Here is a 72,089-nt window from a genome sequence, read left to right on the forward strand (position 1 = left end):
AAATAGGAAGGAATGTTAAGGGCTTTATATAAGGTTTGGAAAACCTGAGAAGTGAACTCAGGGCCATTATCTGACTGAAGGGAGGCAGGAATTCCAAAACACGGGATAATCTCAAGGAGAAGGAGATAAGAAACTGTCTGAGCTCTTTTGTTAGTAGTGGGGAAAGCCTTAACCCATCTCAAGAATGTGTCCACCAAGACCAGGAGGAACATAACACATTTGACTACTGGCATGTGGGTAAAATCAAGTTGCCATTCAGTCCCGGGGAGAGATCCTCTAGCCTGGTAGGTAGGGAAATGGAGGCTACAATATCCTGAGTTAGGGTCTGAGGTCTGGCCGATCTTACAAGAAGCAATAATGTTCTTTAGGAACTTCAAGCCCTCAGAGGTAGGGTGTATGTGAGCTCTGACGAAGTTAGACAAAGCTTGACTGTTAGGATGAAAGAGCTGGTGATATAGGACAGGATCTGAGGAGTGTCAGGAGAGGCAGGGAAGATGTGCATTGTCCTGTAAGGATATTTTGTGGTGGGAAGGAGAAATCTAGGCCTTTTAGGGTCTCAGCCTTAGCTGCCTCATCAGCCCGGCTATTCCCTTTGGAAACTATTGAATCATCCATCCAGTGGGACTGGCAGTGGACTATTGCAATGGCTGTGGAAAGGTGGGAGGCTTCTAGCATGGCCATAATTTGGCCTGCATTGATTACTGATCCTTCCTTTGCTATAAGCAACCCATTCTCTCTCCAGATGGCAGGATGGGAAAGAAGAATATGAAAAGTATTTTTAGAGTTTGTATAGCTATTAAGAGATTGTACCTGGCTAATTGGAAAGCTCCGGTAAGAGCTATTAGTTTGGCCTGTGGATTAGTGGTGTGGGAAGGGGGAGCTTGAGCTTCAACCACTTTAGTATCTGACACTATGACATAACCTGCTTTTTGAGCTCCCTCATGTACAAAGGAGCTGCCATCTGTGTACCAGGTATAAGCAGCCTGAGGCAATGTGCTCTACTGTGTGTGAGGGGTGGGGCAATAGTTTCTCTAAAGTTTCAGTGCAAGAGTGAGATGGGGAATAGTCAGAGTTAGGTCGAGGAGGAAGGCTTGAAATATTAAGAGGTGGGCATGGTTGGAAAGTGAGGGTAAAGGAGGTAAAGTTTGTAAGTCTTTGTATGTTAAAAGGTGAGACAAACTGTGAGAAGAGAAGACAGTAATAGGTGACTCGAAGGTCAGGTTTTTTGACTCTCAAATAAGGAGCTCTGCAGCCACTATGGCACAAATACAGGGTGCCCATCCCTGGATTGTCAGCTCTAATTTTTTGATAGATATGCTACAGGTGCAAAGGAGGGTCTCAATTGGTAGCCCAGGGCTCCAAGTGCATATCCCTCTTTTTGTATTACATAGAGGGAGAAGGGATGGGTAAGGTTTGGAATATGTAAGGCTGGGGCCTCAAGAAAAGCCTGTTGAAGCCTCCGAAAGGGCTTAGTAACAGGCTTTAGAAGGGGTTCTTGCAAAGAGCCTAAGGCTGCCTCATATGAGGGGTGGGCAAGAAGGGAAAAGGAGAGGACCCAGGACCATAAGAAACTAGCCATTCCCAGAAATGATAAGATTTCTTCTTTATTAGAGGGAACTGCCAGAGACCGTATTAGGCCTCTTCTGTCTAGGGTGATGCCCTTGTGAGTTGGGGTTATTGTTAGTCCCAGGTAAGTGACCTCAGAAGTGGATAACTGGACCTTGGAGGGTGAGACCCAATAACCCTTGGTGGATAAGAAATTTAGAAGAGCAGAAGTGTTAGTTTGGCTAACTTGTAGGGGTGGGCTGCAGAGGAGAAGGTCATCCACATACTGTATAAGTTTAGATTTAGGGAGAGATAAAGAGAGTAGATCAGAGGCTAGGGCCTGGCCCAAAAGATGTGGGCTGTCCCAGAATCCCTGGGGTAAAACAGTCCAGGTAAGCTGAGTAGAGACCAGGGTGTCATGGTCAGTCCAGGTGAAGGCAAAGATATTTTGAAAGTGGGTGTCTAAAGGAATAGAGGAAAATACATCCTTGAGATCCAGACCTGAGAAATAGAAGTGCCTGAGGGGATAGTGGAGAGGAGGGTATACAGGTTAGCTACAACAGGGTGGAAAGGAACAACTGCAGAATTTAGTAGCCGGAGATCTTGAACCAGGCGATAGGTTCCAGTGGACTTTTTAACCACGAGGATGGGGGTGTAAAATGGAGAGGAAGTGGGGCAGAGGAGTTTTTTTAGAAGGTCAGCGATAATAGGCTTAAGTCCACTAAGACTCTTAAGAGGAAGAGGGTTTTGAGCCTGAACAATATACCAGGTGGGGTCCCGTAGTTGAATGACTACAGGGGAATGTTGCCTAACCACAGAAGGGTTTTGGAAATCCCAGACTTGTGGGTCCACTTGAGAGCCTGGTAAGGTAAGCGATGTTTTAGAACTGGTAGGGAGGGTGTCTAGGAGGAGGAGGAGGAGAGATGACAATGGTGAGCTTGGGGTCAAGTGGATGGGTAAAGGAAATAGAGGTTCCTACTTTGGCTAAAAAGTCCCTTCCCATTAGGGGAACTAGACAAGATGGCATTACTAAAAACGAATGAGTCAAGGGAACTCCCCTAAAAATACTTTTAAGTGGCAGAGTCCCTCAAGGCTGGCAAGGCTGTGCCCCTACCCTGACCATAGAGGAACTGCAAGGAGAGGTTGGTCCCTAGTACTCATTAGGACTGGGTAAGTGGATCAAGTGTCAACAAGGAAGGAGATGTCCCACCCTGATACCATGATAATTACCCATGGCTCCCTTTTAGTGATGGCAGTGGTCGGGTCAAGGGAATCCGGGCACCTTCAGTTGTGTATAGCCACACCTAGAATATCGGTTGGAGGATGATCTGGAGTGATGCCTTTATATCATAGGAGAAACAGTGGCAATCAACACCCCAATGTCCCTCTTGGTGGCATGGCCTGGTGGCTTTCGGGGGTTAGGGCAAGCCCTGGCCCAGTGATCCCTATGACCACATTTGGGGCAGGGACATGGTGGTTTCTACATGGGTCAACTCTGGACCCAATGACTTGTTTGACCACATTTAAAACAGGGACCCAATGGTTCTCTTGCCTTAGAAGGCAAGGCAACCTTGGTACTGGCTGAGGCTGGTCAGATGGCATGGGCCAGCATTTGGTATTTTTGTCTGTGGTCTTTCTCATCTCACCTGTGGAACACCTTAAAGGCCAGCACTAACACTTCTGCCTGTGAAGTCAGAGGTCCCTTCTCCAAGTATTTAAGCTTAGCCCTGATGTTGGGGTAACTTTGGGAGAAGAAATAGGTCATCAGAAGTTGTCAACTCTCTGTACTTTCGGGGTCTAAATTAGTGTGTTATAAGAGAGCCTTTGTAAGGAGCTCTAGGAATTGAGACAGGTTTTCATTTTTGTCCTGAATGACCTCCTGGACCTTTTCATAATTAACTGGCTTAAGGGCAGCCTTGCGGAGACCAGCCAGAAGGCAGGTTGTGAATTGATCTCTGGCTACAATTCCTCCCAGAGTATTGTAATTCCACTGTGGATCCTGGTCAGGTACTATCTCAGCCCCAACAGGGTGTGAAGTATTTGTCTGATGAACCTCATCTGCATGCATTCTACCCTGTTCCCAAACTTGCCTGTGTTCCTCAGGTAATAGGTTATTGGTAAGGATCATATGAATATCATGGAAGGTGAGAATATAAGATTGAGTGAGATACTGAAATTCTTTAATGAAGGTAGAAGAATTAGAGGTATAGGATTCTAATCTCTTTTCTACTTGAGAAAGGTCAGTTAATGAGAAGGGAACTTGCACCCTAATTAAGCCATCTATAGCTGCTACATCCTGCAAGGGAAGGATTGAGGTGGGCTTATGCTGAGTAGAGAGATTGGACTTTGCTATATAATGCGAAAGGGTTGTGGGTGAGATGATTGTTGGTGGGGTGAAACTGGGTGCCAGAGTGAGGCAACTGTGATAATCTACTGCTGGAGAAAGGAGCAAGGGTTTTGGAGAAACTGAAGAAGAAGAGGAAAGAGTAAAAGGGGAGGGGCAGGGCTCCAGAAGTTGTGAGGATTCTGGATGAGCAGGAGGGGGAGAAGCTGGGTTAGGAAAACAAGGAGAAGTCACTGGAGGTTGTGAGGATTCTGGAGAACCTGGAAGTTGAAGGAGGCAGGGTGGAGCTTCATCTACTGGGTCAAAGGTAGAGAACTCCTCAAGTTGAGACTTTATGGTTAGGAGAAGTTGAGTAGGAGAACAGAAAGAGCAGAGGAGAAGTGTAGAGTGGAGAAGAGAGAAAGCTTGAATGTAGGGTACCTTCTTCCCTTTACCAGATTGCTGACAGTAATTAAGAAGATCTCAAAAAATATTGGGATTTAATAGGCTGTTAGTAGGCCAATTTGGACCCTCACCTAAAGAGTATGTAGGCTAAATCTTATTACAGAGGAGTATGAGTTTAGACTCTTTTAACTGAGTTTCCAAAGGTAAAGTCATAAAATTCTCCAGAAGACATCCCAGTGGGGACACTGGAGGGACAGATATCTGGGTATTTCCCATACGGAAGCAAGGGAGCTGGTGACCTTCCAGAGGCATCCTAAAGGAAGGTGCAACTCTAATGAGAGGTGGTACCTGATCCAATAGCTTGTCAGCTTTTGGCTAGGGACCGTGGCACAGATGCTAGAAGGGATAGTCGAGAGCACACAGCTGCCTAGCTAGTTCTTCCCCTGAGCAAGCAAGTGAGCAAGCTAGTAAGCGAGTGAATGAGTGAGCAAGCAAGTGAGCAAGAGGGGGGGAGAAGAGACCATGTGCAACTGGGAAAACTGTTTCCCAGGGGAAGCTGAGGCTCCTAATAGAGATGAGGTCTAGCAATAAGAATCAACTGTAGCCAATAAAGGCCATGGTTGGGGGTTCTCCTGCTTCACATAGCAGTGAGAAGTTGCCAGACTCTCAACATTCACTCTTCCCTTGCCTACAGAAACATTTATGCTGACCAACAGAGAAACTCACCAATCCAGCCTGTGTTGGATGCCTTTGTAGCGATCTGACAGCCAGAAAGTGGAGATCTCGGGTGGATTTGGAGCAAAATATGTCTTCAGCAGCCCCAGTGCAGTGCTGGCACTCCCCACTCAGTATGCCCACTAGAGGGAACTATCCAGGCCAAGATGCACCAATGTTAGGAAACATGTGGCTGTAAAGGTTACTACAGGTTCACAAATCACACCACAAGACTGGTTCCATGTGGGAGTTTTATTATGGAAGGGAAGGGGGTCACAGAGAGATGAGGCAGAAGAGAAAAAGAGAAAGAGGAGGGGCTCCAGGAGTTCTGCTATAAGGTGCCCCAGGGCATGTGCAGATGGTTCAAGGTGATCAGTGGGTGGTCTTGGTGGCTTCACAAATGCCTGATAACCAGTTTATCAGGTCCCTTAGGGCTGGCCATAGAGATGCCTGCTTGTTTATCCCAACATCCACATCTCTTCAACATAGTTCTGTAAGTTCTTGCTAGAGCAATAAGACAACTGAAGGGTTTTAAGAGGATAGAAAATGGAAAGGAAGAATCAAAGTATCTCTATTTGCAGATGATATAAAAGTATACGTGCATGACCCCAAATTTTCTACCAGAAAACTCCTACAGCTGATAAACACTTTATACCAAGTGGCTGGATACAAAATTAACTCAAAAATAATCTGCAGCCCTTCTGTATATAAAAGATAAAAAGGCTGAAAAAGCAATTAGGGAAATAACCAAGCCATACCTTCTAAACATTCCCAGACATTTCTTCACTGCAGACTAAAGATGTAAATAGATGAGCTTCAAGGGAATTTGCAATTCAAATCACCAGGAAGTGGAAGAAGATGGAGATATTTCTCGTCTAAAAGAACATAGTTTTCCTCATAGTTTGTCATTCAATACAATGATTAAAGTCCCTTCAACTTCTGAAGACTAAAAACAGGACTGACAATTTCCTTTGGGGAAAATGTGGAATATTTCTATAACACAGTATTATTCAGCTAAGAAAATGACATCATTTTATTTTTAGCCAAATGGATGGAACCAGGAAAAATCATCCTGGGTTAAGTACCTAAAATGCAGAAAGACAAATATGGTATGTGTTCCCTTATTTGGAGGTCTCCTATTAGTAGAGGATAAAGTTTCAATAGGACATCAATTGTAACCAAATAAGTCTTCCACTTATTTGGGGAATTGGATGCCAGTGATTTGAGTTGTTGGGTCAGGGCATCCTACAGCAATTTTCAAGACACACAGGCTGTTATTATTAAAATATGTTGCTCTCTGCCCTCACCTTATAGATCAGGGCCATACTTTTTTTTAATCCACAGAGTTGGTTCTTTCTGAATCAAATGGAATTGCATACAGAGTCCCACAATCCAATATTATGCACAGAGAGACTTTAAAACATCCAGCTCTAAATGGGATGTCCCTATGAAATTCTCCCTCCCTCAGAGATCTGGGAAGGCTGCAGGAGAGGAGGAAAGAAGAGTGTCATAAGTAGAGGGAATTGAAGACACAAGGAGAACAATGCCCTGAGAATCAGGCTGCAAAAAGATGATGCAACCAGCCTTGTGAGACATGATAAGCTAGGCTTGAATAGTAGGGAGAGGAGGAACACCTAATCAGGGGAATTTCAGAAAGAGAAGGGGGATGGGAGGGACTGGAAGGACGAGATGGAGGGGGCAGCAGAGGGGATACAAAGTGAACAAATAGTAATAAATAAACACATAAGACAAACCTTGATCAAGGTGAAGAAGTGTAGAGCTCTTCAGGTCTGATGGCTTCTTCTTCAGGGTGTTGCCATGTTGCAGCAGGATGAACTCAATGTTTTTTAAGGGACTTGGTATGGAGACTCTGATAATATTCCAATAAGTATATTAAAAACACCTTCTTCAAATTATGTATTTTAAAGAAAAACAAATTTTAGACACATGGTAAGAATTTGAATCTGGAAGCATATTATATGAAATTACCACATTGTCAATAAAAATAATATGTTTACAACTTTTACAATATCTGTTAACATGGAGAAAAGGTTTTACTAATGGAGGGCAGAGCATGACTAAGTAAGGCAAGCTTTCCAGGACTCCATTATGTAGCAGAGAATTCTAACCATGAGCTAGTGTTTACCCATTTAACAAAGACCCCAAGAGCTCAGGTAGCACCTCTGAACAAGCAGTCCTGGAACTAACACTACGTTCAGAGGGTTGGTATGGAGAATCACAGCAGGAAACACAGCTGCTCCTGTGTCCTAGGTATATAACATGGACCCATTTCTCTGTTCTAAAGGACCATTTTTATCTGTAAATCCCAAGACAGGGAGGAGTGCTCACTGGCTACTGAGTAGGAAAAAGCTAAAGATGCAGCCAGCTCAGCCAAGGCAACCCTGCTCATAGAGGGTTGACAACAGTAGTGTGGAACAGCACTATCTGTCAAATAGTTTATTACCCCATGGTTCTCCTTTCATATACAGTGATCTTTCACTGTTTTGGGCAACCAGAGATTTTCTGTTTTCCTTCTGTTTCCCCTGTTCTTAAAGACTCAAAACTCAGGGAATCCTAGACCCTGCCAGCCTATTATATCAATAAGAATGTGAAGGTCCTTTAATAAGTACACAAGTAACTGCTTAGTTCAAACTCACAACTTGGAAATTTCAGATCCAAGACCATAGTATGAGAACCTTATCATTCGGTATATTCCTGTTAAATCCATATCACTTTGAAGCATCCCTAATTAGTATGCTGTCCAATTAAATAATATTAATTTTCATTTCCTAACTGGCATTGTTACAGTGGTAAACAGGAGTAAATTGTGGGATCTGGTTAAAGGGATGAGATAAATGCTTGTTGGGTTATACACAAAAAGTCACATATGACCAGGATCAGATATACTGGACACTGAGAAGAGTTTTTTACTCATCTCCATAGAAAACTCAAGATTCTCTCAAGTGCTGATTGGTTGAGAGGGAAAATGATGTCATGAAATGGGTGAAAGCCAGGAAGAGTTTCAGTAGCCAGTTAGTAAAAGGGCCAAGTGGAGAGCATGATTGAGAAAAAGTCTGAGCAGGCTTTCGTGCCTCAATCTGGGAAGCTGAAAGCACACAACCCAGAGATGTCAATTCCTGTGTCTTAGTCAATTCCTGACTCTTAGTTCAGGAAAAGTGTCCATAATAAATAAACATATAAGACAAACTGTAATCATGTTGATGAAGTCTACAGATCTTCAGGACTGATGGATTCTTCTTGTGGGTGGTGCCAGTGTATTGCAAGGATGAACTCAGTTTTCTGTAAGAAATTTGGTCTTCTCTTTGGGTCCATTGATCCACTATTCCATGGATCTGTGTTTCTATGCCAGTTCCATGCAGTTTTTATTACTGTTGCTCTATAGTACAGCTTGAGATGAGGGATGGAGATACCTCCAGAAGATCTTTTATTGTACAGATTGTTTTAGCAATTCTGGGTTTTTTATTTTTCCATACGAAGTTGAGAATTTTTCATTCAAGGTATATAAAGAATTCTGTTAGCATTTTGATGGTAATTGCATTGAATCTGTAGATTGCTTTTGGTAAGATGGCCATTTTTAATATGTTAATTCAGCAAAGCCATGAGTATGGATGTTCTTTTTATCTTCGGATACCTTCTTCTAATTCTTTCTTCAGAGACTTGAAATTTTTTTCATACAAGTCTTTGACTTGCTTGGTTAGGGTCACATTAAGGAACTTTATATCTTTGACCGAATACAAAACACATCATCCACTGTTATCATCCAAGCGTTACAGGGGTGGTTCCAGATATGGAAATCCATCAATGTGATCTACCATATTAACAAATTGAAAGAGAAAAAAAAAAGCACATGATAATCTTAGATGCTGAAAAAGCATTTGACAAAATTCAACATTGTATTGGAGAGATCCAAAGTATTGGAGAGATCAAGGATAAAAGGCACATATCTAAATATAGTAAAGGCCATAAACAGCAAGCCTATAACCAACATCTACCTAAAGTGAGAACAACTTAAAACAATCCTACTGAAACCAGTGACAAAGCAAGACTGCGCACTCTCTCCATATCTCTTCAATACAGTTCTGGAATTCCTTGCTAGAGCAATAAAACAATTGAAGAAGATCAAGCCATTAGAAATACAAAATGAACAAATCAAAATATCACTGTTTGCAGATGATATGATAATATACCTCAGTAACCCAATAAATTCTACATGAGAACTCCTATAGCTGATAAACACCGTTGGCATAGTGACTGGATAAAAAATGAACTCAAAAAATCAGTAGACCTCTTGTATACAAAAGACAAAAGGCTGAAAATGAAATTAGGGAAACAAAAATAATTATATCATCTAACAAGGCCATACACCTAACCCTTACCAGACATTTGCTCAATGGGAACTAAACATGGAAATAGATGAGCTTCAAGCAGATTTGCAATTCAAATCTACAGGAAGTGGAAGAAGATGGAGGTACTTCTTGGCTAAAAGAACATTGTTATACTGAAATTTTGGCATTTAATACAATGATTAAAATCCCCACAACTTCCAAGGACTAAAGAACAGGACTGACAGTCTCCTTTGGAAAAAAAATGTGGACTATTTCCATAATGGAATACTGTTCAGCTAAGAAAATGACATCATAACATTTTCAGGAAAATGGTTGGAACTGGGAATAATCATCCTGGGTGAAGTACCTAAAATGATGAAAGACAACTATGGTATGTATTCATTTATTAGGAGATCACCTAAGAGTGTGGGGAAAGTTCCAAAGGCCATCTATTGTGAACAAATAAGACTTTCACTATTGGGATTAAGTGGCAGTTATTTGAGTTGTTGGGCCAGGGTATCCTACAGAAATTTTTAAGCAACCTAGGCTGTTGTTATTAAAATATGTTGCTCTCTGCCCACATATGATATATAAGTGCCATGACCTTATATCCACAGAGGTGTTTCCTTCTGCATTACATGGAATTGCAAACAGAAACCCAAGTCCTGTAATATGCAGAGAGAGACTTTAAAACACACAGCTCTAAATGGGATATTCCTGTGGAATTCTCCCTCCCTCAGAGCTCTGGGAAGCCTGCAAGAAAGGGTACAGGAAGAGTGTCCTAAGTAGAGGGAATTGAGGACACAAGGAGAACAATCCCCTGAGAATCAAGTCCAAGAGGAAGATGATGCAGCCATCTAGAGTCAGATGGAAGGGGGAAGAGGACCTCATGTATCAGGGAAGTAGAGGAAGGGCATAGCCATAGATAAAGGAGGGTAGGTGAAACTGGAAAGAGAAGAGGGAGGGGGCAGCAGATGAGATACAAAGTGAACAAATTGTAATATATACATTAAAAGTGTGATCAAGGTGATGAAGTATAGATCTCTTCAGGACTGATGTCTTCTTCTTGGGGGTGGTGCCAGGGTGTGGTAAGGATGAACTCTTTTTATCTTTGATAGATTTGGCAATGAGATAGATAGATTGGCATGTGCCAATGATTAGATGAATAACACAAACTAAAATTGATGTATTTTAAAGAAAAAATAAAAAAATAAAATGCCACATGGGTAGAAATTTAAAACTGGGATCAATGTAAAAATGTGTAATGTATATTATATCCGATTTCTTCATAAGCAATAAAAATAATATTTTGACAAATTTTTAAATGACTTTTAATATGGAAAAAAAATGATTCTTCTAAAGGAGGGCAGAGTTTGACTTTGGAAGGCACTCTTTCCAGAAATTCATTATGTAGCAGAAAATCCTAGCCATGAACTAGTGGTTACCCAGCTACCACAGCCCTATGAGCTCAAGTGGAACATATAAGCAATGAGTCCTGCCACTAACAATACATTTAGAGGGTTTGCCTGGAGGATCACAGTAGGAAACACATCTGGGACCCATTTTACAGTCCTGAAAGCCCAACATGACATTGATCTATTATTTGAGGGCAGACAGCAACATATTTTAATAAGAATAGCCTCAATTGCTTGCAAATTTCCATAGGATACCTTGGCCCAAAAACTCAAATCACTGGCATCAAATCCCCCTAGTGGAATACTGATTTGGTCAAAATAGATGTCCTATTAGAACTTTATCCTCTAGGAGACCTCCAAATAAGGGAACACATACCATATTTGTCTTTCTGTATTATAGTTACTTCACCAAAGATGATTTTTCCTGGTTCCATCCATTTAACTGAAAATATCATGATATTATTTTCTTAGCTGAAGAATAATCCTTCATGGAAAAATTTCACATTTTCCCTGAAGGAGATTGTCAGTCCTGTTCTTTAGACCTTGGAGGTTGCTATGACTTTAATCATTGTACTGAATTACAAACTATCAGGATGACTAAGTTCTTTTAGCCTAGAAACCCCTCCATCTTCTTCTACTTCCTGGTGATTTGAATTGAAATGTCCCCTTGAAGCTCATATATTTAGAAAATGTCTCAGAAGTATTAGGGGATATGGACTTGTGAGATAATATAATTTCTATTGTAGTTATATTATAAGAGGGGATGCTTTGAGGATGATATGCCAATGAAAGTAACCATACAGAATAGAGTTGCTGTCTCTCAGTCTTTATCAATTTATATCTTTGTTTCTGTCAGTCTTCGTCTCTCTATTTACGAATCAATTTCTGTAGCTCTTTCCCTCTCTGTCACCCTCTCTCTGCCTGCTCTTTCTGGTTAAGTATGAAAGCTCTCAGTCTGCCAAAGGACTACAACAAGATAACTGTTTGCTGATATGAAATCATGGATAGTCTCCATAAAAATATAAGCAATGTCCCAATTAAACGATTTTTGTTCAAAGATTTGCCTTGGTCAGGGAGCATTTTCACAGTAAGTACTTCACTGACCGAGGACATGTCTGTGCATTTAACAAATAATAATGGAATGTATGATAATTTGAGACTCACATGTCAAGGGCACATGACTTTATTAACGACCACTTGAAATAAATATGTGACACTTTTCCTGAACTGAGACTCTTGTAAACAGTAATTGTCATCTCTGGGTTGTGTGCTTTCTGCTGCCAAGATTGAAACATGTAGGGCTCCATAGGCTTTCTCTCCAGCAGGCTGTCCACTTGGCCCTTTTAATTCCTGGCTCCTGAAACACTGGCTGTTATCTATTTCATAACATCATTTACTCTTTCAGCCAATCAGCACCTGAGAGAATCTTGAAGTTTCCAAGATGAGTAAACAAACTTTTTTCAGTGTCCAGTATCTCTGGTCCTGTGCACAAGTGAATTTTTTTCTTGTGAAACCCAACAATCATTTATTGCATCCCTTTATCTAGATCCCACACCTTTATTGCTGATCTTTCTCTGTTTCAGACAAACCGGTCTAAGGAATTATCTAGTTTCCTCCTCTTTTCCCTGTTCTTAAAGACTTAATACCCAGGGAACCCTAGAAACTGCCAGCCTATTATATCAATAAAAATGAGAAGATACATTTACTGAGAATGCAAGTGTAAAGTCAGAACCTAGGGAATTTCAGTTCTAAGACCACAGTAGGAAACCAACTTGTCATTTAGTGCATTCCCATTAATCCCTATCACATTAACACTTCCCTACCTGGGAAGCTGTCCAATTAAATGAATATTAGGTTTCATATCCTACCTGACATTATCACAGACGTAAACAGGAATAAAGGAGTAATGGCCTTGTTAGATTTAGATGATAATATTCCTTTTGGAGTTATATTATAGGAGGGAGTGCTTTGAGGTTGTTATGCCAATGAAAGTGACCAGACAAATGGAGTCTCTGTCACTTGGTCTCTATCAATTTATATCTTTGATTCAGTTGTTCTCCATCTGAATCTGGTTACCTCGCTCTTTCTATGTCTGTTTCTCTGTCTCCCTCTCTCTCACTGCAGCTTGTGAAACACTCTCAGAAATTATGGAGTACTACAAAAAGATGACTGCTTGCTGATGGGAATTCCTGAATGGTCTTTGTAAAAATATAAGCAAGCTGCCAATGAAACCCCTTTGGTTCAAAGCATATCCTTTCTCAGGGAGCATCTTCACAGTAAGTAATTCACTGACTGAAGACATATTTGTGAATTTAACAAATAATAATGAAATCTGTGATAACATGAAAGTCACATGTCAAGGACAGGTGACTTCAGTAATGACTACTTGAAAAAAATATGTGACAATTTTCCTGAAATAACGGTCTTGGACACAGTAACTGTAATCTCTGGGTTTTTGTTTTCAGCTTCCCAGATTGAGGCATGTAGGGCTGCTCAGCCTTTCTCTCAAGCAGGCTGTCCAGTTGGACCCTTTAATAACTGGCTCCTAAAACTCTTAGTGGCTTTCAATGGTTTCATGACATCATTCTCAATCTCAGCCAATCAACACCTGTGAGATTCTTGAGGATTCCATGGGGATGAGTAAAGAAACTTTTCTCAGTTTCCAGTATCTCTGATCCTGTGCATATTTGACTTTTTCTTGTGAAACCCAACAAGCCTTTATCTCATGTCTTCATCCAGATCCCACACCTTTATTTCTGTTTACCTCTGTGACAATGTCAGGTAAGAAATTAAACTTTACTATTTATTTAATGAGACAGCTTCTTAACTAGGGAAGCTTCAAAATGATGTGGGATTAAAGGGGTTGTACTGAATGGCAATGTGGTCTCCTACTGTGGTCTTGGATCTGAAATTTTCTAGATTATGACTTTGAAATGAACAGTTGCTCACATACTCACTAAATGTACACTCACATTCTTACTGATATAATAGGCAGGCTGCACCTAGCATTCCCTGGGGTATTGACTCTTTAAGAGCAGGGAAAATAGAAGGAAGACAAAATTCTTTGCAATGGTTTGGCTGAAACAGAGAAAGATCTGTGAATGTAAATGGAGAATTGAGGGGCAATAAAATATTTATAACTATTAATATTCCACACTAGTGTTGCCAATGCTCTATGAGCAGGTTTGCATTGGCTAACCTGGCTGGATTAGAAACTGTGTCCTACTCAGTGGTCAGAGAATAATCCTCAAGGTCCTAGATTTTAGAGTTAAAACTGTACCTTCAAGACAGAGAAATGTGTCTGTGTTATATCCCTATGATACAGGAGCAGCTGTGTTTCCTTCTATGGTCCTACAGACAAACTATCTGAACATACTGTTAGTACCAGGACTGCTTATTCAGTAGTGCTACCTGAGCTCTTGGGGTCTGAGGTACCTCGGTAACCACTAGTTCATGGCTAGGATTCTAGGCTACATCCAACAAAGTCAATCTCTGCCCTCCTTTACCAGAGTCTTATTGTAAAAATTGTCAAAATATTATTTTATTGATTATGTGGGAATTTCATATAATACACATTATACTCCTTTTCCATTGCTCCCAGGTTCAAATTCCTACATGTTTCATGATAAAAATCATTTTTCTTTAAAATACATCAGTTGAAGTATGTTTTGTGCATCTACTCTTTGGAACATGATCAGAGTCTCACTGCCAATTCCCTTAAATAAAACTGAGTTCATCTTTACCGCACCCTGGCTCCATCCCCAGGAAGAAGCAACTAGCCCTGAAGAGCTCTATACTTGATCTCCTTGAACACAGTTTTTCTTAGGTATTTATTTATTATGATATGTTCACTTTGTATGTACTCTACTGACCCCTCACTCTTCTCCTTCCAGTCCCTCCCAGCCTCTTTCTTCTACCCCTATGCCCTTTCTCTATTTCCCTAATAGGGGATGTCATCATTCTTCTATCTGAACAAAGCTTATCAGCTCTCATCAAGCCTGGATGTAACATCTTCCTCTGTAGCCTAATTCTCAGGGCATTGTTCTCCTTGTGTCCTTAATTCCTTCTATTTATGACACTTTTCCTGCATCCTCTCCTGCAGGCTTCCCAGAGCTCTGAGGGGAGGAAGAATTTCACAGGCAAACCCCACTTAGATATTTTAAGGTCTCTCTCTGCATAATATCTGACTTTGAGTCTGTGTACAATTCCATTTGATGCAGAAGGAAACAACTCTGTAGATCCAAGAACATAACACTCATCTATCAGTTGAGGGCAGAGAGCAACCAAAAGCCTGGGTTGCTTTAAAGTTTCCCTAGAATTACATGACCCAACGACTCAAATTGCAAACCAATTTCCCTACTGTAAGACTTGTTTGGTCACAATACATGGCCTACTGGAACTTTATCCCCCACTATTAGGAAACATCTAAGAAGTAAATACACACCATATTTGTCTGTTTTCATTTTAGTTACTTCACCCAGGATGATTTCTCCTGGTTCCTTCCATTTGCCTGAAAATATCATGATGTCATTTTCTTAGCTGAATAATGCTCTGCTATGGAAATACTCCACCTTTTCCCCAAAGGAGATTGCCAGTCCTGTTCTTTTTTTTTTTTTTTTTTGCATGTGTATTAGATTTTGTGTTAATTGTGCTTTTATATACATGTGGTTATATGTGTGTACATTTGTATGTTTGCATGTATATATTCATTTTTTTTATTTTTTATTTTTTTTATCAGTTACATTTTATTAACTCTGTATCCCAGCCATGTCCCGATCCCTCATTCCCTCCCAGTCGCTCCCTCCCTCCCTCATCTCCACCGTGCCCCTTTCCAAGTCCACTGATAGGGGGGACCTCCTCCGCATTCATCTGATCCTGTTTTATCAGGTATCTTCAGGACTGGCTGCAAAGCCCTCCTCTGTGGCCTAACAGGACTGCTCCTCCATTCGGGGGTGGGGAGACCAAAGAGCCAGTCATTGAGTTCCTGTTAGAAATAGTCCTTGTTCCCCTCACTTTGGGAAACCAATTGGTTATTGAGCTAACACAGGCTACATCTGAGTGGAGGTTCTAGGTTATATCCATACATGGTCCTTGGTTGAATGTCAGTCTCAGAAAAGACCCTGTGCCTAGATATATTTGGTCCTTGTGGAGCTCCTATCCTTTCCCCATCAGACTAACTCCCCTTCTTTCTTATGATTCCCTGTACTCTGCCAAAGGTTTGGTCATGAGTCTTTGCTTTGAAAACACTGCTAGTTAGAGTCTTTCAGATGCACTCAGTAGACTCCTGTCATACGTTCAATGCACATCCCATCTGTCTTTCTAAACGAGGATTGATCATCTTACCTCATGTCCGCTCAGTTGATTATCTTTTTTAGGTGTATAGATTTCATTATGTTTATCATATCTTATAGGTCTATATAAGTGAGTATATCCCATGTTTGTCTTTCTCCTTCTGGGATATTTCACTCAGAATGATCTTTTCTAGATACCACCATTTGCCTGCAAATTTCATGATTTCCTCCTTTTTGATTGCTGAGTAGTATTCCATTGTCTAAAAATACCACAATTTCTGTACCCATTCCACCGTTGATGGACATCTGGGTTGTTTCCAGGTTCTGGCTATTACAAATAGAGCTGCTATAAACATGGTTGAGCAAGTGTCCTTTTTGTGTACTTGAACAGACTTTGGGTATATACCTAGCAGTGATATAGCTGGGTCTGGAGGAAGCACTATTCCTATTTGTCTTAGAAAGCACCAGATAGCTTTCCAGAGTGGTTGTACCAGTTTACATTCCCACCAGCAGTGGAGGAGGGTTCTCCTTTCTCCACAACCTCTCCAGCATGTGTTATCGCTTGAGTTTTTCATCTTGGCCATTCTGATGGGTGTAAGGTGATATCTCAGGGTCGTTTTGATTTGCATTTCCCTGATGGCTAATGAGGATGAACATTTCTTTAAGTGTTTTTCTGCCATTCGATATTCCTCTGTCGAGAATTCTCTGTTTAGCTCTGTTCCCCATTTTTTAATTGGATTACTTGGATTGCTGCTTTTCAGCTTCTTTAGTTCTTTGTATATACTGGATATTAGTCCTCTGTCAGATAAAGGGTTAGTGAAGATTTTTTCCCAATCTGTAGGCAGTCGTTTTGTTTTGATGACAGTATCCTTTGCTTTACAGAAACTTTTCAGTTTCATGAGGTCCCATTTATTGATTGTTGCTCTTAGAGCCTGTGCTGTTGGTGTTCTGTTCAGGAAGTTGTCTCCTGTGCCAATGAGATCTAGGCTGTTCCCCACTTTTTTTTCCAATTGATTTAGGGTATCTGGTTTTATGTTGAGGTCCTTGATCCACTTTGACTTTAGTTTTGTGCAGGGTGATAAATATGGATCTATTTTCATTTTTCTGCATGTAGACATCCAGTTGGTCCAGCACCATTTGTTGAAGATGCTGTCTTTTTTCCATTGAATGTAATTGGCTTCTTTGTCAAATATCGAGTATTCATAGGTGTGTGGATTTATTTCTGGGTCTTCTCTGCGGTTCCATTCATCCTCCTTTCTGTTTCTATGCCAATACCATGCAGTTTTTATTACTGTTGCCCTGTAGTACAGCTTGAGATCAGGAATGGAGATACCTCCAGATGATCTGTTGTCGTACAGGATCGTTTTGAAGATTCTGGGTTTTTTGTTTCTCCATATGAAGCTGAGAATCTTTTTTTCAAGGTCTGTAAAGAATTGAGTTGGTATTTTGATGGGAATTGCATTGAATCTGTAGATTGCTTTTGGCAGTATGGCAATTTTCACAATGTTAATCCTACCAATCCATGAGCATGGGAGATCTTTCCATCTTCTGATATCTTCTTCGATTTCTTTCTTAAGAGACTTGAAGTTTTTCTCAAACAGGTCTTTCACTTGCTTGGTTAGAGTCACACCAAGGAACTTCATGTTATTAGTGGCTACTGTGAAGGGTGTTGTTTCCCTAATTGCTTTCTCAGCCTTTTTGTCTTTGGTATATAGGAGGGCTTCTGATTTTTTTTGAGTTGATTTTGTATCCTGCCACTTTGCTGAAGGTGTTTATCAGCTGAAGAAGTTCTCTGGTTGAATTTTTGGGGTCGCTCATGTATACTATCATATCATCTGCAAATAGTGACACTTTGACCTCTTCCTTTCCGATTTGTATCCCCTTGATCTCCTTTAGTTGTCTTATTGCTCTGGCTAGGACTTCAAGTACTATGTTGAAGAGATATGGGGACAATGGACAGCCTTGTCTTGTCCCTGATTTCAGTGGGATTGTTTTAAGTTTCTCTCCATTGAGTTTGATGTTAGCTATAGGCTTGCTATATATTGCCTTTACTATGTTTAGGTATGTGCCTTGTATCCCTGATCTCTCCAAGACTTTAAACATAAATGGGTGTTGGACTTTGTCAAATGCTTTTTCGGCGTCTAAGGAGATGATCATGTGGTTTTTCTCCTTCAGTTTGTTTATGTAGTGGATTACATTGATGTATTTCCATATGTTGAACCACCCTTGCATGCCTGGGATGAAGCCTACTTGGTCATGGTGGATGATATCTTTGATGTGTTCTTGGATTCGGTTTGCAAGTATTTTATTGAGTATTTTTGCGTCAATGTTCATAAGAGAGATAGGCCTGAAGTTCTCTTTTTTTGTTGGGTCTTTGTGTGGTTTAGGTATTAAGGTGACTGTGGCTTCATAGAATGAGTTTGGTAGTGTTCCTTCTGTTTTTATTTTGGGGAATACCTTGAGGAGAATTGGAGTTAGCACTTCTTTGAAGGTCTTGTAAAATTCTGCGCTGAAGCCATTTGGTCCAGGGCTTTTTTTTGAGGGGAGACTCTTAATGACTGCTTTGATTTCCTTGGGAGATATAGGGCTAACTGATCTTGACTTAGTTTTGGTAGATGGAATCTTTCAAGAAAATTATCCATTTCATTTAGATTCTCAAATTTTGTGGCATATAGGCTTTTGTAGTATGACCTAATAATTGTTTGGATTTCCTCAATGTCTGTGGTTATGTCCCCATTTTCATTTCTGATTTTGCTGATCTGGATAGTTTCTCTGCTTTTTAGTTAGTTTGGCTAAGGGTTTGTCTATCTTGTTGATTTTCTCAAAGAACCAGCTTTTTGTTTCATTGATTCTTTGGATAATTTTATTTGTTTCTAGTTGATTGATTTCAGCTCTTAGTTTGATTATTTCCAGCCGTCTGCTCCTCTTGGGTGTATCTGCTTCTTTTTTTTCTAGGGTTTTCAGTTGGGCCATTAAGTTGTTTGTATGTGATGTTACGAATTTCGTCTTGCAGGCACTTAGTGCTATAAATTTTCCTCTGAGCACTGCTTTCAATGTGTCCCATAAATTTGGGTATGTTGTTCCTTCCTTTTCATTGAATTCTAGGAAGTCTTTAATTTCTTTCTTTATTTCTTCCTTAACCCAGCTGTCATTGAGTAGTAAGTTGTTCAGTTTCCATGTGCATGTCGGCTTTTTGTTGTTTCTGTTGTTGTTGAGGTCGAGCTTTAGTCCATGGTGGTCAGATAGTATACAAGGGATTATTTCAATCCTTTTGTATCTGTTGAGGCTTGCTTTGTGGCCCACTATATGGTCTATTTTGGAAAAGGTTCCATGTGGTGCTGAAAAGAAGGTGTACTCTTTTGAGTTTGGGTGAAATGATCTGTAGACGTCTATTAGGTCCATTTGATTTAGGGATTCTGTAAGTGCTTTTATTTCCCTAGTTGGTGTCTGTCTAGTTGATCTGTCCCTTGGTGAGAGTGGAGTGTTGATGTCTCCCACTATTAAGGTATTAGGATCAATGTATGATTTAAGCTTTAATAATGTTTCATTTACGAATGTCGGTGCTCTGGTTTTTGGGGCAAAGATATTCAAGATTGTGATGTCCTCTTGGTGGATTTTTCCTTTGATGAGAATATAGTGGCCCTCCTTATCTTTTTTGATTAACTTGGGTTTAAAGTCTATTTTATTAGATATTAGGATGGCTACTCCAGCTTGTTTTCTGGAACCACTTGCTTGAAAAACAGTTTTCCAGCCCTTTACTCTGAGGTAGTGTTTGTCTTTGTTGCATAGGTGTGTTTCTTGATGCAACAGAATGTTGGATCCTGTTTCCTTAACCATTCTGTTAGCCTGTGTCTTTTTATTGGTGAGTTGAGTCCATTGATATTGATAGATAATAGTGACCAATGCATGTTAGTTCCTTTTGTAATGGAGTTGATGATCTAATCCTGTTTCATTGCTTGTTTTCATTTTTGTTGGGACATTATCTGTATGCCCTGTTTTCTTGGGTGAATTTGTTTTCATTGGATTGGAGTTTTCCGTCTAGTATCTTCTGTCGGGATGGTTTGCGGTGTAGATATTGTGTAAATTTAGTTTTGTCATGGAATATTTTGTTTTCTCCATCTATGTTGATTGAAAGCTTTGCAGGGTATAGTAGTCTGGGTTGACATTTGTGATCTCTTAGAGTCTCCATGATACTTGCCCAGGCCCTTCTGGCTTTCATAGTTTCTGTTGAGAAGTCCAGTGTGATTCTGATAGGTCTACCTTCATATGTTACTTGGCCTTTTTCCCTTGCTGCTTTTAATATCTTTTCTTTGTTCTGTAGATTTAGTGTTTTGACTATGATGTGATGTGATGTGTTTCTTTTCTGGTCTAGTCTATTTGGAGTTCTGTAGGCCTCTTGTATATTTATGGACATCTCTTTCTTTAAGTTGGGAAAATTTTCTTCTATGATTTTCTTGAAAATATTTTCTGGACCTTGGAGTCTGGAGTCTTCTTTTTCGTGAATTCCTATTATTCTTAGATTTTGTCTTTTCATAGCATCCTTGATTTCTTGGATATTTTGTGATTGGAACTTTTCTGATTTTACTTTTTCTTTGAGAGAAGTATCCATTTCTGCAAGTGCGTCTTCAGCTCCAGATATTCTCTCTTCCATCTCTTGTATTCTGTTGGTGATGCTTACTTTTGTGGTTCCTGATCTTTTCTCCAAGTTCTCCAGCTCAAGGATTTTCTCATTTTGTGTTTTCTTTATTGATTCTAATTCTGTTTTCATGCCTTGCACCATTTCTTTCATGTGTTTGAATTTGGATTCCTGTCTCTGTACGATGGCCTCTATTTCTTTTTTCATTTCCTTCTTATATGCCCTAATTTTTCCTCTACTTGTGTATCTATTTGTTTGGCTATGTTTGCCTGTGTTTCTTTAAGGATATTGTCTATTTCTTCTTTCTTTGCCTCAAATTGACTGGCCATCTCTTTGAAAGACTTGTTCATTTCCCCCTTATGAGCCTCAAATAATTGGGCAAGCATGGCTTTAAAATCATTTTCCTGTGCTTCTGCTGAATTGGTGTATCCATCGATTTTTGGGGTTTGCTGGTGAAGTCATGATGTCCTGATTTATGTTGGAAGTGTTCTTTCGCCTACCTCTGGCCATTGGCTTATCTGAAACCTTCCCTGTTTGTTTTTGGATTCTGCAGATCAGACTGGTGCTGTCTCTCTCTGGTGTCTGGAGAGTTCTTCAGGAAGCTGAGCACTCTCAGCGTGTGCTGAGGACTAGCTGTACCTGTGGGAGGAAAGTATGCAGGCGCAAATGGGGCAAATGCAAGTGTGTGTGTGTGCGCGCGCGCGAGTCTGTGTGTGTCTGTGTGTGTAAGTGTGCGTGGATGAGTTTCTCGAGGGACAGAGTGATGGCTAATGTTGAACCCTTGAATGCGTGGGAGGGGTTCTGCACTGTATATGTCGCAGGCGCTAATGATGATCGCAGCACAATTTCTGGCATTAACTGTCTTAGCTCTTCAATCAGGCCCACAGGGCAGAAACTTCAATGTCCCTAGTGCCCCTCTGTTTCCCAAAGTGGGTATGTGGGTGGGAGGGGGGTTCGATGCCTGGCTTCTGATTTAGAAAGACCCAGGATCTGGGGAACTGCAGATTCTCAAGGGTGCACTCACTTACAGGCAGGTCTCTTGGCCGAGATCGTGGTATCCGGGGCTCTCTGCTCTCTGGTTTGGCCCTGCTTCTTTGATGTGTTCCGCCAGTTCTGTGCTGCTGTCACTGCCAGGTTCTGAGGTCTTGCTGCAGCTGGAGATTTCAGGGTGGTCACTTCAGCAGGGATGGGGTAACCAGGCTCTCTGTTCTCTGGTTTGGCCCTGGTTAGTCTTAAACTGGAGGGCTGTGGTGCCCCGCCAGTTCAGTGCTGCTCCGCTGCCATGTCCCACTGTAACTGGAGACTGGGTTGCTAGTCCCAATGCTTTCTGGGAAGTCCTGGGATCTCTTAGTTGTGCTCTCCAAGCTTGGGAGGTCTAGCGCCTGGTGTGTCCAGGTTGTATGACGTTTCTGCCTGGTTTTGGTGAGTATATAGCGTATTCTCTGTCATTGTGGGATTGGGTGGGCTGTACAGTCAGTGATGGCGATCCTGCGGAGCTAGTATGGTGTCTAGCAGATTCGCGCCCTGGGAGGATGGTGCAGCCGCTGCGCGAATCTGGGACTCCGGGGCATGTACTGCTGGCTTTTGTCTGCTGCTAAAGTGCTCCGTCTCAGCGGCTGTATACCCCAGGCAGTTAGGTCTGCGCTGAGAAAGATGAGTCTGCTGTGCCGCTGTGCTGCTGTGCCAAGGAGGAAGGAGGTCTGGGAGAAGGGAGTGCCCCAAGAACAAAGGATCGTTTCTCTCCTTCCCCAAGCAAGTCTCCGGGTGACTGGAGGCCAAAGTTTTCACCTCCTGCGATGTTCCCTGCTGTTCAGAAAGCCTCGCTGTGGTTTTCCTGGGTTGGGGGTCCTTCCATTCTCTAACTCAGAAGATCAGCTATCCCACCGCTCAGAAACTGTGTGTGCTAGTCGCCATCTTGGCTCCGCCCCCCGCCTGCCAGTCCTGTTCTTAAGAGTGTGAAATTTTCTTGGTTTTTAAACATTGTGTTGAATTACAAAGTATCAGAATAACTATATTCTTTTAGCCTAGAAGTCCCTCCATTTTCTTCCACTTCCTGGAGATTTGAATTACAATGTCCCCTTGAAGCTCATCTATTTACATATACAGTCAACAGTGAGGAAATGTCTTGATAGGGTTATGAGTTATGGGTCCTGATTTCAGTGGGATTGCTTTATGTTTCTCTCCATTTAGTTAAATGTTGACTATAGGCCTGATGACTATTGCCTTTACAATGTTTAGATATGTGCCTTTTTCAGAAAACATTTGACAAAATCCAACATCCATTCATGTTTAAAGTATTGGAGAGAGCAGGAATACAAGGCACATATCTAAAGATAGTAAAGTCAATATACAGCAAGCCTATAGCCAATATCAAAATTAAGAGAGAGAAATTAAAAAGCAATCCCAGTGAAATCAGGGACAAGGCAAGGCTGCCCACTCTCTCCATATCTCTTTAACATTGTTCTGGAAGTGCTTTCTAGAGCAATAAGACAATTGAAGGAGATCAAGAGGATAGATTCTGAAAGGAAGAAGTCAAAATATCACTATTTGCAGATGATATGATAGTATACCTGAGTGACCCCAAAAATTCTACCAGGGAACACCTACAGTTGATAAACACCTTCAGAAAAGTGGCTGGATATAAAATTAACTCAAAAAAAAAGATAAAAAGGCTGAGAAAGAAATTAGGGAAACAAAAGGAATTATATTAGCAAACAAGGCCATACATTCTAAAAGTAACCAGGCATTTCCTCACTGGGAAAGCCACATGTAAATAGATGGGCTTAGAGAGACATTGTAATTCAAATCACCAGAAAGTAGAAGAAAATGGAGGGAATTCTAGGCTAAAAGAACATTATTATCCTGAAAGATTGTCATTTAATAAAATGATTAAAGTCCCAGCAACATCCAAAGACTAAAGAACAGGACTGACAATCTACTTTGCGGAAAATGTGGAATATTTCCATAACAGAATATTATTCAAGCCAAGGGTCCACAACAAGACAGTTTAAATTGTTTTCTAACATTATAGGTTGATATGTGACCTTGTTTTGAAAATGCACTACAAATTCTAAGCAATTAAATTTCAAAGAAAGATCTCCATATCTTCTCAGATTGAAGATTACTTAAATTATTTTATCTGGATTTATTCTGTGAAAAGTGAAAATGTACCTGTCATTACCTTCATGAAGGAAAATATTTAGCATTACTGTATCTGTAAAAATGGCATAAAGTCACATGAGGAAACATTCGTAGTTTCTGTCTAATGCATCTTTCCAAGCACATTGTGTAGACTACTGGTATATTCTATTTAGAAATCTGGACCACTTGCTTCAAAGCATTGGTCTTCTTCTTTTTCCAATGAATTGTACCTTGCCTGGAGGATAGAATCTGACTTCATCGTGGGGACAACTAACATAGCTATGCTGACATCTTTTGGTTCTGTGTATAATTGTGATGACTAAGGGAAAATAGCAAAATAAATTGGTTCCTATAAGAACAATATAAAGTGCATAATAAAAAGATCACTTGCTACATACCATTTCACTCAAATTCCAAGCAAGACTGATATAGAAATGACTCATTTGCATTCCCTTGTATCATCATATTTTATTTTACCTACTTACTCAGATCATGTAGTAGTGTTGATTGGAGCTGTGTGACTAGAGTGATACTTGCATGTTCCTATAGGCAAATGGTTCTCCTTCTGTGAGTTTTTTACTCATTTTGTTTTGCATGGTGACATGTACGCCTTTAACAGAGTTCACCTATCACAAGTCGTGCAAATCAGATATTTACACTATGATTTATAACACTAGAAAAACGGCAATGAAAAAGAAGTGTAGAGTATGTTATATGAAATTCCCACATAATCAATAATAATAATAGACAACTTTTACAATGAGTTTTAACATGAAGAAAAGATTCCTTTAAAGGAGGTCAGAGTTTTTCTTGGTAAGGCAGGGTTTCCAGGAATTCATTATGTAGAAGAAAATCTTAGTCATGAACAAGTGGTTACCCAGCTATTTCAGATCCCATGAGCTCAGGTGGCACCTCTGAACAAGCCATCCTCACAATAACACTACAGTTATAGAGTTTGCTAGCAGACACAATACTCTTGTGTCCTAGGCATATAACAAGGACCCATTATACTCTCCTGAAGGCCCAGTGTTAAATGTAATCACCAGGACCAAGAGGGTTCCTCACTGACCACTGTGGAGGACACAGCTGTAGATCCAACCAGGTCAGCCAAGGCAACCCTACTCATAGAGGTTTGACAATACTATACTAGTGTGAAACAGCCCCAGCTGTCAAACAATTTATTGCCCCCCATTTCTCCTTTTGCACTCAATGTTCTTTCTATGTTTCACCCAAACCAGGCCCCAGAATTACCCCATTCTCTTGCTCTTAAAGACTCAATATTCCAGAGAATCCTAGACACTGACAGCCTATTATATTAATAAGAATGTGAAGGTACATTTAGTGAGTGCATGAGTATCTGCTAGTTCAAAGTTAGATATCCCTCTGTTACATAGAGACTTGGTGAAGATTTTTTTTTTGTAATCTGTAGGCATTTTCATTTTCTTTTGATGACAGTGTCTTTGCTTTACAGAAGCTTATCAGATTCATGAGGTCCCATTTATTGATTGTTACTCTCAGCCTATGCTGTTGATGTTCCATTCAGAAAGTAGTCTCCTGTACAAGTGAGTTCTAGGGTTTTCCCCATTTTTTCTTTTAACCAATTTAATGTGTCTGGTTTTATGCTGAGGTCTTTGATCCACTTGGACTTCAGTTTTGTGCAGGGTGATAAGTATGGATTTATTTTCATTTTTCTACATGTAGACATAGTTAGACCAGCACCACTTGTTGAAGATGCTCTCTTTTTCTCCATTGTATGGTTTTGGCATCTTTGTCAAAGATCAGGCATCCATAAGTATGTGATGTGGGTTTATTTCTGGGTCTTCTTTTCCATTCCATTAATCCACCATTATGTTTTTATGCCAGTACCATATTTCCTAACAATTTCCATAACGGAATATTATTCAGCTAAGAAAATCACATCATGATATTTTCAGGCAAATGGAGGGAACCAGGAAAAATAATCATGGGTAAATTAACTAAAATGCAGAAAAACAAATATGGTATGTATTCACTAATTAGGAGGTCTGCAAATAGTGGGGGATAAAGTTCCAATAGGCCATAGTTTGTGACCAAACCAGTGTTCCACTTGAGGTGGCAGTTAATTGAGTTGTGCCAGGGCATCCTAAGCAAATTTTAAGAAACCCAGGGTCTTGTTATTAAAATATTTTTCTCTGCCCTCAACATATAGATCAGACACATATCCTTGGATACACAGAAATGCTTCCTTCTTCATCAAATGGGATTTAAAACAGATAACCACAGTCCAATATTACACAAAAAGACAGAGACCTTAAAACACCCAGATCTAAATGGGGTTTACCTATGAAATTCTCCCTGCCCTCAGAGCTCTGGGACCTGCAGGAGAGGAGGTATCAAGAGTGTCATAAGTAGAGGAAATTGAGGGCACAAGGAGAACAATGCCCTGAGAAACAGGCCACAGAAGATGATGCAGCCAGCCTTGGTGAGACCTCATAAGCTAGGGTCAGATAGAAGGAGGAGGAAGACCTCCCTATCAGGGAACTAGAGAAAGGGCATAGGGGTACATGAAGGAGGGTGGGTGGGACTGGAAGGAGAAAAGGGAGTGGGCAGCAGAATTGGTACAAAGTAAACAAATCATAATAAGTAAATACAAAAGAAAATCTGCATTCAAGGTGATGAAATATAGAGCTCTTAAAGGACTGATGGCTTCTTGTGGGTTGTGCCAGGTTACAGTAAATATGAACTAAGTTTTCTTAAAGGGACTTGGCACTGAGTCTCTGATCATAATCAAATGAGCAGATGAACAACACATACTTCAATTGATTTATTTTAAAGAAAAAAAATTTAGTGTGACACATGGGTAGGAATTTTGAGGTGTGAGAAATAGAAAAGTAGTGTAATGTATATTATATGAAATTCCATCATAATCAGTAAAAACCATGTTCTGCCCAGTTCACGAACCCCAAAAGACCAGGAATACCTAGAGTCCGCTGCAAATACATGAGGTTCTTTTTATTGTAAATTACAAGCTGCAGCTTTGGCCCACACACCGCCACCACCAAAGTGGTGGGAGCTGAGCATGCAGTGCCCAGTTTAGTTGGGTGACATAGATTCTGGTCCCTCCCAGCATGCACAAGGCAGGGGCAATTCCTGCCTGGCAAGCATCTATTGGTCAAAATGCTACATTTTGAATTGATTAGCTATAGGAAGGTCCCCAGACCATAATGACCTGGTGTCCCTCCATAGGGGGTGGACCAGTTTCCTAGCAACTGTTATCTCTAGTGGGTGGGGAAAGAATGCAGTAAGGCAGTCCTTCCCCTCAGGGCATTACTAGACTTCTCCACCCACATAGTTCGGGCCTTAATTAATAATAGTTTCTAATTTTTAATCTTGTTGGTCTCTCAATCATATGTAGACAAATTTTACAATGACTTTTAACATGGAGAAAAGATTCCTCTAAAGGAAGGCAGAGTATGACTTTGTAAGGCATGCTTTCAAGAAACTCGTTATGTAGTAGAGAATCTCAGATATGAAATAGTGTATAATCAGCTACCTCATACCCAAGAGCTCATGTGACACCATGAAACTAGCAGTCCTCCCACTTACACTATTTTTAGAGTGTTTGTCTAAGGACCACAGCAGAAACCACAGCTGCTCTTGTGTCCTAGTCATTTAAGACTGACTCATTTATCTTCATTGAAGGAACATTTTTAAATGAAAACTCCAGGACCAGGAGGGTTGCTCATTGAACAATGAGTAGCACATAGATGCTGATCCAGCCAGGTCAGACAAGAAAACCCTACTCATAGAGGGCTGCCAACATTAGTGTGGAACAGCACCAACATTGAAATAGTTTATTGCTTCTCACTTCTTATTTTACATACAAAATCTCTCTCTTTTTCAGCCAAACGAGTCCCAGGAATTGTCTGGTTTCTTTTTCTTTTCTCTGATTTTAAAGGCTCACTACCCCAGGAAACCCTAGATCCTGAAGGCCAATTATATCAATAAGAATATGAAGGTACATTTTGTGACTATGCGAGTAACTGCTTAGTTCAAAGATATTTCAGAACCAAGAACACAGCAGGAAACTACCTTGTCATTTGGTACATTCCTCTTAATCCCACTCCACTTTGAAGCTTCCCTACTTAGGAGGCTGTCCAATTCAATTAATATTAAAGATTCATTTCTCATCAAACATTTTCACAAAGGTAAACAGTAGTAAAGGTGTGGGATCTGGATAAAGGGTTAAGATAAAGGCTTGTTGGGTTTCATAATAAAATCTGACATGTACAGGATCAGAGATTCTGTACATTGAGGAAAGTTTGTTTACTCATCTCCATGTAAACCTCAAGATTCTCTCAGATGCTGATTGGCTGAGAGAAAGATTTATGTCATGAAGGGTTTCAGAAGCCAGTTATTACAAGGGCCAAGTGGACAACAAGCTTGACAGAAAGGCTGTGCATCCCTACATGCCTCAATCAGGGCAGCTGAGAGAACACAACCCAGAGATGACAGTTCCTCTGTCTATGACTCTTAGTTCAGGAAAAGTGTCACATATTTCTTTCAAGTGTTCTTTAATAAAGTCACTTGTCCTGGGCATGTGACTTTCATATTATCACAGATTTCATTATTATTGGTTAAATTCACAGATATGTCCTCAGTCAGTGAATCACTTACTGTGAAAATGCTCCTTAACCAAGGCAAGTCTTTGAACAAAAAGCATTTAATTGGGACCTTGTTTATATATTACAGAGACCTTTCAGGATGTCACATCAGCAAGCAGTCATCTTGTTGCAGTCCTTCAGCAGAACTCAGAGCTTTTCATACTGAACCACCAGTGGCAGGCAGAGGGAGGGTGACCGAGAGAGCTAGAGAGAGAAAGAGGTAGAGAAACAGATTCAGAAATATTAAGACCGAGACCAACTGAAACAAATTGACAGAGATGAGGAACAGAGATTTTATTCTGTCTGGTCAAAATTATTGGCATATCAACCTCTAAGCAAACCCTCCTATAATATTACACCAAAAGGAATTACATTTTTAGTATTTTTTATTTTAATTTTTATTATCTACATCAAAATGCTATCAGGACATCATATTTTTGTTATCATATTACAATTGTATAATACAATTGTGAAATCACAAGGCTATTATGACATCATGGTGGTATGACATCACAACGGAATTTTCACTTCACAGTGAAATTATGACTTCAAAATACTATTATATCATCACAATGTTTTTATGACATTACAATGATATCATATCACAATGGTATTATGACATCATAATAGCATGACATCACAATCCTATCACAGCGGTATTATCTCATCTCCATAAAATGATGACAGAACAATGTTATCATGATATCCCAATGGTATACGACATCCCAATGTATTATAACATCACAATGCTATTATATCTTGACAATGATATGACATCACAATAGTATAATGGCTTCACAATTGTATGTTGTATGTGATGATCAATATTTACTATTGGTTTATCTTTCATTAATGCTTGCTGTTAATCCTACACAGCTGTATGAGCAATGCACCACACAAAGACCGTATTTACTTAGTTAACTTAGAACACAATACTAGTCAATATTTACTCCCTCTTTAATCTTCAAAAACTCATAGTTTCCTAACATTTAGATTTTTCCCATTATGCTTGCTTTTTGTGAAGTCTTAGGTCTAGTTCATTCTCTCCACTCTGTTCCAAGTTCTCTTCTCCCTCTTTACTCTCCAAGCTCTGCTCCCTTGTCGTCTCTCCTCCCACTTATTTCCTGATCTCTTGCTCCTTCCATTGCTCAATATTGTAGCTAATTGCTTTACTCTGGTCTGTTTACACAAAGTTGAGACAGGATGCTTAGAATAAGTACCACAATTCGATATCCGGATTGAAACTAGTGAGTTGGGGGAGGGGAGAGAAATCAGCATTTGAATGAACATGGATAAGGTGTATGCATTTCAAAAGAACATTATACCAACAATGTTATGACAAATCACAATGCTATGATGAAATCACTATGCCATTATGACATCAAAATGCTATTATAACATCACAATGGTATTTTTAATTCACAAAGCTATTATGACTTTACAATGCTATTATGACATCTCAACTTTAATATGACATCTCAGTGGTATTATGTCATCACAATGGTGTCATGACATCTCAGTGTTATTATGACATCAGAATAGTATTATAGCATGACAATGGTGTCATGATATCCCAATGGTATTAAGATATCACCATTCTATTATAACTTCACATTGTCTTTATGACATTACAGTGAAATTTTAACATCACAAATTCATAATGACCTCAAAATGCTATATCACAATGCCATTTTGACATCACAATGATAATATGACATCATAATTGCATTATGACATCACAGTGCTATTATGACATGATTGTCGTATGACATACCTATGTAATCTTGACATCACAATGGCATTATAAACTGAAAAATAGTATTATGATATCACATTGCTCATATAACATGACAATGCTATTATGCTTGTATGATATAACAATGCTATTATGACATCACAATGATATAAAAACATCACAATGGTATGACAACATAAAGGTGTTAGTATTTTACAATGGTATTATGACATCACAATGCTCATATTATATTTCAATGCTTTTATGATATCATAAAGATATAATGACATGACAATGGTATGGTATTCCAAAGTATTATTTCACACTGCTATTATGACATCACAATAGTATTTTGACTTTACAATGCTGTTTTGGTATCACAATGTTATTATGACATCACAATAGAATGACCTCAAAACACTATTATGACATCATTTTGGTATGACATCACAATGGGGGTTTTGATCTCAGAAAGCTCTTATGACCTCACAACGCTAATATGGTATACCAATGCTATTATGACATCACAATGGTATTATATATCAACAGTATCATGACACCACAATGATAGCACAATATATTTATGACAATCAATTATATTATGCTATTACAATTGTACTATGATACCACATTTTTTTAGGATATTATATTGGTGTTATATCATCTCAATGGTTTCATGCCATCTCAATGCTATTATGACTTCACAATGCTATTAGGACATCACACTGCTATTATGACATCATATAATTATGATCATATAGTATGATGTCATAATGGAATTAAAACATCACAATAATAATAATATAACCTATCTCACCTCAAAGCTATTATGACATCACAATGGTTTTATGACTTCAAAATGATATGATATAACAATGCTATTGTGACATCACAAAAGTCTATAATATCACAATGCTATAATTACATTACAAAGATATGACATTACAAAACTATTATGACATCACAAAGATATATCAAAATTTTATTATGTTATCTCAATGGTATGACATCTAAATGGTCTTATGACTTCACAATGTTATTATGACATCACAATACTATTAGGACATCACAGTGGTAATATGTCATCACAATGCTATGATGAGTTCACAATGGCATTGTGACATCACAATGGTATATTGATATCACACTGATATTATGATGTCACAGTGCAACTGTGACTTCATAATGGTATTAGTTCACAATGGTATTAGGACATCACAATGACATGACATCACAATGCTATTATGACATCACATTGGTATTATAGATTCACTATGATATTATGATATAACAATACTATAATTACTTCAAAATTGTATGACATCTCTGTGCAACTATAAAAACACAATATGATGTCAAAATGTTATTATGACATCACAATTCTACTATGATGTCACAAAAGTTTGGCTTCACAATATTATAGGACAGAAAAGTGATATGATAAAATTAAAATGCTAATATGACATCACAATGTTATCATACCTCACAATGACCTCACAATGCTATGACATCCTAATTCTATGATAACATAACAGTGGTATTATGACATTAAAATCCTATTTTGACATAACAATAGTATGCCTTAACAATGATATCAACTCACAATGCTATGATGACATTACAACAGTGTTATCACATTCTAATTTTATTATGATTTCACAATGGTGTCATGACATCTCAGTGCTATTATGACTTCACAATGCTATTAGGACATGACATCACAATGGTATTATGGCATCACAATGGTATTATGACTTCACAATGGTATTATATCATTACAATGCTATTATGTCTTAACAATGCTATTATGATATCACAATTGAATAACATCTCTGTTGTGTCGATTAATATTTACATTTGATATATCTCTGGTCAATCTGCTCTTAATCCTACAGAGCTGTATAACCAAATCACCAAACAGATTCTGGTTATATTTAATTAACTTAGAACACAATGATAGCCAATAGTTACTCCCTCCTAAACCTCCAAACTCTCATAGTTTCCTTACATTTAGATTTCACCCATTTTACTTGCTTTTTAATGAAATCTTAGGTCTGGTTCATTCTCCACTTAGTCCCTCGTTTCCCTCCCAGTTCAACTCTTCTAGATCTGCCCTCAACCTTTTTTCCTTCCATTCACTTCCTGCACTCTGTCTCCTTTCCTGTCCTTGCTCAATATTGTGGCTAGTTGCTTTATTTTGGCCTATTTACACAAAGTTGAGACAGGATGCATAAAATAAGTATCATAATGCAATATCCAGATTGAAACCTGAGAATTGGGAAGGGGGCAATCAGCATTTGAATGAACGAGGGTAAGGTGTATACATTTCAAAAGAATATTTTATCAACATTTCCTCTTTAAGTCCAATATAAGGCTTCATTTATTTTAATACAATGATAATTATGAAATTATGAAAACTATTAGGTAAAATCTATATGTTCAATGTCCAGTCCATGTTTATTTAGCAACTTAGGAGAAAGTATCCAATTATGTTATCTATCTTGACAAGTTTAGAGTTCTATATCTAAATTAACTTTTATCCTCATTGGTATTACCTATATGAAAGCATTTCTTAACTTCTAAACAACTTAAGCTCTTCTGTGGCACTGTATCTGATCTTCAACTCCATCAGAGAATTGAGAAGGAATAAAATTAGTTACTAGAGTAAATATGAATTGCATGTTAGGAACTTCCAAAAAATGATTTCACAATGCTATTAAGACATTACAATGCTATGATGACTTCACAATGCTGTGAAGACATTACAATACTATTATTTCATCACAATGCTTTGATAACACCACAATGCTCTCATGACATCACAATGTTATTGATGTGACAATGGTCTTACAACAGCACAATAGTATGACATTACAATGTTCTCATGATATCACAATGCTATGATGACATAACAGTGCTATTATGACATCACAAAAATGTTATGATATCACCATACTATTATGAAATCACAATGCAATGATGACATCCAAATGGTATTATGATATCACAATGGTATCACATCACAATGCTATAATGACATCGCATTGCTTTTATGACATCACAATTTTATTATGCCATCCCAATGATAATATGATATCACATTGCTGTCATGAGGACCCAGTGCTATTATGACATCACAATGATATGATATTACAGTGGTTTTATGACATCATAATATTAGTATGACATTAGTATCATGACATCCCAATAGATTTATGATTTTACCATGGTACCACGGTATTATAATATCACAAAGTTATTATGATGTCACAATGCTATTATAACACCAAAAATTTAAAGAATATGAACTAAAGAAAATTGAGACCAAGGCTGGAGATGCGGGTCAGAGGTTAAGAGCATTGGTTGCTCTTACAGATGTCCTTCTTTACCCTCAGTGTTGTTCAGAACAATCTATAATGAGATCTGGTGCCCTCTTTCAGCATGCTGGCAGAACACTGTATATACAAGATATGTTTTTTATATACATGTAAAACAAATTAGCAAATAAAGTGTTAGTACAAGTTTTTGTTGGAATGTATACAATTTACCCTCTTTCATTCAAATGCTGATTTCTGCCCCCCACTCTCTGGTTTCAATCCAGATATTGCACTGTGATGCCTAGTCTATACATCACTTGTCTCAAGTTTGTATAAACATACCACCATTTATTATCTATATTTTCAATAAAACAACCAGCTACAATGCTGAGCAATGGAGTGGATAGGGTGGAACATCCTGGTCCATAGCAGGAGAAAAAGGGGAAGAACGTGGAGAATCAGAAGGAGAGGTCTTGGAACCATGTGGAGAGATGGACCATACCTAAGATATGACTAAAGCACGTATAATGAGTGAAATTTGAATGGTAGGAATCTATGTGGTCTTGGAGGTTTAGGATGGAATAACTATTTCCAAGCATTGCATTCTGGGTTAATTAAACAAATCCCAGTCTCTGTGTTGTGATTTGGGTATACACCTAAACCTCCAAGAACACATAGATTCCTACCATATCTTCCCCTCTTTCTCCTGCTATGGACCAGGATGTCCCACCCTATCCGCTCCATTGTTCAGCATTGTAGCTGGTTGTTTTATTGAAAATGGAATAACTGCTGCTTAACTAAAAGATATTTCAATAGTAAATATCAATAACTATCAGCAAATGACACCTAGCTAATCTAAATATCAATACATAAATGGCCACCAACTAATCTAAATATCTTCACCCTTTAAATCATACTTTAACCTAATTTGGTGGTGGGAGTAAACTCACAATAATACAATCCAAATAAGCCTAACTTAAAACCTAAAAACCCCCATGTCAATTATTGTCTCTTTAAGAGAGACTCTTAAACAGGCCCAGGAGCAAAAGACAGCCTATTGTGGACAGGCCTGAGATTTAACATAACAAAACTGGCTGCTGCTACAGAAAGATACACAAGCATGGCTTTCTTATACTGAGGCTGGCTCAGCTCAGCTAACCTTAGAAGCCATGTCTGGAAAGAAAGGAAGTGGAGGCACACAGACCTCTAGACACAGCTTGGCCTAAAACTGTCTCTAAGAAAATAAGCCATGGCAAAAGGGTGTTTTAATATACTTTGGCTTTGTTTTGGTTGTCATAGTCATGGATCTGGTTGCAATATATTTAATAGTGGTAGATCTTCTGGAGGACTTCTCCAAGAAAGTGCAAGGAGAAAACAGGAAAATCAACCAAGGAATGGAATACTAAGTTACAGACAATAGAAAGAGCACTCTTCCTAATAAAAAATTAGATTAATAATGGCTAAAATTCAAAGCTCTTTGGATGAAAGATACTTGTCAGCTCTTTCTCAGAAGGGTCCACCAACTCATTAAAACATCAACTAAATTCCAAAAAACAACCAACTAGGCTTTTCTTATTTCATCATAACAAGTGACCAAAACCCTAATGTTTTCTTGCTCTCTTTGCTTAATTTTTATTTAAAGGCTTTGAGTTACAATTATATTGATTTGAGAAAAACATATTTGAACAAGTTGACAAAGGCACATGCTTTTAATTCAACACAAAGTAAAAAGAAACAGGCAGATCTGTGAGTCCCTGATCATCCTAATTTACATAATAAAAGCCAGGATGGTAACTCCTGCTGTTTAGCCACTTGCAGAGATAGCCTAAGATTCAAAGTGACAAAATTTTCCTTAAGGTTACCATGTAAGTTCTTTTTTCTTAATGATGGATGTTATGTCCTTACTGTTTTAAAGATTGGATTCACATTGATTTTTGGTTTATATCAGTAGAGATGATGTCACAAGGCTCTAAGAAGCCCAGCCAATCTCAGAAAGTGGGACTTCCACAGAAGAACTGGTGGCAAAGGGCATTTTGGCCAAAGAGATATGTTCCGTTGGTCAATGTAAGGACCTAAAATTATGCTGGGAGACAAACATGCAAACTGCACACCTGCCGTGTCAAAAAAAAAAAAAAACTTTTAAATGCTAACTAAATTAACATGTCACACTGCACTGGAAGCTGACTTACCCTTTCAACATGAGATATTTCTTAGGGGATAAATATTGATCACGTTTAATGCAAGACAGACACGGGAGGCTTAAAGTGGAAAAGGTACACACCAGCCTAATGAAGCACGAATAACTCAAAAATTATACTTCATTTGTTTAACAGGCAAAACTGTCCATCCATTTCAAAAAGGGCACAAAGATAGCTAAAACAAATATCCAAACCTGCATACAAGATGCCTAACCCTAATCCTAAATTTAACCCCTAACCCTAATCATAACCCTAACCCTAAGCCTAATGCTAAACCTAACCCTATGTTATGCTGACATCACAAAAGTAAAATGACTTCAAAATGCTATTATGACATCACAATGGCATTATATCCTCAAAATGCTATTATGATATCACTATGGCATTGTTGTAATCACAATGACAGCATGACATCACAATGGAATATTGACATCACAATGCTATGATGACATCATAAAGTTATTACGACATCAAAATTCTTTTATGACATAATTGTTGTATGAAATCACAATGGAATTTTGACATCACAATGCCATTATGACAGCATAATGCTATAAAGACATAACAATTCTACTATGACATGATTGTTGTATGACATAAAAATGGAATTTATCATCATAATTTAATTATGACCTCAAAATTCTATTAAGATGATACATGGTATTTTGACATCAAAAAGATAGTATGACATCACAATGGAATTATGATATCACAATGCTATTATGACATCATATGTTATAATATCACAATGGAATTAAGTAACAAAATAATAATATAACATAACAAGGCAATTATGACTTCACAATGCTATTATGAGAGCACAATGGTAGTATATCCAATAGAATAATGAAATCTAATGATTTCACAATGGTTTTATTACATCACAATGGTATTATGACATCATAATGCTATTATGATTTCACAATGGTATTAGAACATCACAATGCTATTATGATATCACAAAGTTGTCATGATATCCCAATGTTCTTATGACATCATACTGCTGTTATGACATCATAACACTATTATGACATAATTGTGTTACGGCATCACAATAGAATTTTGACATCACAATGGCATTATGAACTCAAAAGGCGATTATGACATCACAATGATCTGACATCTTAATGCTATTATACCATCACAATGATAGGACATCACAATGGTGTGATGACATCACAATGACATTATGACATCAAAAAGGCATTATGACAACTTTATTGTGACATCTCAATGCTATTATGAGAACAAAATTTTTCATGCCACATGATTGTTGTATCACATCAAAATGGAGTGTTTATATCACAAAGGAATTATGACATCACAATGTTATGATGACATTACTATGCTATTATGATATCACAATGCTACTATGACATCACAATAGTATTAGGATATCACAATGCTACATCTTCAAAAATATGATGATATTCCAATCTTATTATGACATCCTAATGATATTATAACATCTCAATGTTATCATGATATCACAATGCTATTATGCTATCACAATGGTGATATGATTTCACAATGATATTATGACATTAGAATAATATTATGATATCAAGATGACATTATGATATAATGTTCTTACAATAGAATTGTTATGACATCACAGTGGAATTAAGACATCTCATTGCTATAGTGACATATGAATGCTATTATGCTTTCAAAATGGTGTTATGACTTCACAATTAGATTATAACATCTCAATGTTCTTATAACATAATTGTGGTATGACATCACAAAAAAATTGACATCACAAAGGTACTATGACATCACAATTGTGTTATGCCATGATTGTGGTAGGACATCACAAAGGAATTTTGACATCACAATGCTATTATGAAAGCACAAAATTATTACGACACTGCGAGGCTATGATGACATCACAATGCCATTATGATATCACAATGCTATTATTACATCAAAATTCATCATGACATCCCATTGCTCTTATGATAGCACAATGCTATTGACATGATTGTGGTATGACATCACAATGGAATATTGATATCACAATAATATTGTGATATCACAATCATGATATCATTTCACAATGCTATTATGACATCACAATGGTATTGTGACAACACCATGCTGTTATGATATCACAATGGTATTACAACCTGGCTCTGGTATGACATCACAATGGAATTTTGATATCCAAATTCTATTGTTCTACTTTACAACTGTATGACTTCATGAGAACATCCCAATTCTATGATGATATCCCAAATATATTATGACATCATAATGGCCTCATAATATCAAAATTCATCATGACATCCTAATGGTATTCTGTCATCACAAAGTTAGTATGACAAGATTGTAGTATGACATCACCATTGAATTTTGAACATAACAATGATATTATGACATCACAAAGGTATTTTGTCATTACAATGCTATTATGACATCATAATTTTATGATATTCCAATGGTATTATGATTGTACAATAGTTTTATGACATCACAATTCTTTTATGATATCAAAATGCTATTATAACATCACATTCTATTATGACTTCTAAAAGGCAATATCAGATCAAAATGGTATGACGTCTAAATGCTTTTATGACATCAGAATCTTATGACATCACAATGCTATTTTGACATCATAATGCCATGTTGACATCACAATGGTATTATGACTACTTCAAAATTGTGTTATGACATCACTATGCTATTAATACAGTGGTATCACAACAAGATTGTGATCTGACATCACAATGGAATTTTGACATCAAAATACCATTATGACTTCACAATGGTATGACTTCACAATGCTATGATGACATCACAATGGTATTATGACATCATAATACTATTTTGACATCAGAATGTTATGACATTCCAATGGTTTTACGATTTCACAATGTTCTTATGACAATGCTGATGTCACAATGCTTGATGACATCACAGTGCTCTTACAACATGATTGTGTTATGATATCAAAATTATGACATTAAAATGCTATTATGACTTCACAAGTGTATGACTTTCCAATGATATTAGAACATCTCAATGCTATTATGACACTACAATGGTTTTATGACATCACAAAGCAATTTTGATATCTCAATGCTATTATGACAAGACAGTGATAAAAAAATCACTAAGCTATTTTGGCCTCACAAAGGTATTTTGACATCAGAATGCTATAATGACATTACAATATTATGACATCCCAATGGCATTATGATTTCTCAAAGTTATTTTAATATGACAATGTTATTATGACTTTGCAATGGTATTTCAACATAATTGTGTTAGGACATCACAATGGAATTTTGAAATCAAAATGCTATATGACTTCACAACAGTAAGACTTCTCAATTATATTAAGACTTCCAATGCTATTATGACATCACAATGCCATCATGATATCAAAATTGATCACGACATCCCAATGCTATTTTGATATCACAATGGTTAGCTATTGATTGGCTGAGAGGAAGAATGATGTCATGAAACAGGTGAGAGCCAGTAAGAGTTTCTTGAGTCAGTTATTAAAAGGGCCAAGTGGACATCATGTTTGAGAGAAAGGCTGAGGGATCCCTCAATCTGGGCAGCTGAAAGCACACACAACCAAGTCCTGTGTCTAAGACTCCTAGTTCAGTCAATTTGTTACATATTTTTTCAAGTTGTCATTGGTAAAGTGCTGTGTCCTTGACATGTGACTTTAATATTATTACAGATTTCAATATTATTTACTAAATGAACAGATATGTCCTAAATAAGTGAATTATTTACTGAGAAAATGCTCCCTGACCAAGGGAACTTTTGGAATAAAAAAATTTCAATTGGGACCTTGCTTATATTTTTACAGAGACTATCCAAATGTCACATCCACAAGCAAACAAATTATTGTTGTCCTCAGCAGAACTGAGAGATTTTCTTTTATTATTATTATTATTATTATTATTAATTGTACTTTATTCATTTTGTATCCCCAATAAGCACCTCCCTCCTCCCCTTCAAACCCCACCCTTCCTCCCCTTTCTGCATGTATGCTCCTCCCCAAGTCCACTGATAGAGGAGGTCCTGCTCTCCTTCCATCTGATATAGGTCTATCAGATCACATCAGAAATGGCTGCATTGTCTTCTTCTGTGGCCTGGTAAGGCTGCTCCCCCCTCAGGGGGAGGTGATCAAAGAGCAAGCAACTCAGTTTATGTCAGAGGCAATCTCTCTTGCCATGACTATGTAACCCACTTGGACACTAAACTGCCATGGGCTACATCTGTGCAGGGGTTCTAGGTTATCTCCATGAATAGTCCTTGGTTGGATTATGAGTCTCTGGGAAGTTCCCTGTGTTCAAATTTTCTTGTTCTGTTGCTCTCCTTGTGGAGTTCCTGTCCTCTCCAGCTCTTGCTATTTCCCACTTATTACATAAAATTCCATCCACTCTAACTGTCAGTTGGCCATCAGGCTCAGCATCTGCTTTGACAGTCTGCAGGGCAGAGGCTTTCAGAGGCCCTCTGAGGCAGGTCCCTGGGTTGTTTCCTGTTTTCTTCTTCTTCTTCTGATGTCCATCCTCTTTGCCTTTCAGGATGGTGATTGAGTGTTTTAGTTAGGGTCCTCTCTTTTGCTTAGTTTGTTTAGATGTACCGAATTTAGTGGGTTTATCCTGTTATATGCTTATATGAGTGAATATATACCCATGTGTGTCTTTTTGCTTCTAAGATAACTCACTCAGGATGATCCTTTCCAGGTCCCACCATTTACCTGCAAATTTCATGATTTCCTTATTTTTCATTCCTGAGTAATACTCCATTGTATAGATGTACCACAATTTCTGCATCCATTCTTCAGTTGAGGGGCATCTGGGATGTTTCCAGCTATTACAAATAAAGCTGCTACAAACATGGTTGAGCAAATGTCCTTTTTGTGTACTTGAGCCTCTTTTGGATATATGCCGAGTAGTGGTATGGCTGGATCTTGAGGAAGTGCCATTCCTAGTTGTCTGAGAAAGCACCAGATTGATTTCCAGAGTGGTTGTACAAGTTTACATTCACACCAGCAGTGGAGAAGCGTCCTCCTTTCTCCACAACCTCTCCAGGATGTGTTGTCACTTGAGTTTTGGATCTTGGCCATTCTGATGGGTGTAAGGTGAAATCTCAGGGTTGTTTTGATTTGCATTTCCCTAATGGCTAATGAGGTTGAGCATTTCTTTCAATGCTTCTCTGCCATTCGATATTCCTCTACAGAGAGTTCTCTGTTTAGCTCTGTTCCCCATTTTTTAACTGGATTACTTGGTTTGCTGTTTTTCAGCTCCTTTAATTCTTTTTATATACTGGATATGAGTCCTCTCTCAGATAAAGGGTTGGTGAAGATTCTTTCCCAATCTGTAGGCAGTCACTTTGTTTTGATGACAGTATCCTTTGCTTTACAGAAGCTTTTCAGTTTTAGGAGGTCCAATTTATTGATTGTTGCTCTTAGAGCCTGTGCTATTGGTGTTCTGTTCAGGAGTTCTCTTCTGTACGAATGAGTTCTAGGGTATTCCCCACTTTTTTTTCTCCTGATTTAATGTGTCTGATTTTATGTTGAGGTCTTTGATCCACTTGGACTTCAGTTTTGTGCAGGGTGACAAGTATGGATCTATTTTCATTTTTCTTCATGTAGACATCCAGTTAGACCAACACAATTTGTTGAAGATGCTATCTTTTTTCCATTGTATGGTTTTGGCATCTTTGTCAAAAATCAGGTGTCCATAAGTGTGTGGGTTTATTTCTGGGTCTTCTGTTCAGTTCCATTTATCCACCATTCTGTTTCTATGCCAGTAACTTGCAGATTTTATAACTGTTGCTCTATAGTACAAGTTAAGATCAGGGATGGAGATACCTCCAGAAGATCTTTTATTGTAGAGGATTGTTTTAGCAATTCTGGGTTTCTTGTTATTCCATAGGAAGTTGAGAATATTTCTTTCCAGGTCTGTAAAGAATTGTGTTGGCAATTTGATGGGAATTGCATTAAATCTCTAGATTGCTTTTGGTAAGATGGCCATTTTTACTGTTAATCCTGACAAGCCATGATCATGGGAGATCGTTCCATCTTCTCATATCTTCTTCTAATGTGGAGAGCCGAGAGAATGCAATCGCCATTACGAGATGGCGCCGACATCTGGCCCTGGCCCTAATGAACAAATAATAGACTGCATGTGCAAGTTGCAAAAGCATGCCAAGCCACCGTCCAGCCCGGGGCGTCACTGCCCAGCCCAGCGGGTCATATGGGGCAATGGGCAAGCAGCCAACCAGCGGAGTACACGCCGCCATAGGGCGTATTTAAGCAGCACCATTCTGGCGCTTGGGGTCTTCCTCTTTTCATTGTAATAAAAGCTTGCTGCAGAAGGATCCTGGTGTCCGCGTGCATTCTTGATGGTGATTACTCGGGTCACATCTGGTGCGGAAACCTGGGACGCCGGGCAGCCTTTTATTGCCGGCCCTGAGGAGACCCCAGCTCACGAGGAGGATTCAGAACTGCAGCTCTAAGGTGAGTTCTGAGATGCATGCTTGTTCTTAAAGAGATATCGCCCCATTTAATTGTCCCAGTTGCTCTTGCGTTTGTTTTGATGACCTTAGTGATTTTTCTTTTAGTTTCATTTTGTTTCCATAAAGACTGGTGCTAAAGTGCTTTGTCTCCATGGGACATCGTTAGATGGACAATTCTGGTGCTTGGGATCTTCCTCTTTTCATTGTAATAAAAGCTGCTGCAGAAGGATCCTGGTGTCCGCGTGCGTTCTTGCTGGCGAGACAATTACGCGGGTCACATTCTAATTCTTTCTTCAGACACTTGAACTTTTTTTTCATACAAGTCTTTGACTTGTTTGGTTAGTGTTACACCAAGGTACTTTATGTCATTTGTGGCTATTGTGAAGGGTGTTGTTTCCCTAATTTCTTTCTCAGCCCTTTTGTCTTGTGTATACAGGAGTGCTACTGATTTTTTTGAGTTAATTTTGTATCCAGCCACTTTGCTGAATGTGTTTATCAGCAAAGGAGTCCCCTGGTAAAGTTTTTGGGGTCACTCATGTATACTATCATATCATCTGCAAATAGTGATAATTTGACTTCTTCTTTTCACATCTGCATACCCTTGATCTCCTTCAACTGTCTTATTGCTCTAGCAAGAACTTCCAGCACTATGTTGAAAAGATATGGAGAGAGTGGGCAGCCTTGTCTTGGCCCTGATTTTAGTGGGATTGCTTTAACTTTCTCTCAGTTTAGTTTGATGTTGGATATAGGCTTGCTGTATATTGCCTTTACTAATTATAGATATGTGCCTTGTATCCCTGATCTCTCCAATACTTTAAACATGAATGGATGTTGGATTTTGTCAAATGCTTTTTCAGCAACTAGGGAGATTATCATGTGGTTTTTTTTCTTTCAGTTTGTTAATATGGTGGATCACATTGATGGATTTCCATATATTGAACCACCCCTACATAGTTGCGATGAAGCCTACTTGGTCATAGTAGATAATATCTTTGATGTGTTCTTCGATTAGGTTTGCAAGTATTTTGTTAAGTATTTTTTCATCAGTGTTCATAAGGGAGATTGGCTTGAAATTCTCTTTCTTTGTTGAGACATTGTGAGGTTTAGATACCAAGGTGACTGTGGCATCATAGAATGAGTTTGGTAATGTTCCTTCTGTTTCAATTTTGTGGAATAGTTTGAAGAGAATTGGTGTTAGCTCTTCTTTGAAGTTGTGGTAGAATTCTGTGCTGACGCCATCTGGTCCTGGGCTTTTTTTGGATGGGAGACTTTTGATGATCGCTTCTATTTCTTTGCACATTATAGGACTATTTAGTTGATTTACTTGGTCCTGATTCAGCTTTGGTAATCAAATCGATCTTAAAATTGTCCATTTCATTTAGATTTTCAAATTTTGTGGCATATAGACTTTGGAAGTAAGTCCTAATGATTGTTTGGATTTCCTCAGTTTCTGTAGTTATGTCCCCCTTTTCATTTCTGATTTTGTTGATTTGGGTGGTGTCTCTCTGTCTTTTAGTTAGCTTGGCTAAGGGTTTGTTGATATTGTTGATTTTTTGAAAGAACCAGCTCTTGGTTTCATTGATTCTTTGAATTGTTTTATTTGTTTCCAGTTGATCGTTTTCAGCCCTCAGTTTGAGTATTTCCAGCCGTCTACTCCTTCTTGGTGTGTCTGCTTCTTCTTTTTCTAGGGTTTTTAAGTGAGCCATTAAATTGCTTGAATGAGCTGTCTCAATTTTCTTCTTGAAGGCACTTAGTGCTATGAACTTTCCTCTTAGCACTGCTTTACTGTGTCCTACAAGTTTGGGTATATTGTCTCTTCATTTTCATTGATTTCAAGAAAGACTTTAATTTCTTTATTTCTTCCCTTACCCAGCATTTATTTAGTAACAAGTTGTTCAGTTTCCATGTGTGTGTGTAGGCATTTGCTATTTCTGTTATTGTTGAGATCCAACTTTATCCCATGGTGATCAGACAAGATACAAGGGATTATTTCAATCTTCTTGTATCTGTTGAAGCTTGCCTTGTGACCAAATATATGGTCTATTTAGGAGAAGGTTCCATGAGGTGCTGAGAAGAAGTTAAATTCTTTTGTGTTTGGGTATAAAGTTCTGTAAATGTCTGTTAGGTCCATTTGATTCGTGACCTCTGTCAGAGACAATGTTTCTTTGTTTAATTTCTGTTTTGTTGACCTGTCCTTTTTTGAGAGTGGGGTGTTGAAGTCTCCCACTATTAATGTGTTGGGATCTATATGTGGTTTAAATTTTATCAATGTTTCTTCAACAAATGTGGGTGCTCTTGTATTTGGGGCATAGATGTTCAGAATTGTGATGTCTTCCTGGTGGAATTTTCCCTTGATGAATATGAAGTGTCCTTCCCCATCTCTTTTGATTAATTTTGGTTGAAAGTCTATTTTATCAGATATTAGAATGGCTGCTCCTGCTAGTTTCTTGGGTCCGTTTGCTTAGAAAGTCGTCTTCCAACCCTTTACCCAAAGGTAATGTCTATCTTTGTGCCTTAGATGTGTTTCTAGTATGCAACAGATTGCTCAGTTTTGTTTTCATATCCATCCTGTTAATCTGTGTCTTTTTATTGGAGAGTTGAGTCCATTGATGTTGAGAGAGATTAATGACCAGTGGTTTTTAGATTCCTTGATTTTGATGTTGGCTGTGGTCATCAGGTTGTGTGCTTGGTTGCTTTTTGTTTTATTGTAGTAAGGTTAATTATTTCCCGTGTTTTCTTGAAAAAAAGCTAAATTTTCGGGGTTGTATTTACCCTTCCAGTGTCTTCTGTAATGCTGGATTTGTGTGTAGGTATTTTTGAAATTTGTTGCTTTTTGTTTTACTGTAGTAAGGTTAATTATTTCCTGTGTTTTCTTTTTTCTTTGTTCTGTATACTTACTGTTTTGATTATTATGTGGTGGGAGGATTTTCTTTTCTGGTCAAATTTTTTGGGTGTTCTGTAGGCCTCATGTATTCTTATTGGCCTCTTCTTTAACTTGGGGAAATTTTCTTCAATGATTTTGTTAAAAATATTTTCTGGGCCTTGGAGAAGGGAGTCTTCTTTTTCCTCTATACCTATTATTCTTAGGTTTTGTCTTTTCATATTGTCTTGGATTTCTTGGACGGTCTGTGTCAGGAATTTTTTGGATTTAACATTTTCTTTGACAGATACATCAATTTCTTTCATTTTATCTTCTACACCTGAGATTCTTTCTTCCATCTCTTGTGGTCCATTGGTTATGCTTACCTCTGCAGTTTCTGTTTTCTTCCCTAGGTTCTTCCTCTCCATTATTTCCTCCATTTGTGTTTTCTTTAATTTTTTCCAATTCTATCTTTAGGTCTTGAGTTGTTTTGTTTTCTTCTTTCACTTGTCTGATTGTACTTTATTGTTTTTCTTTTAGTTCCTTCAACTCTGTTTCTTTTATTTCATTCAGTGCTTTAAGCATGTCTTTTCTAAAGAAATAAACTATATGGCTGTGGCTTCCTCTATTTTTTTATGGATGGCAATATTCTGTTTGAGTTTATCTTCCTCTATGTCTTTACATATCTTATTTTTTTTCCTCTGTTATCATCTTCTTGAGAATAGTTGTTAGTTCATCTTCTTGGATTTCAGTTATGCTGGGGTGTCCATGGCTACTTGCCCCTGAGTAACTGGGTTCTGGAGATGCCATATTGCTCTGTCTTTTGTTCCCTGTGCTTTTATGCTGGCCTCTACTCATTGTGCTATCTTAGGTATTTGGGGTTATTTTCTGGTGGTTCCTGGGGATCCTGTGGTGGAGAGAATCCCTTTTGCAGGAAGCTGGTTTTTCCTGCAGGATGTCTTCTCAGCTTTTTGGGTATAGTCCCTGGATGGCTGTCATTTTTTCAGGAGTTGCTGCTGTTCCCCTCAGGTTTAGAATCCTAAGTGGTAACTGTGGTCTTTGTTAGTAGAGAGGGTTCTCCTCTCACCCAGGGAATTCCTGAGGACAGCTGCCCTGTTTCTGGGTTTCATGCTGTAAATTTAATGATCAGCTGCTGTGACTCAGTTGGACATCTGGCGCAGAGCAACTGTTTGTGCCTGTGTCTGGAGCACAGGTGAGTGATGGTGGCTTGGCCCTGCAGGTCTGCTAGACTTTTTTCCAGGGAAGTATTGGGTGATTTATGTCAGTATAGTTTCCTTCCTTCCCTGTGGATTCTCTGAAGACAGGGACTCCCAGTCTCTTTTTTTGCCCTGGTGCCCATTGCTCAGTCTCCACCAGCTGGCTGGCCATATAAACTGCCTGTGTCTGGAGCATAGCAGAGTGATGGCGGCTCAGTCTCAGCCAGCTATCTGGCATGCAGAAACTGCCTGTGTCTGCCTTTCTGGCCTTAGGGAGCCTGGGTATCTGCCTAAACTGGATAATTTTCCTGAGACCTTTTCGGGGTAGGGGTGTCGGCTGAGTGCTCTGAGATTAGACCAGCTGTTTTCCTCCCTGTGGGTTTCTACAGGATAGTGAAACCCATTCGCTGGTGCCCTGGTGCCCACAGTTCTATCTCAGGCAGTAAATCAGGTGTGCAGGCAGGGCTCTATGCTGGAGCCTGGGTCCCCAGCTCTGGCTCTGGGCTGGCTCCTGAGGTCCCTGGCTCTGGCTTTGGGCTGGCTCCTTGGGTGCCCGTGGAACCTGAGTCTTTTCCAGGGGATGTCTCAGTGACCTAAGGCCAGTCCCAATTGTTTCCTGTACCCTGGGGTTATCTCTCAACTGAAAATTCCAGTCTCTGATAGTGTGGTGCACATGGTTCAGTCTGGGACCATGACCAGAGACACTGGCTTGTGGCTCTGGGCTGGGATTGAGGCTGGTGGCCAGCAGCCAAGTGTCTGGTGGAACCGGGATCTCTTCCTAGGTTTAGCCATGTGAGTTAAAAGCTGATTGAATCCCCCACTGTGGGGTATCCTCTCACCTGGGAAACACAATCACTGTGTTTTATGGCCGTGAGTTCTGATTGCTGATCACTGTGTTGATCCTACTGTGCTTCTGGTCAGAATGAGAGTCCTCCCAGCGCCACCATCTTGCCCCCTGTCGAGAGATTTTCATACTGAACCACAAACAGCAGGCTGAGAGAAGGACACTGAGTGTAACAGAGAGAGATAGAGATAGAGAGACAGATTCAGAAATAGAGAGAGACTGACAGATACAAAAATATAAAGTGACAGAAACAGAGAGACAGAGACCCATTCTGTCAGGCCACTTTCATTGGCATATCCACCTCAAAGCACACCCTGCTACAATATAACTCAATATAATAGAAATTATATTATCTAACAAGGCCATATGTCCTAACACTTCCCATCATTTCCTCACTGGGGACTAAACATGTAAATAGATGAGCTTCAAGGGAACATTGCAATTTAAGTCACCAGGAAGTGGAGGAAGATGGAGGGACTTAAAGGCTAAAAGAATATAGTTATCCTGATAGTTTGTCATTCAATACAATGATTACAATGCCAGCAAATTCCTATGTCTAAAGAACAGAAAGACAATCTCCTTTGGGGAAAATGTGGAATATTTCCATAATGGAAAATTATTCAGCTAAGAATATGGCATCATGATATTTTCAGGCAAATAGATAGAACCAGGAAAAAAAAAACATCCTGGGTAAAGTAACTAAAATGAAGAAAGAGAAATATGGTATGTATTCACTTATTAGGATGTCTTCTAACAGAGTGGAAAAAGTTCCAATAGGCCATTTAATTGTGACCAAAACAGTCTTCTACTAGGGGGGATTTGGTGGCAGTGAGTTGGGCTGTTGGACCAAGGCTTTGTACACAAAATTTCAAGCAACGCAGGCTGGTGTTATTAAAATATGCTGCTCTCTGCCCTCAACTGATTGTTCATTGTGATGTCCTTATATTGATAGAGATGCTTCCGTCTACATCAAATGGGATTGCTTACAGAGACCCACAATCCAATATTAAACACAGAGAGACCTTAAAACACAGAGCTCTACATGTGGTTTTCCTATGAAATTCTCACTCCACTCAGAGCTCTGGGAAGTCTGCAGGAGAGGAAGCAGGGAGACTGTCATAAGTACAGGGAACTTAGGACACAAGGAGAAAAATGCCCAGAGAATCAGACTGCAGAAGAAGCTGATGTTGCCAGTCTTGATGAGACTTGATAAGCTAGGCTCAGATAGAAGGACAAGGAGGACCTACACTATCAGGGAACTAGAGAATGGTCATAGGAGTAAAAGAAGCAGGTTGGGTGGGAATGCAAGGAGAAGGGGAAGGGGCAGTAGAGGGGATACAAATGAACAATCTGTAATAAATAAATATATAAGAAAAAACTATGATCAAGGTGATGAATTATAGAGCTCTTCAGAACTGATGGCTTTTTCTTGGGGGTACAGCAAGGATGAACTCAGTTTTCTTTAAAGAATTTGCCAGGGAGACTCTCTGGTCATGTTTCAATGAGTATGTGAAAAACACACACTTCAATTGATGTATTTTAAAGACAAAAATTTTAGTGTGACAAATGGGTAGGAATTTGAATCTGGGAGCAATCAAGTAGGATTGTAAAGTATAGTATATTAATTTCCCACATAATCAATAAAAATTATATGTTGGCAACTTTTACAATGATTTTTAACCTAAAGGACTGATTCCACTAAAGGAGGGCAGAGTTTGACATTTTAGGCATGTTTTCCAGGAACTCATTATGTAGCAGAGAATCCTAGCCATGGACTACTGGTTACCCAGATACCTCAGACCTCAGGTGGCACCTCTGAACATACAGTCCTGGCATTAACACTTGTTCAGAGGGTTTCCCTGGTGGACCACAGCCGGAAACACTTCTGCTCCTATGTCCAAGCATATAACAGCAACATATTTCTCTGTCTGAAGGACTAGTTTGAACTGTAAACCAAGACAAGGAAAATTGCTCAATGACCACTGAGGACACAACTGCCCATCCAGCCGGGTCAGCCAAGAAAACCCTGCACAAATAGGGTTGGCAACCCTAGTATGGAAGAGCACCAGCTGGCAAATCCTTTATTTGCCCTCAGTTATCCATTTAAACTCACAGAACTTTCTATGTTTGAGCAAAACAACTCCCAGGACTTATCTGATTTTGTTCTCTTTTCCCTGTTCTAAAGACTTAATGTCCCAGGGAACCCCAGGCCCATGGAGCCTATTATATCAATAATAATGTGAAGGTGTATTTAGTGAGTACACCAGTAAATGCTCAGTTCAAAGTCACAACCTAGGAATTTTCAGATCCAAGGAGATTACCTTGTCATTTGGTTCATTCCCCTTAATCCCATATCACTTTCAAATTTCCCTACTTCTTTCATTAGTTTCCTTACATTCCACCCTACAGTTGGCCATAAGTCTCAGCATCTGCTGCATTGTCTTCCTCTGTTGCCTGCTAAGGCTGTTCCCCCATTAGGGTGTGATTTTCAAATTTATGTCAATCACTTCATGTCAGAGGCAGTCCCTCTTCCCACTGCTATGGAACTCCCTTGGACACTGAACAGCCTTGGGCTACTGCTGTGCAGGGGTTCTAGGATATCTCCATACATGGTACTTGGTTACAGTATGAGTCTCAGGAAAGACAACTATGTTCAGATTTTTAGGTTCCATTGCTGTCCTTGTGGAGCTCCTGTCCTCTCCGGATATTCCTCTTCACCACTTCTTTCTTTAGGTTCCATGCACTCTGCCCAACAGTTGGCCATGAGTCTCAGCATCTGCTTTGATAGTCTACAGGTCAGAACCTTTCAGAGGCTCTCTGTGGCAGGCTCCCATCTTGTTCCCTGTTTTCTCCTTCTTTTGATGTCCATCCTCTTTGTTTTTCGGGATGGAGATTGAACATTTTAGCTAGAGGCCTCCCTCTTGATTAGTCTCTTCAAGTGTACTGATCTTAGTTGCCCATGGCTGTTCAGTGTCCAAGGGGGTTCCCTAATGATGGAGCAGCCTTAACAGGCTACAGAGAAAGACAATGCAGCCAATTCTGATTAGATCTGATAGACTAGGATGAGAAGGCAGGAGAGGAAGTCCTTCCCAATCAGTGGCCTTTTGAAGGGCATATGTGGACAAATTGGAGGAAAGGTGTGATTGAGAGGGCATTGGGAGAGAAGAGAGATTATGGGGTTATACAAAGTGAATAAAGGATAACTGATAAAAAATAAAATAAAAAACATTTAAAATATAATTTATTTTGGAGTTATATTACTTGAGGGCGTACTTTGAAGTTGATATGCCAATGAAAATGACCAAAGTGATGGAGTCTCTGTCTGTCGATATCTGTCATTTTGTATCTTTATTTCTGTCAATCTTGGACTCTCTATTTCTGAATCTGTCTTTTTAGCCATCTCTATCTGTCTTTTTGAGTCTCCCTTTCTCTGACTGCCACTTATGGTTCAGTATGTAAAGCTTGAAGCTCTGCTTAAGGACTACAAAAAGATGACTGACTGCTTGCTGATGTGACATCCTGTATGTTCTCTGTAAAAATATAAGCAGGGTCCCATTTGAATGCCTTATATTATAAGAGTTGCCTTGGTCAAGGAGCAATTTTCTAGTAAATATTTCCATGACAGAGGACATGTCTGTGCATTTAACAAATTATAATGGAATCTATGATAATATAAAGGTCACACATCAAGGACACGTGACTTTATTAATGCCAACTTGAAAGAAATATGTGACACTTTGCCTGAACAAAGAGTCTTGGACACAAGAACTGACATCTCTGGTTTGTATGCTTTCAGCTGCCCATATTGATGCATGCAGGACTGCTCAACCTCTCTCTTGTGCATACTCTTCACTTGGCTCTTTTAATAACTGGCTTCTGAAACTTTTACTGGCTTTCACCTGTTTAATGATATCAATCTCCCTCTCAGCCAGTCAGTACCTGAGAGAATCTTGAGGTTTCCATGGAGATGAGTAAACAAACTTTCCTCACTGTCCATTATCTCTGATCCTATGCACAAGTGACTTTTCCTTGTGAAACCCAAAAAATCTTTATCTCATCCCTTTATCCAGATCCCATATCTTCACTCCTCTTTACGTCTGTAACAATGTCAGGTAGAAAATGATACTTAAATCTTTATTTAATTGAACATCTTCCTAACTAGTGAAGAATGTAGGATTAAGGTGAATGTAGAGAATATAAAGCATTCTCCTACTGTGGTCTTGGTTCTGAAATCTCCTATGTTGTGATTAGAAATGAGCAGTTACTAGCATACTCACTAAATTTACCTACACATTTTTATTGATATCATAGGCAAAACAACCCTAGAGTTACATGGACTATTGAGTCTTTAAGAGCAGGGAAAAGAGAAGGAAAGCAGAAAGTTCATGGGACTGGTTTGGCTGAAACAGAGAAAGATCGGTGAGTGTAAATTTTTTTTTGACAGCTGATACTGTTAAATACTAGTGTTGATAACACTCTATGAGCAGGATTGCCTTGTCTGAACTGGCTGGATTGGCAATTGTGTCCTATTCAGTAGTGAGTCTGGAACTCTCCTGGTACTGGGGTTTACAGTTAAAACTGAGCTTAAGGCCAGAGAAATGATTCCATGTACATGCCTAAGACAAAAGAACAGCTGTGTTTTCTGCTGATGTCCTCCAGACAAACCCTCTCAACACAGTGGTAGTGCCGGGACTGCTAGTTTAGAAGTGCCAGCTGAGCTCATTGGTTCTCAGGTAGCTGAGTAAACCTAGTTCATAGCTAGGATTCTCTAGTAAATAAGAAGATTCTGAAAAGCATGCCATAGAAAGCCAAACTCTGCCCTCCTTTTGCAGAATCATTTTTTTTCCATATTCAAAGGCATTGTAAAAGTTGTCAACATAGTATTTTTTCTAATTTGGATATTTCATATAATATACATTACATTACTTTTCCATTACTCCAGGCTCAAATACCTACCCATGTGTCACACATAATTTTATTTTAAAGACATCAATTGAAATATGTATTGTTCATATAGCCATAAAAACATGAGCAGAGTCTCAGTGCCAAGTTACTTAAAGAAAACTGAGTTCATCCTTGCCACACACTGGCACACCCTCAAGAAGACCATCAGTCCTGAAGAGCTCTATACTTCATCACCTTGATCATACTTTTTCTTATGTATTTATTTATTAAGATTTGTTTAATTTGGATCCCCTATTATAGCCCCTCCTACCTCTTCTCCTTCCAGTCCCACCCAGCCTACTTCTTCCCCATGCCCTTTTTCTAGTTCTCGAATAGGTGTTAGTCATCCTCCCCCTTCTATCTGACCCTAGCTTATCAGATCTCATTAAGAATGGCAGAACAATCTTTTCTAAGGCCTGATTCTCAGGGCACTGTTCTCCTTGTATCTTTTTCCATTGTATGGTTTTGGAATCTTTTTAAAAAATCTGGTGTCCATAGTGTGTGTGTTTATTTCTGGGGATTTTATTTGGTTCCATTGATACACCATCCTGTTACTATGCCAGTACCATGATTTTTTATTACTATTGCTCTGTAATACAGCTTGAAATCAGGGATGGAGATAACTCCAGAAGATATTTTATTGTAGAGGATTGTTTTATCAATTCTGATTTTCTTGTGTTTCTGCATGAAGTTGAAATTTTTTCTTTCATGGTCTCTAAAGAATTGTGTTGGCAATTTGATGGGATTTGCATTGATTCTGTAGATTGCTTTTGGTGAGATGCCATTTTTATTATGTTAATCCTACCAAGCCATGAGCATGGGAGATCTTTCCCTTTTTCTAATATCTTCTTCTAATTCTTTCTTTAGAGAATTGAAATTATTTTAATATAAGATGTTGATATGCTTGGTTAGGGTCACACCAAGTTACTGTATGTCTTTGACCAAATACAAGAACACATCAAAGATATCATCCATTATGACCCAGTAGGCTTCATCCCATGTAAACAGGGGTGGTTAAATATATAGAAATCCATCAATGTGACCCACCATGTTAACATACTGAAAGGAAAATACCACATGATAATCTCCTGAGATGCTGAAAAAGGATTTGACAAAATCCAATATCCATTCATGTTTAAAGGATAGGAGAGATCAGGGATACAATGCACATACCTACATATAGTAAGGCAATATACAGCAAGCCTATAGCCAACATCAAACTAAATGGAGAGAAAGTTAAAGCAATCCTACTGAAATAAGAGACAAGTCAAGGCTACCCACTCTTTCCATGTCTCTTCAACATACTTTTGGATGTCCTTGTAAGAGCAATAAAACAATTGAAGACAATCAAGGGGGTAGAAATGTGAAATGAAGAAGTCAAAGTATATGCAGATGGTATGATAATATACCTGAGTGGCCCCCAAAATGCTACATAGAAAGTCCAACAGCTGATAAACAACTTCGGCAAAGTGACTGGATACCAATTTAACTCAAAAACATCAGTAGTCCTCCTGTATAAAAAATACAATAGTGCTGAGAAAGAAACTAGGAAAACCAAGGAATTATATTATTTAATAAGGCATAAATCCAAATTTTCCCACACATTTGCTCACTGGGGACTAAACACGTAAAGAGATGAGCTAAAGGTGATTTCCAATTCAAATCACCAGTAAGTAGAGGAAGATGGAGGGATTTCCAGGCTAAAAGAACATAGTAACCATGATAGTTTTTTATTAAATACAATGATTAAAGTCACAACAGTTTCTAAGGACTAAAGAAGAAGTCTAAAAAATCTCCTTTGGCGAAACTGTGGAATATTTCCATAATGGAGTATTATTCACCTAAGAAAATGACATCATGATATTTTCAGGCAAATGGTTGGAACTAGGAAAAATCATCCGGGGTGAAGATACTAAAATGAAAAAGACAAATATGGTATGTATTCAGTTATTAGGAGGTCTCCTAACAGTGTGGATAAAGTTCCAAAAAGCCATCTATTGAGAACAAATCAGTTTTCCACTAGGGGGATTGGGTGTCAGTAAATTGAGTTGTTGGGCCAGGTCATCCTATGGAAATTTTCAAGCAACCCAGGTTGTTGTTAATAAAATATGTTGCTTTCTGCCCTCAACTAATTGATCAGTGTCATGTCCTTGTATCCACAGAGATGCTTCCTTCTCTATCAAACAGGATTGCATACTGAGACCCACAGTCCAATATTATACATAGAGAGACCTTAAAACACACAGCTCTAAATGGGATTTCCCTATGTAATTCTCCCTTCCTTCAAAACTCTGGGAATCCTGCAGGATAGGAGGTAGGAAGAATGTCTAAGTAGAGGGAATAGAGGACACAAGAAGAACAAAACCCTGAAAATCAGGCCACAGAGGATGATGATGCAGAGAGCCTTGATGAGACCTGATAAGTAGGTTGAGATAGAAGTGTGAGGATAACATCCCCTATCAGGGAAGCATAGAACGGGTGTATGGTTCAAAGAAGGAGGGTGGATGGGACTGGAAGGAGAAGAAAGAGCGGACAGCAGAGGAGATACAAAGTGAACAAATCATAATGAGTAAATACATAAGAAAAAAATGTGATCAAGATGATGAAGTATAAAGATCTCCAGGACTGATGTCTTTTTCTTGGGGGTGGAGTCAGGGTTGGGCAAGGATGAACTCAGTTTTATCTAAGAGATTTGGCACTGAGACTCTAATCATGTGCCAATGATTAAATGAACAAGACATACTTCAACTGATATATTTTAAAGAAAAAAATATTTAGAGTGTCCATTGGGTAGGAATTTGAACCTGGGAGCAATAGAAAAGGAGTGTAATGACTATTAAATCAAATTCCCACATAAGCAATTAAAAGGATATTTTGATAACTTTTTTAATTTTTTGTGTTTTTTTTAATGTTAGTTACAGTTTGTTAACTTTGTGTCCCTGCTGTATACCTTTCCCCCCCAATCCCAACCTCTCACCCCCATCACCTCCATGCCCCTTTCCAAGTCCACTGATAAGGGAGAACCTCCTCCCCTTTCTTCTAATACTGGTTTATCAGGTGTCTTCAGGACTGGCTGCAAAGTCCTCCTCTTTGTCCTAGCAAGGCTCCTTCTCCCAGGTGAGGGAGAGGTCAGAGAGCCCGGCATTGAGTTTATTTCAGAAACAGTCCCTGTTCCTCTTATTAGGATACCCATTTGCATACTGAACTACAAGCAGGGGTTGCCTCTTTACATGGTCGTTGTTTGGAGAAGCAGTCTCATAAAAGACCCCTGTGCCCAGATATATTTGGTCCTTGTGGAACTCCTGTCCTTTTAAGGCTGTATTAACTCCCAAGCCCACAAAACAATGGATGCTTCAATTCACTAGATACACAAGAAAATGACTTTAAAACTATGTTTTTCCAGCTAATTAGAGGCCCACAAAAATGAAATGAACAAAGCCATCTGTTGGTATATATTTTCTTTTTTAATGTAGACATCTTACCCTTGTTCATTTAAATACTGATTTCTCCCCCACCTCACCCCAAAGTCTCTGGTTTCAATCCTGATATTGCATTGTGATACTCATTCTAAGTATCCTGTCTCAACTCTTGTGTAAACAGGAACAAAATAATGCAACTAGACACAATGTTGAGCAGGGAGGAGCTAGAGGACAGGAAAGAGAGGAGGAGCCAGAAGGCGGGGGATGAATGGGACGAGAAGGAGGAGAAGGGGTGAGAGAAAAGCGAGGAGAGCAGAACTGGAAGAGAGATCTTGGAGAATGTGGACCATGAACCAGACCTAAGATTTCACAAAAAGGTAGTATAATGTGGGAAATCTAAATGTTAGCAAACTGAAGGCTTGGAGGTTTAGAAAGGAGTAAATATTTCCCAGCATTGTGTTCGAGGTTAACTAAAAAGCCAGTTTCTGTGTGGTGATTTGGTTATACAGCTGTTTAAGATTAACAGCAAGCTTTACTAGAAGATAAACCAGTAGTAAATATTAATAACCACCTACAACAGCCCTCAAAGAAATAGCCACAGAAATCGAGATGAACAAAGAGGAAATAAATAAAACTCTCAGAGCAATGACCATGCAAAATGAAAATTGCAGCAAACAAAGAGGAGATAAACAAAGCTCTCAAAGAAATATCTACACAAATGAAGGCAAATAAAGAAAAAAAATGAACAAAGCTCTCAATGTAATACAGGCAAATACAGCCAAACAAGTAGAGGCACAATTAGCAATTTATAGAGAGAAAAGGGACAAAAAAATAGAAGGCATCATGGTAAGACAAGAATCCACATACACACAGATGAAGGAAAAGGTAGAAGACATGAAAACAGAATTAGAATCAATAAAGAAAACACAAAAATAGAGAAAAACCTGAAGCTAGAGAACATAGAGAAAAGATCAGGACTACAAAAGTAAGCATCACCAACAGAATAAAAGAGATGGAAGAGAGAATCTCAGGAGCCGAAGATACACTTGCAGTAATTGACAAGTCTCTCAAAGGAAAAAAAAAAATCAGAAAAGTTCCAAACACAAAACATCCAAGAAATCAAGGACACCATGAAAAGACAAAATCTAAGAGTAATAGGAGTAGATAAAAAAGAAGACATCAATCTCCAAAGTCTGGAAAACATTTTCAAGAAAATTATAAAAAAAAATTTTCCCAACTTAAAGAAAGAGATGTCCATAAACATACAAGAGGCCTACAGAACACCAAATAGACTAGACCAGAAAAGAAATTCTTCACATCACTCATAGTCAAAACACTGAATCGCAGAACAAAGAAAAAAATTAAAAGCAGCAAGGGAAAAAGGTCAAGTAACATATGAAAGTAGACCTATCAGAATCACATCAGATTTCTCAACAGAAAATATAAAAAGCAGGAAGTGCCTGAACAGAAATCATGCAGTCTTTAAGGGACCACAGATGCCAACCCAGACTACTATACCCAGCAAAACTTTCAATCAACATAGATGGAGAAGTCAAAATATTCCATGACAAAACTAAATTTAAACAACATCTACACAGTAACCCATCTCTACAGATGTTACTAGAAGGGAAACTCCAACCCAAATAAAACAACTACATCTAAGGAAACAGAGGAAATAGATAACTATACAACAACAACAAAGAATACAGGCAATGTAACTCAGCAACACCACAAACCCCAAATCAAAAGAAGGTAACAATTGTTGATCACTAGTATCTATCAACATCATTGGACTCAAATCTGCAATAAAAAGATACAGACTAGGAATGGTTGCCAGAAACAAGATCCAATATTCCATTGCATCCAAGAAACACATCTATGTTACAAAGATAAACACTACCTCAGAGTAGAGGCTGGAAAAATGTTTTTCAAGCAAATGGTTCCAGAAAACAATCTGGAGTAGCCATCCTAATATCTAATAAAATAGACTTTCAACCAAAATTAATTAAAAGAGATAAGGAGGGACACTATATTCTCATCAAAGGAAAAATCCTCCAAGAGTTTATCAATGCCTCAAATAAGAGGTCCTACATTTGTAAATAAAACATAATGAAAGCTTAAATCACACATTGATCCTAATACCTTAATAGGGGGAAACTTCAACACACCACTCTCACCAAGGGACAACTAGATAGAAACCAAATAGAGAAATAAAGGAACTTACAGAGTCCCTAAATCAAATTGACTTAATAGGGGTTGATAACTTTTACAATGAATTTTAACATGGAGAAAAGATTCTGCAAAGGGAGGGCAGAATTTCTTTGTAAGATATGCTATCCAGGAATTCACTGTATAGCAGAGAATCCTAGCCATGAACTAGTGAGGTACCCAACTACCTCAGATCCCATTACCTCAGGTGGCATTAGTCCTGGCACTAATGCTAGGTTTAGAGGGTTTGTCTGGAAGACCATAGCAAGAAGCACAGCTGTTCTCATTTCCTAGGCATACAACATGGACCCATTTCACTGTCCTGAAGGCTCCATTTTAAATGTAAACACCAGGACCAGGAGGGTTCCTCACTGACCATTGAGTAGGACATAGCTGCCAATCCTGTGTGGTCAACCAAGGCAATGCTGCTCACAGAGGTTTGGCAACACTACTGTGGAACAGACCTAGCTGTCAAATAGTTTATTTTTTCTCATTTATCCTTTTATACTCAGAGATTTTCTCTTTTTCAGCCAATCCAGTCTCAGGAATTATCTGGTTTCTGAAGTAGTTTGGTAATTGGAATTGTGCCTCCTGGACTTGGCAGATGCTGATCTTATCTAAGTTCTATATCTCAGAGAATTCCCTTGGTGATCTCTGCAAATGGGGTTTTCTGACTCTGAGAAGTAGATAACACACCCTTTGCAACCTTGGGAACCAGACTGCAAACTTTGTATAACCTTGAGTGAATTCCTGGATGACTTGCACATGGCACAGATGAGTGGCTACTGTGGAAAAAAAAATGTTTGTACCCTTTGCTTTATAAGTGTTGTTTGCTCATTCAGTAAAGTGAGACTTGATCAGGAATCTGTCTTGTCACTATTCTTTGTGTCTCTCTGCCCCCATTTACACTCATTCCTTCAAGTGATCCCTTTTCTGTTGATATAATGTTCTTTTAAAATGTATACACCTTACTCTTGTTCATTCAAATCCTGATTCCCCACTCCAGTCTCTGCTTTCAAGCCATATATTGCATTCTGATAAACAGGCCAAAATAAAACAACTAGCCACAATGTTTTGCAATGGGAGAAACCAGAGGACAGGAAAGAGTGGTGGAACCAGTGTTCAGGAAATGAGTGGGAGAAAATGGTGAGAGTGAGCTTGGAGAGAGAGCTGGAGGACAGATCTTAGAACTATGTGGAGATGGAACATATATAATATTTCACAACAAAGCAAGTATAATGGGTAAAATCTAAATGTTAGGAAACTATGAGGGCTTAGAGCTTTAGGAGGGAGTAACTATTGTCCAGCACTATGTTCTAGGTTAACTAAATAGACCCAGGTTCTGTGTGGTGAGTTGGTTAACAGAAGATAAATCAATAGTAAATATTAATCTCACATATAACACTTTTCAACAAGCCCAAAAGATGGGTCAGTTGGCTCCTGAAGAAGGGACCTTGAAAACGAAAAGCAACATGAGAAAGGCTGGTTTTTGGAGCTCTAGATGCCTAAGAGGAAAATGTGCTTCATGTTGACCCCCTGTTGCAGAGAGGAAGAAAAGGTTGGCAGGCACTGAAATCATGGGACAGATAAACAGCAAGGAGATGTTAATGAGGACTTTAAAGTCAATACTAATAATAGGGAGGAGTTGGGAGAAATGCCCTTATCCCTTTAGTTTGTAAATGAAGTTTGTCACTGGTTCCGAGTTGAAGGTACCATCAATCTGGAAACTTGAGAAAAGAAATCTCACAAGCTAAAGACTTCCTCAGGGAAATTAGAGTAGCCAAACAGGCAGAAAAAAAAAGTACTTTTAATGTTATTTCAAATGTTCATAAAGGAGCTCAAACAGATTTGTGTAATTTGACATTAGAAAATAATTTCAGAGCTAGATAGTGAGGATAAAACAGAGTCAGAGGAAAAAACTGCCAAGTCTCATAACTCAGACTGGCCTTCTACACCCTTTGTCCCAGTGGCCGCATGTGCAGGAGATAAGGGACCAGTACAGGAGGACATTACTGTTATCCAAAAAGATCAATTAGGAAGAGAACAAGTTCAGTTATTAAGGGAATTAGAGAAATTAAAATTACAAAATAATAATAATAATAATAATAATATGAAGAGGAAGAAGAAGAAGAAGAAAATTGTATTGTTTGCACTGGTAAATTTTAAAGTCTGGTTTTGACTTTTAAAATTATAAATGGGCTTTATGATTTCACTCAGAAAGAGGATACTTTGTTTTAATATTAGAAAATCAGGTTTTAAAAAAACATTTAAATGTTTAAAAAACAGATACCATGGGAGTTGTTTTTTTGTAATTCTTTATTAATTACACTTTATTCACTTTGTATCCCCCCGTAGTTCCCTCCCTCCTCGCATCCCAAGCTCTCCTTTCCTCCACTCTCTGCATGCATGCCCCTCCCCAAGTCCACTGATGGGGGGGGTCTTCTTTTCCTTCCTTCCAATCCTACTCAATTAAGTTTCATCAGGAGTGGCTGTATTGTCTTCTTCTGTGGCCTGGTAATGCTGCTTCCCCCTCAGGGGGATGTAATTAAAGAGCAGGCCAATCAGTTCATGTCAGAGACAGTCCCTGTTTCTATTACTATGGAAAAACCTTGGATACTGAACTACCATGGGCTACATCTATGTAGGGATCTAAGGTTATCTCCATGCATAGTCCTTAGTTGGAGTATCAGTCTCAGGAAAGACCCCTGTGCTCAGATTTTCTGGTTCTGTTGTTCTCCTTGTGGAGTTGCTGTCCTCTGCAGATCTTACTGTTTCTCACTTCTTAAGATTCCCTGCACTCTGCCCAAAGGTTGCCCAAAAGCCTCAGCATGTGCATTGATAGGCTGCAGGGCAGAGCTTTTCAGAGGTCCTCTGTGTCAGGCTCCTCATTTGTTGCCTCTTTTCTCCTTCTTCTGATGTCTATCCTCTTTGTGTTTCTGGATAGGAATTGATTATTTTAGCCAGAGTTCTCCCTCTTGATTAGTTTCTTTAGGTGTACAGAATTTAGTATGTTTATCCTATATTATATATCTATATGAGTAAGTATATACCTTATGCCAAATTCTGCTTCTGGGATAGCTCAGTCAGGATGATTTTTTCCAAATCCCACCATTTACCTGTAAATTTCATGATTTCCTTTTTTTTAAATTTTTTGCTGAGTAATAATCCATTGTGAAGATATACCACAATATGTTTTTTATCTTAGCCATTCTGGTGGGTATAAGGTAAAATCTTAGGGATGTTTTGATTTGCAATTCACTGATGGTTAATGATGGTTGATCATTTTCAAACAAAATTAATCAAAAGAGATAAAGAAGGACACTTCATACTCATCAAGAGAAAAATCCACCTGAATATCACAATCCTGAATATCTATGCCCCTAATGCAAGGGCTACCACACTTGTATATGAAACTTTAATAAAACTTAAACCACCCATAGACCCCCACGCAATAATAGTGGGAGACTTCAACACTCCACTCTCAACAAAAGAATGGTCAACAAAACAGAAATTAAACAAAGAAACAATAACTCTGACAGAGGTCATGAATCAAATGGATCTCACAAACAGCTACAGAACCTTTCACCAAAAGAATTTAACTTCTTTTCAGCACCTCAGGGAACCTTCTCCAAAATAGACCATATAGTTGGTCACAAAGCAAGATTCAACATATAAAAGAAGAGTGAAATAATCCCTTGTATCCTATCTGATACCATGGAATAAAGCTGTACCTCCATAACAAAAATAGCAAAAGGCCTGCACACACACGGACACTGAAAAACTGGGTAGTAAATGACAGCTGGGTCAAAGAAGAAATAAAGAATTTAAAATTTTTCAAGAATTAAATGAAAGTGAAGGCACAACATACCCAAACTTGTGGGACACGATGAAAGCAGTACTAAGAAAAAAGTTCATAGCACTAAGGGCCTTCAAGATGAAACCGGAAACATCTCATGCAAGCAACTTATTGGCTCACTTAAAAGCCCTAGAAAAAAATAGAAGCAGACACACTAAAGAAGAATAGACAGCTGGAAATAATCAAACTCAGTGCTGCACTTAGAAACAAATAAAAATCATATTTAACACATGGATATTACTCATATTACTGAATTTAAACAATTCACATATATACATGTTTGCATAGATACCTATTCTGGATATTTTTGTTACTCCTCACCTGGCAAAAGATGCAAAGAATGTTATTGTTCCTTGTCTACAGGTTTTTAATATTCTAGGAGTTCCTAAGCAATATAAAAGTTACAATAATAAAAGATACTAGCAAGTCTTTTAAAGATTTTGTCAACATTTTCAAGTTTCTCATATAACTAAAATACCTTACAATCCTGAAGGACAAGGCATAGTAGAGCATGTCCACATAAATATTAAGATTTGTACAAGTTTACATTCCCACCAGCAGTGGAGAAGAGTTCCCCTTTCTCCACAACCTCTCCAGCATGTGTTGTCACTTGAGTTTTTGATCTTGGCCATTCTCATGGGTGTAAGGTGAAATCTCAGGGTTGTTTTGATTTGCATTTCCCTAATGGCTAGTGAGGTTGAGCATTTCTTTAAGTGCTTCTCTGCCATTCGGTATTCCTCTACAGAGAATTCTCTGTTTAGCTCTGTTCCCCATTTTTTAAGTGGATTACTTGGTTTGCTGCTTTTCAGCTTCTTTAGTTCTTTATATATACTGGATATGAGTCCTCTGTCAGATAAAGGGTTGGTGAAGATTCTTTCCCAATCTGTAGGCGGTCGCTTTGTTTTGATGACTGTGTCCTTTGCTTTACAGAAGCCTTTCAGTTTCATGAGGTCCCATTTATTGATTGTTGCTCTTAGAGCCTGTGCTGTTGGTGTTCTGTTCAGGAAGTTTTCCCCTGTACCAATGAGTTCTAGGGTATTTCCCACTTTTTTTTCAAGCCGATTTAATGTGTCTGGTTTTATGTTGAGGTCTTTGATCCACTTGGACTTCAGTTTTGTGCAGGGTGACAAGTATGGATCTATTTTCATTTTTCTACATGTAGACATCCACTTAGACCAGCACCATTTGTTGAAGATGCTATCTTTTTTCCATTGTATAGTTTTGGTATCTTTGTCAAAGACCAGGTGTCCGTAAGTGTGTGGTTTTATTTCTGGGTCCTCTGTTGGGTTCCATTGATCCACCATTCTGTTTCTATGCCAGTAACATGCAGTTTTTAAAACTATTGCTCTATAGTACAACTTAAGATCAGGGATGGAGATACCTCCAGAAGATCTTTTATTGTAGAGGATTGTTTTAGCAATTCTGGGTTTCTTGTTATTCCATATGAAGTTGAGACTTTTTCTTTCCAGGTCTGTAAAGAATTGTGTTGGTAATTTCATGGGAATTGCATTGAATCTGTAGATTGCTTTTGGTAAGATGGCCATTTTTATTATGTTAATCTTGCCAAGCCATGAGTATGGGAGATCTTTCCATCTTCTCATATCTTCTTCTAATTCTTTCTTCAGAGATTTGAAATTTTTTTTTTCATACAAGTCTTTGACTTCCTTGGTTAGGGTTACTCCGAGGTACCTTATGTCATTTGTGGCTATTGTGAATGGTGTTGTTTTCCTAATTTCTTTCTCAGCCCCTTTGTCTTTTGTGTACAGGAGGGCTACTAATTTTTTTGAGTTAATTTTGTATCCAGCCACTTTGCTGAAGGTGTTTATCAACTGTAAGAGTTCCCTGGTAGAGTTTTTGGGGTCACTCACATATACTATCATATCATCTGCAAATAGTGATAATTTGACTTCTTCCTTTCCAATTTGTATCCCCTTGATCTCCTTCAACTGTCTTATTGCTCTAGCAAGGACTTCCAGCACTATGTTGAAGAGATATGGAGAGAGTGGGCAGCCTTGTCTTGTATCTGATTTCAGTGGGATTGCTTTAAGTTTCTCTCTGTTCAGTTTGATGTTGGCTATAGACTTGCTGTATATCGCCTTTACTATGTTTAGATATGTGCCTTGTATCCTTGATCTCTCCAATACTTTGAACATGAATGGATGTTGGATTTTGTCAAATGCCTTTTCAGCATCTAGGGAGATTATCATGTGTTTTTTTTTTTCTTTCAGTTTGTTAATATGGTGGATCACATTGATGGATTTCCATATATTGAACCACCCCTGCATCCCTGGGATGAAGCCTACTTGGTCATAGTGGATAATATCTTTGATGTGTTCTTGGATTCGGTTTGCAAGTATTTTATTAAGTATTTTTGCATCAATGTTCATAAGGGAGATTGGCTGGAAATTCTCTTTCTTTGTTGAGTCTTTGTGAGGTTTCGGTACCAAGGAGACTGTGGCTTCATAGAATGAATTTGGTAATATTCCTTCTGTTTCTATTTTGTGGAATAGTTTGAAGAGAATTGGTGTTAGCTCTTCTTTGAAGGTCTGGTAGAATTCTGTGCTGAAGCCATCTGGTCCTGGGCTTTTTTTGGATGGGAGACTTTTGATGACTGCTTCTATTTCTTTGGGGGATATAGGACTATTTAGTTGATTTACCTGGTCCTGATTCAGCTTTGGTAAGTCAAATCTATCAAGAAAATTGTCCATTTCATTTAGATTTTCAAATTTTGTGGTATATAGGCTTTTGTAGTAAGTCCTAATGATTGTTTGGATTTCCTCAATGTCTGTAGTTATATCCCCCTTTACATTTCTGATTTTGTTGATTTGTGTGGTGTCTCTTTGCTTTTTAGTTAGCCTGGCTAAGGGTTTGTCGTTCTTGTTGATTTTCTCAAAGAACCAGCTCTTGGTTTCATTGATTCTTTGAATTGTTTTATTTGTTTCCAATTGATTGATTTCAGGCCTGAGTTTGATTATTTCCAGCCGTCTACTCCTTCTTGGTGTGTCTGCTTCTTCTTTTTCTATGGTTTTTAAGTGAGCCACTAGGGTGCTTGAATGAGCTGTCTCGAATTTCTTCTTGAAGGCACTTAGTGCTATGAAATTTCCTCTTAGCACTGCTTTCATTGTGTCCCACAAGTTCGGATATGTTATGTCTTCATTTTCATTGATTTCTAGAAAGACTTTAATTTCTTTATTTCTTCCCTGACCCAGCTGTCATTTAGTAACAAGTTGTTCAGTTTCCATGTGTGTGTAGGCTTTTTGTTATTTCTGTTATTGTTGAGGTCCAGCCTTATTCCATGGTGATCAGACAAGATGCATGGGATTATTTCAGATTCTGAGCCTGATAGGCAACTGTTGGGCAGAGTGAATGGAATTTTATGTAAGAACTGGGAAATAGTAAGAGCTGGAGAGGACAGGGTCTCCACAAGGAGAGCAACAGAACAAGAAAATTGGAACACAGGGAACTTCCCAGAGACTCATACTCCAACCAAGGACTGTTCATAGAGATAACCCAGAACCCCTGCACAGATGTAGCCCAGGCCATTTCAGAGTTTAATTGGGTTACATAGTAATGTGAAGAGGGACTGCCTCTGACATAATCTGATTGGCCTGCTCTTTGTTCACCTCCCCCTCAGGGGAGCAGTCTTACCAGGCCATAGGAGAGGACAATGCAGCCACTTTTGATGTGAACTGATGGACTAAGATCAGAAAGGAGAGGAGAACCTCCCCTATCAGTGGACTTGGGGAGTGGCATGCAAGCAGAGGGAGGAGGGAGGGTGGGATTGGGAGGGGAGGAGGGAGGGGCTTATGGGGGGATGCAGAATGAATTAAGTGTAATTGATGAAAAATTTAAAAAAAATTATAATTAATTTTTCAAAAAAAATTAAGATTTATTTCCAAAAAAATAAAGATGGGGAGCTACTTCCCTGGACACCTAAGATTAATCTTAGTCATGTTCTTTCATTCTGAATTTTTAAAATTTGGATAAGCATAGTAAATCTTCAGTACATATATTTTGGCATACAGAACCCAAGAAAAGATTTGCTAAATAAAATGGAGGGATCCTTTAACAAATCAATGGCATAGACCCAACCCTGTAGTCATATGTGGACATGGATCTGTCTGTGTTTTTCCTCAGGAAAATGATGTAGCTCCATGGCTACCTGAAAGTCTGTTCTGACAAGTGGTTGAAGAATTTTCTCCTGACAATGATAATAATGTCAATGAAGACGATTCTGGTTAAGATGTCTGTTAAGTGGGATTACATTCCTAATTCATCCAGCTTCATGGGATGATGCAAAAGCCCTTGTTTATGTCAACAACACTTGGTTGCTGCGTTTTCCTGCTTTTAAAAGAAAACAAGTAAAACAGACTCTTAACTTTTCAGGACTAAAAAGAGGTCATCCTCTTTGAATACCAGAGTGAGTATTCATCAGGACAGTTTACAAGTCTCCCCTTTCCAGGTCATAGGTTGAAATGCCTACTACTCTAAAGTTGGAGTGGCAGGTGAAGCCTCCATTTGAAACCAGGCATAGTGGAACGTTGGAGGGATGTTATTGTCCATTCCTAAGGGAGTTAAGAATGACAGTCTTACATCTCTAATGAGTTACCCACCCTGTGAGAAAGGGGATCAATGCAGTTGTCCTCAACTGATTGTTCCTTGAACAAGATGCATAGGAGAAATGCCCACCATCTATTCCTGGGACAATGATGATGCATTTACACTCATGGACTGGACTGGTCTATCATTAATGGTATTAAGAACTTGACTTTTGTTAAAGTCAGTCAAAATTTCTTTGTTTTAGAAAAAGGAGTTTATGCTGGACATTGGAGAACTTCTAATAAAATTTGGCAAAACTATGTACCGAAATTTGTGGCTGTGTTGGGATATATAGGTATTCTCTCTGGGAAAGCAAGTTTCTTTCCTAAATTAATCAAGTATACTTCTGTTTTCGTATGTGTTAATCCTCCTTATTTGTTTCTAAGTGGAAAGATTGTAGTAAGACATTTTAAGAACAATGATTCCTATTCAATTGAATGTGTATATTTCTGTCTTACTAATTGTGTTAATGCTGATAATATTGCACTTTCAGTATTAGTTGTTAAGCAACCTGTTTTTGTTATGAATCCTGTTAGGGTTTCTGATTCTTGATATGATGAAACAGAAATTAATTGGAATCAGGTTCAGAATCACCTTGCTGGTATGTTGGTATAATGTTCTTTTAAAATGTATATGCCTTATCCTTGTTAATTCAAATGCTGATTTCCCCACCCCCAATTCTGGTTTCAATCTGGATATTGCATTGTGATACTCACTATAAGCATTCTGTCTCAACTCTTGTGGAAACAGGACAAAAATAAAGCAACTAGATACAATGTTGTGCAATGGGAGGAGCCAGGGGACAGGAAAGAGGGGAGGAGCTAGAGAACAGGAAGGGGTGAGAAGGAGGAGGAGCTTGAGGACAGACAGAGGAGGAGAGCAGAGCCTGAGGAGAGAGCTTGGAGGACTTGGAGCATGAACCAGACCTAAGATTTCACAAAAAGCAAGTATAATGTGGGAAATCTAAATGCTAGGAAACTGAGGGCTTGGAGGTTTAGGAGGAGTAAATATTGCCCAGAATTTTGTTCTAGGTTAACTAAAACCAAGTCTCTTTCCTTCTTTCTTTCCTTCTTCCTTCCTTCTTCCTTCCTTCCTTCCTTCTCCTTCCTTCCTTCCTTCCTTCTCCTTCCTTCCTTCCTTCCTTCCTTTCTTTCTTTCTTTCTTTCTTTCTTTCTTTCTTTCTTTCTTTCTTTCTTTCTTTCTTTATTTTTTCATTAGTTACATTTCATTAACACTGTATCCCAGCTGTACCCCACTCTCTAATTACCTCCCAAACCCTCCCTTCCTCCCTCATCTCCTATCAGGTCCTTTCCAAGTCCACTGACTGGGGAGGACCTCCTCCCCTTTCTTCTGACCCTGTTTTACCAGCTATCTTCAGGACTGGCTGCAAAGTCCTCCTCTGTGGCCTAGCAAGACTGCTCCTCCCTTGCAGGTTTAGATGTTAAAGAGCCTGCCATTGAGTTCCTGTCAGTAATAGTCCCTGTTCCCCTTACTATGGAAAACCATTTGGTTACTGAGCTACCTGGGGCTTCATCCAAGTAGAGGTTCTAGGTTATATCCATGCATGGTCCTTGTTGGAGTGTTGGTCTCAGAAAAGACTACTGTGCCCAGAAATATTTGGTCCTTGTGGAGCTCCTATGCTTTGCGTGTCATACAAACTCCCCATTCTTTCATATGGTTCCCTTCACTCTGCTGAAGGTTTGGTTATGAGTCTTAGTATCTGCTTTGATACACTGCTAGGTAGAGTCTTAAATGGGCCCTCTGCAGTAGGCTTCTGTCCTGTTACTTGTTTTCTCCTATGTCCAATGCACCTCCCATTTGTCTCTTTCTAAGTGAGGATTGATTATCTCACCCTGGGTCCTCTTGCTTGTTTATCTTCTTTAGGTGTATAAATTTCATTATGTTTATCATATCTTATAGGACTATATGAGCAGGGATGTACCATGTGTGTCTTTCTCCTTCTGGGATATTTCACTCAGAATGATATTTTCTAGATCCTAACATTCACCTGAAAATTTCATGATTTCCTCCTTTTTGATTTCTGAGTAGTATTCCATTGTGTAAAAATACCACAATTTCGGTATCCATTCCTCCTTTGATGGACATCTGGGTTGTTTCCTGATACTGGCTATTACAAATAAAGCTGCTACAAATATGGTTGAGCAAATGTCCTTTTTCTGTAGTTGAGCAAATTTTGGGTATATGCCTAGGAGTGGTATCGCTTGACCTTGAGGAAGCACTATTCCTAATTGTCTGAGAAAGCACCAGATTGACTTCCAAAGTGGTTGTACCAGTTTACAATTCCACCAGCAATGGAGGAACATTGCCCTTTCTCCACAATCTCTCCAGCATGTGTTGTCACTTGAGTTATTCATCTTAGTCATTCTGATGGGTGTAAGGTGAAATCTCAGGGTTGTTTTGATAAGCATTTCCCTAATGACATTGAGCATTTTAAGTGTTTCTCTGACTTTTGATATTCCTCTACAGAGAGTTCTCTGTTTAGCTCTCTTCCCCATTTTTTAATTGGATTATTTGGTTTGCTCCTTTTCAGCTTCTTTAGTTCTTTACATATACTGGGTATTGGCCCTCTGTCAGATATAGGGTTGGGGAAGATAGTTTCCCAATCTGTAGGCAGTCGTTTTGTTTTGATGATGGTGTTCTTTGCTTTACAGAAGCTTTTCAGTTTCATGAGGTCACATTTATTGATTTTTGATCTTACAGCCTGTGCTGTTGGTGTTCTCTACAGGAAGTTGTCTCCTGTCCCAATGAGTTCTTGGCTGTTCCCCACTTTTTCTTCTTACCGATTTAGAGTATCTGGTTTTATGTTGAGATATTTGATCCACTTGGAATTTTATTTTTTGCAGGATGATAAATATGGATCTATTTTCATTTTTCTGCATGTAGACATTAATGCTATTGTGACATCCCAATGTTATTATGGCATCACATTTGTACTATGACATCACAATGTTGTAATTATATCACAAAGATATAATTGCATCACAACAATATGACATCACAATTCTATTGTGATATCACAATGCTATTACAGCATGATTGTGGTATGACATCACTATGGAATTTTGACATATCAGGGGCATCATGAACTGAAAATGCAATTTGACCTCACAATGGTATTTTGACATCAGAATGATATTAAGACATCACAATGCTAATATGGCTTCGTAACGGTGTGAGTTCACAGTTGTATTAGGACATCACAATGATATGATATCACAATGCTATTATGACTACACATTGCCATTATGACATCACAAAGCTCTAATGACATCACAATGCTATTATGACATCACAATGGTATTATGACATGATTGAGGTGTGACATCACAATGGAATTTTGACATCATAATAATATCATGAAAACAAAATGCTATTAGAACATCACAAAGCTATAGAGGAGTATAGTGTTATGACATAACAATGCTGTTATGATGCCACAATGGTATTGTCACTTAAACAAGGTATTAAGGAATCACAATTGTATGATATCTAAATGTTATTATAATGTCACAATGATACAGTATCACAATGGTAATATGATATCACAATGTTATTATGACTTCACAATGCTATTGTGGTATCTCAATGGTGTTAGGAATCCGCAATGCTATTATGATATTATAATCATATTATGAGATCACAATGGTATAATAAAGTCACAATTATATTATGACATCACCATGATATTATGACATGACAGTGGTATTATGACATGATTCTGGCATGACACCACAATGGATTTCTGAAATCAAATACTTGACGTCTCATTGTTTTTATGACATCACAATGCTGTTATGACATCACAATGGTATTTATACATTACAATGGCATTATGACCTAAAAATATTATTATGACATCACAATGTTTATGACATCTCATGCTATTATGAAATCAAAATGGTATTATCGCAATCCTATTATGACATAACAATGTTATTATTCCATTACAATGATATAATGACATGACAATGGTATGACATCACAAAGGCATTATTTCACAGTGCTTTTATGACCTCACAATGTTTTTATGACTACACACTGCTATTATAACATCATAAAGCTCCTATGATATCACCATTCTGTTATGACATCACAATGGTTTTACGACATGATTGTGCTGTGACCTCCAAATAAATTTTTGACATCACAATGATATCATGACATTACAATACTTTTGGAACATCACAATGCTACTATGACAACACAAAGCTATTATGACATCAAAATGTTATAACATAATGTTATTATGATGCCACAATGTTATTATGACTTAAAAAGAAACTAAGAAATCAAAATCGTATGACATCTAAATTATATTATGACATAACTATGAAATGATGTCACAATTGTATTATGACATCACAATGCTATTAAGACTTTAAAATGCTATTATGATATCTCAATGGTGTTATGACTTAACTATGTTATTATGATATTACAATTCTATTATGACATCACAATGTATGACATCCCAATGGTATTATGACTTCACAACAGTATTATGACATCACAATGTTATTATGATGTCACAGTAGGTTCATCATTACATATCCAGCTAAGTAAGCCTAGGCAACCCTGCATCTATAAGGTTGCCTATACTTGTGTGGACCAGCACCAGCTTTCAAAAACTTTATTGCCCCTCAGCCCTCCTTTAACACTCACCAGTCTTTTACTGTTTCAGCCCAACCAGTCCCAGTAATTGTCTGGATACCTTTTATTTCCCCTGCTTTTATATACCCAATAGCTCAGGGAACCCTAACCCTGCCAGACTATTATATCAATAAGAATGTGAAGGTCCATTTAGTGAATACACGAGTAACTGCTCAGTTCAAAGTCACAACTAAGAAATTTTGGATCCAAAACCACAGTAGGAGACCACCTTGTCATTTAGTACATTCCACTTAATCCCACATAAGTTTGAAGCTTCCCTACTTAGGAAGCTGTCCAATTAAATGAAGTAAGATTAAAGTTTCATTTTCTTCCTGACATTGACACAGAGGTAAACAGAATTTGTAAAGGTGTGATATCTGGATCAAGAGATGAGGTAAAAGCTTGTTCGTTTTTATAATAAGTCACGTATTCATAGGATCAAAGATACTGGACACTGAGGAAAGTTTGTTTACTCATCTTCATGGAAACCTCAAGATTTCCTTAGGTGCTGATTGCCAAAGAGGGAGAATGGTGTCATGAAACAAGTGAAAGCCAGTAAGAGTTTTAGGAGCTAGTTATTAAAAAGTAACAAGTTTGAGAGAAAGGCTGAGCAGCCCTACATAATTCAAATAGAGAAGCTGAAAGCACACAACCCCGAGATGATAGTTCCTACCTCCAAGACTTTTAGTTAAGGAAAATGGTCACATATTTCTTTCAGATGTTCATTAATAAAGTCAGTTGGCCTTGATACGTGACTTTCACATTTTCACAGATTCCGTTATCAATAGTTACATGCATAGATATGTCCTCAGTCAATTAATTATGTACTGTAAAAATGCTCTTTGACAAAGGCAAATATTTAAACAAAAAGCATTTAATTGGGACATTGCTTATATTTTTACAGATATGATCCAGGAAGCCAAGTCAGCCAGCAGATATCTTGTTGCAGTCCTTCAGCAGAACTGAGAGTTTTTCATACTAAACCAAAAGCAGCCAGCAGAGAGAGTTATGCTGAGAGAGACAAAGCGAGAAATCACTAGGGAAACATAATCAGAAATAGAAAGACCGAGACTAACAGAAACAGATATAAAATTATAAAGACCAAGAGACTCAATTCTCTAAGGTCACTTTCATTGACATATCAGACTCATAGCACACCCTCCTACAATATAACTCCAATAGGAATTATATTATCTAACAAGGCCATACCTTCTAACCCTTCCAGACATTTCCTTACTGGGGACTCCACATATAAATAAATGAGCTTCAA

This window comes from Meriones unguiculatus (assembly GCF_030254825.1).
Source record: "Meriones unguiculatus strain TT.TT164.6M chromosome Y unlocalized genomic scaffold, Bangor_MerUng_6.1 ChrY_unordered_Scaffold_23, whole genome shotgun sequence".
Lineage (NCBI taxonomy): Eukaryota > Metazoa > Chordata > Mammalia > Rodentia > Muridae > Meriones > Meriones unguiculatus.